Source organism: Sparus aurata, chromosome 22 (assembly GCF_900880675.1).
Source record: "Sparus aurata chromosome 22, fSpaAur1.1, whole genome shotgun sequence".
Classification (NCBI taxonomy): Eukaryota; Metazoa; Chordata; class Actinopteri; order Spariformes; family Sparidae; genus Sparus; species Sparus aurata.
This window is the reverse complement of record NC_044208.1, coordinates 2328296-2400384: the sequence shown is the minus strand read 5'-3', so window position 1 is coordinate 2400384 and position 72089 is coordinate 2328296. Positions and strand designations below refer to the sequence as shown.

The 72089-nt window shown below is 41.2% G+C and overlaps 2 protein-coding genes across 2 annotated transcripts in view; both read right to left on the bottom strand.

Annotated features, from left to right (window-relative positions):
• Window positions 1–25716: 25716 nt before the first annotated feature.
• Window positions 25717–61738, bottom strand: LOC115574652 (gamma-aminobutyric acid receptor subunit rho-2-like). The gene is made up of 9 exons (XM_030406316.1): window positions 61310–61738; window positions 58528–58634; window positions 40095–40162; window positions 36244–36467; window positions 36034–36116; window positions 33641–33781; window positions 32849–33001; window positions 29701–29909; window positions 25717–29618 (listed from the first exon to the last, which is right to left on the bottom strand). Exons 1-9 carry the CDS (start codon window positions 61429–61431, stop codon window positions 29304–29306), a joined length of 1422 nt encoding a protein of 473 aa, XP_030262176.1. The 5' UTR covers window positions 61432–61738; the 3' UTR covers window positions 25717–29303.
• A 4029-nt stretch (window positions 61739–65767) lies between these two features.
• Window positions 65768–72089, bottom strand: part of ube2j1 (ubiquitin-conjugating enzyme E2, J1) — a 96405-nt gene continuing 90083 nt past the window's right edge. Inside the window, exon 8 of the mRNA XM_030405620.1 lies at window positions 65768–70185. Coding sequence (XP_030261480.1) covers window positions 69892–70185 — 294 coding nt within the window. The 3' untranslated portion in view covers window positions 65768–69891. The remainder of the gene's footprint in view (window positions 70186–72089) is intronic.

Sequence of the window (72089 nt, the reverse complement as noted above, 5' to 3'; positions counted from 1 at the left end):
TTTCAATTTCAATGTGCTTTATTGGCATGAATGTCAGATAAACAATATTGCCAAAGCTTCAAGGATGATACAATTCATTAAATAGAATAGATGGATAAATAAAAAGAAAAAAAAATGGCAGAATGGCAAAATGGCATAGAAGTAATTAACATTTGTTCAGAATCAATAAAGAAAGAAATAATTAACAAGAATATATTAATACAATATGGTGCGAGTCAAATGTAAAAAATAAATAAATAAAATAAATAAAAAATAAATAAATAAATAAAAACAACAACAAAGAAACAGATCAAGAACAAAAACCCCCAAAAAACAAAAAGCTCACATGGAGTAGAGGAGGTGATTGGTGAGTGAGGAGACAAACTGCTTTCATGCGTTGTTGTGCTGCTCGTCTCTGATGCTGTGACAGGCTCTCACATATCGAGCTGCTTCTATGGCGCTGACACTGTTTTCTCCAACTACGTGTTGCATTTTAATCTGGTCAGAGTGTGAATCCAAATCTTGGAGTTTGCATTCAATTTGTGTAAAGAACTTTGTTATAATGTCTTGATACGCGCTACACTGTAGCAGGAAATGTGTCTCAGTCTCCACCTGTCTGTGTGGACAGAGCCGACACAGCCGGTCCTCTCTGGGCAGCCAGGTCTGCCGGTGTCGGCCCGTCTCTATGGCCTGGCTGAGGTCACTGAGTCTTTACATGGTTAAAGTCTTTCTCAGTTTCCCATCAGTCACGGTGGTCAGGTACTCTGCCAGCGTGTACTGTCTGTTTAGATCTGAATAACATTGAAGTTTGCTTTGAGTCTTTGTTGTGGATGTCCAATAGTTAATGTAATTTTCTTTTACTTTAGCTATAATCTGGTTGGTCCAGATCTCTCTCCGTCTCTCTCTCTCTATCTCTCTCTGTCTCTCTCAATTCAATTCAATTCAATATGCTTTATTGGCATGAATGTAGCATAGACAATGTTGCCAAAGCGTCAAGTAATAATAATAACAATGAGAAAAAATACATAAATAATACATTTAAAAATAAATAAATAAAATAAATTAAAAAATAAATAAAAAGCAAAAAGGTACAATTCGTAAAATCAAGAAAATAGTAGAAAACAATAAACACTTGATCTGTGTGTGTGTGTGTGTGTGTGTGTGTGTGTTGATGTTGGTGGTGGTGTGTGTGTGTGTGTGTGTGTGTGTTGGTGGTGGTGTGTGTGTATGTGTTGGTGGTGTGTGTGTGTATGTTCATGTTGATAGGAGAAATAAATAAATAAATAAGAATGAAACAATTAAAAACAATTAAAAGAAGAAACTCTCTCTCTCTCTTTGTCTGTGTTTCTCTCTCTCTCTGTGTCTCTCGCTCTCTGTGTCTGTGTCTCTCTCTGTGTCTGTGTCTCTCTCTCTCTCAAAAAAAAAAACTTGAAAATGTGTTATAAGTAGCCTATGACATAGGCCTAGAGGAAGGTGGGCATATGTTTGTGCATTTTAATCACATCTAGAGAGCATAAGAATTCAGAAAATGTATGGCTTGAGTGATTTAATCAGCTTTTCATACATAAAAGAGACCAAAATGCATAGGCTTTTCATATGATGCACCAGGCAATCATCCATCCATCCATCCATTATCGTCCGCTTATCCGGGGCCGGGTCGCGGGGGCAGCTGCCTGAGCAGGGACACCCAGACTTCCCTCTCCCCAGACACTGCCTCCAGCTCTTCCGGGAGGATCCCAAGGCGTTCCCAGGCCAGCTGAGTGACATAGTCACACCAGCGTGTCCTGGGTCTTCCCCGGGGTCTCCTCCCGGCGGGACATGCCAGGAACACCTCCTGAGGGAGGCGTCCCAGGGGCATCCAAAACAGATGCCCGAGCCACCTCAGCTGGTTCCTCTCGATCAATCAAGTAGAAAGACTACATTTTCTGAAATCTTGATAATTATTCTGAAATATCCTCTAGATGTGATTAAACATGCATTGGCACATGCCCCACCTTTGTCTGTCATACTTGACTGTACATGTTCCTATAATGCATTTCTAATGGGTGTTGGAGGGAGGGGGTGCACAGTAAGGCCCCGTAGCTCATAGCCTATTAGCATATATATACATACACAATATCTCACAGAAGTAAGTACAATGCCGACCTTTTTGTACATATTTTAATCTGTCTTTTCATGGGACAACCCCGGAGAAATGACACTACAATGTAAAGTAGTGACTGTGCAGCTTGTATAACAGTGTAAATTTCCTCCCCCCTTAAAATAATTAAACACACAGCCATTAATCCCTAAACCACTGGCAACATTAGTAAGTACACCCCATGTTAATATGTCCAAATTGTGCCCAAAGTCTCAATATTTTGCGTGGCCACCATTATTTTCCAGCACTGCCTTAACCCTCTTGGGCATGGAGTTCACCAGAGCTTCACAGGTTGCCACTGGAATCCTCTTCCACTCCTCCATGTCGACATGACGGAGCTGGTGGGTGTTAGAGACCTTGCGCTCCTCCACCTTCCGTTTGAGGATGCCCCACAGATGCTCAATAGGGTTAGGTCTGGCCAGTCCATCACCTTTACCCTCAGCTTCTTTAGCAAGGCAGTGGTCGTCTAGGAGGTGTGTTTGGGGTCGTTGTAATGATTAGTACTGCCCTTCGGCCGGGGGACGACGACCTGCTCTGCTTTAGTATGTCACAGTGCATGTTGGCATTCATGTTTCCCTCAATGAATTAATGTCAACAGGTACTGTGACATACTGCAGAAGAACACGATATAATGTCATCATGGAGGAGTGGAAAAGGATTCCAGTGGAAACCTGTGAGGCTCTGGTGAAGTCCATGCCCACAAGGGTTAAGGCAGTGCTGAAGAAAACTGCTGGCCACGCAAAATATTGAGACTTTGGGCACAATTTGGACAATTCTTTCACCCTATGTACTTATTTATGTTGCCAGTGGTTTAGGGATTAATGGCTTTGTGTTGAATTATTTTGAGGGGACAGCAAATTTACACTGTTATACAAGCTGCACAGTCACTACTTTACATTGTAGCAAAGTGTCATTTCTTCAGGATTGTCCTATAAAAAGACAGATTAAAACATTAACAAAAATGTTGGCGTTGTACTTACTTCTGTGAGATACTAATATATATATATACATATATATATATACATATATATATATATATATATATATATATATATACATATATATATATACATACACACACACACACACACACACACACACACACACACACACACTAATAGCCTGTAGCTTACACAAAAGTCTTGTATATTGGCATACTGTCAGGAAAAATCCCAGAAGTTTTTCCAGGGGTGCGTTTCTAGAACGTATGATATCCCATAGCGTACTTACGGCTGAGGAGGGTCCGTGACGCCATCCTGTGAAAGGCCCTCTTCCCATTAACACCCTTCCAATTGAGTGTGCAGCAAAGGATGCAGGAAAACAGGTATGACAGGATGTTCCATGTCACCTTCTTCAGATCAACTCCCCCGACAGCAGAGAGGGAGGTCACCTAGGGGCATGAAGATAGTGGAAAGTAGTGCAATTTAGTATTTGTATTCTTTGTGTTGCCAGTGGCTATAGTTAGTAGTTGGATCTCCGTTGCACACAATGTTTTAAACAGTTGAGACACTTTTTTGACTGTTTTTTTCCCCCCACAATTAAGAAATGGGGTCAATTGGAAGATGCTTTTATCCATAACATTCAACTTACATCATTACAAAGAGCTTAGTGTAGCAATAAATATTACTTTAGATTAATTAGATTTAGTGGAAGATTAAATAAGTGTTTTGAGTACAATGAAAACATGGGGAATATGCTTACAAGAGCATGTTTCTGCCCATCATTGGCAGGGTCCGCAAGCCAGGCCTCAAAACGGTCCAGCTCTGCGCTTGTTTCCAGGGGGAATTGAAATTCGTCTGGCCACTCAAAGACTGCTGGCTGGAGTCCATTGTTGACCTTGGCCATCAGCAGGTTTACTGTGGTGGCGAGTTGGGCAACCTGTTGTTTGAGCTTTTCCAAAAGCAATAGGCCATGTAGCTGAGCCGCTGAAAGATTGTAAAAGTTGAAAAAAAAGTGTTTATCTGGAGAAAAGAGTAATGTTATTTAAACATTAAGGAAATGATACACACAATGATGGCCAATAAAAACAACCCACAGCTACACATTATCACTCAGATATATATGTTGTAAACATTGTTAACACTGTGTATGAATACTGTGAACTCTTTTTTTATTTCTTACGTGTGCAAGGAATTGGCCCTGTTTCATTGCCAACTCTAAAGGTTGGCCTGAAGAGGAGGCGGCCTCCAGGCTCTCCACTTCCGCTGGCTAATTGAGAAAAGGTATGTAAACGTTCAAAAAATTAGAAAACAAGAAAAAATAAGTATATATACCACAGGATACTGTACACATAATTCCTGTCCCACATTGAATTGAGAACTGTGTGGGAGTTATGAACTAGTTGAGATGTACTTGTAAATTTATGAAAAACTCACCATGTGTATAAGGGAAGTCCATGCTTATGTCACTAAACACTGGACTCAAGTGTTGAGGTGGTGGCGGTGACTGAGCTGAGCTGACTACTAGATGACCATTGAGGGAAAATGGTAACAAGAGAGGCAGATTGTTAGACAAGGAGAGAAAGGAACAGGACAGAACATCACCTTTGTACAGTCCTTTCATTAGAAGGCATGCCCTCCCTTCTTGCTGCTTTTTTTTCTTTTTAGGGCCCGAGCAGGGAACCTGCAAGGACCCTATTGTAATTGAAATTATTATTATTATTTTTCTTCTGCCAAAATGATTGCATTTTTCACTGCCTGAACATACCCCAAAACTCACCAAACTTGGAATATAAGTCACACATGGCGAAAAATCTTATAATCTATTGTCGTCCTTAATTTCCACCACTAGGTGGCGCTGTTATTAAAGAAAGTGCGTTTTGGCTAATAACTCCCATATACTTTGTCGCACATTCAAAAACCTTATATCAACGCGTTCAGTGAATTATGCTGAATCTGCCTACCGTTTTTTTCGCTACGTCGCAAAATGTCGAAAACCTACTTTTTTGAACTCCTCCCAGGCAATTTCACCGATATGCACGAAACTTGGCACACAGCATCTGTGGACCCTCCTGACAAAAAGTTACCAAGGGATTCTAATTAAAACAAATAATTTTAAAGTTATTAAATAACAACTTCCTGCAGATTTGGTTCAAAACAGGAAGTGTTGGATATTTCCAAAGTGGTCAGGTCTAATGACATGAAACTCAGTATACTACTTCCCCATGAGCCCCTGAGGCCCTGTGCAAAATTTTAGGCAATGACCACAAGGTGGCGCTCTTTAAAGCGAACTATTTTATATCGACACATCTGTTAATCGGATTGACACGAAACTTTGTTTAGTTAATGTCAGTGCCCTCCTGAGGAGCGCTTATGAAGGGTTTACCAATTCGACATTAGATGGCGCTGTGGTGCCACTTTAATTTTATATTTGGCCCTGTGCCCACACCCTAACACTTGAAATGAAATTCATAGAGGTGCTATAGAATGGCCCCTGTGACTCACTCACCAAAAATGACCAGCAGGTGGCGCTATTTTCAATGCAAAAGCCTTTTTCGCTCATAACTCCAACTTAATATGTTGCACGTTATTAAACCTCATACCTATTTGTTCCCTGAAATCAGCTGAATGGTTTGATGTAGGCCACGCCCACTTTTGCAGTAACTTTCGATTCGCAAAATTGCAAACAATGAAAAACCTACTTTTTCGAACTCCTCCTAGATGATTTTACCAATTTGCACCAAACTTTGCATGTAGCATCTGTAGACCCTCCTGACAAAAAGCTGTCAAAAGAATTTTAATAGTCCATAAACTGCCCGAAATATAAAATGACAAATTCCTAGATATTGTGTTGAAAACAGACAATCTTGCATATCTTTACAAAATACTGTTTGATTATCACATACATGTTCAACTTTGTGTACTATGGCCTGATGAGGCTTTGTGTAAAATTTGGTGCAAATTGGCCCATAGATGGCGCTCTGGTCGCAGTCTAATCATTGTGAATGGAAAGTAAATGGGGAAATCTTCAAATCCTCTTCAAAACTCATCAACTTTCAACCACTCCTTGTCCTTCATGCTTTGAGCTAGAGACACCATTCCAGCTTTTAAAGAGTCGGAAGACTTTGAACTGTTGGGCATGTCTTCAGTTTTTAAAAATCTTTGAAAGCATCACAGTTTTAGTTTTAAGAATTTTTAGGCCGTCTTCTGTTTTTATAATGGGTGTGTATTGTGTGAGCTAGAATGCATGACATCGTCGCTACAGTGGAGAGCAGCTGGAAGAACTGGAGAAAAAGTTATCTTCAGCTTGATTTGGATCCCACATCTTTAACTTCACATAAACAATATATACATAGAAATGTAGGAAATCTTGTTGGCTTTCAGCTGATGGTCTTATTTCAGATGTAGGACGTACACTTTTGGTTGTTAAAGCCCCAGAGGGACAAGCACAACAGCCCCCCATAAGCTGCAATTTCCTCCTCTTCAGCTTTCATCATGCAGCAGGTGACATCTCACATCCCATCAGTTAATTAGTTCTTCTCTGACCTGGCTGGATTCTCTGGATTTTTTTCAAGATCTCCCAAGAGAACCAGTATGCTTGACAGAGTGGTGGCACACAGATTCCCAAGAGCAAACAGAGTAAGATGGAACTTCCATATCTGTGCCGTGAGCACTGTGTTTTAGCACAAAGGTGACATCATCCAGTGTTTTGAAATCATCAGGGGAGTTTGAGCCTACCATTGTGCGAGAAGCTGGAAGGTTTGTTCAGCTTCTTCCTGAAACTATTTCATTGCATCATGCCTCGTGTGCACATTCTCTTCAGCCAGCTCAAGAGGCAGACTATCGACTCAGTCTATGTCCGGGGGAATCATGCAGCAGTTCACACAATTTTTCTGACTTCAGCGTACATTATTTCACACCGGCAATAGCAGGCCACCGAATTATAAAGCAACGACTTCCTCAGCGGAAGGTGTTGCTTGAGCATGCCCCGACGCGCGTGGACTGTGAGGGCCCGTTCATTGCTGCTTGCAGCTTTAATTATTAGGGCCCGAGCAGGTAGACCTGCGAGGTCCCTATTGTAATTGGAAGGAAAGACATTTTCTTCTCCAAGTTTGACTGCAGTTTTGGATGCCTGAACATACCCAAAAACTCACCAAATTTGGAATATACGTCACATCCGGCAAAAATTACGATCCTGCATTGTCACTGGGCATGGTCATGACCTGCAGGCTCTGTAGCGCCCCCTAATGTTCTTCCCTGCCTTCCACATGCGCGTAGACAAACAAAATTCGGTACACAGATTCCTCATGACCAGATGCACAAAAAAGTCTTGGGGGCCCATACTCTCAGTCCAACAGGAAGTCAGCCATTTTGACGTGTGGCGGCTTTTTTGTCCAATTCATGCCTACTTTGAAAACTATCTTGTCCTACAGCTTTAACACCACAGTCTTCAAATTGACTCAGTTATCTTCTTCATGCCTTGAAGAACAAAAGTTATGGAAATCATTCAGCTGTGTCAAACCTGGTGGGCGTGACCATTTTTTTCCCCTTTGCGTTCAAGCATCAAATCCTTATAACTTCCACATGCAATGCCCCATCTCCACAAAATTCCTCATAAATGTAGACAGTCTCGCCCTGAATACATCTAGACATTCATTCAAAGTCGGCCATTTTGAATTTGGAGGACTCTATGAAATATTGCCATACATCATACTTTCACGTCTTCCTCCTACAGATTGGACACCACAGACTTCACAGTCAGTCAGTATACTCCTTGGACCATGCCAAAGACACGCTAGGAAAATCTTTATCCTACGTCATACCTGCTGGCAGTTGCGGTGCCCGCCATTAAAATCCTTCGTCATGAAGCATCATGTCCTAATAACTTCTTCATACTATTTCCAAATCTCTCAGGAATCTAGAGGGCCGCCTCCCGCCTCCTGCAAGTGCCTAGAAGAACGAAACAGAGCTTAAACACCACAGTCTTCACATTAACTCCATTATCATCTTAATGCGTTGAAGAACAAAAGTTATTGAAACCTTTCAGCTGCGATATACTCTAGTGGGCGGGGAGGTGGAAACCATTTTTTTCACTCGCCGTCAAGCATCAAGGCTTTATAACTTCAACATACAATTTCCTATCCACACCAAACTGCTTATAATTGTAGAGGCTGTCTCCCCGAATACATCTCAGCATCAATACTAAGTCAGCCAATTTGCTTTTTGCCGCCATTTTGAAATATTGCCAATCTTGGTACTTACATTATCTCCTCCTACAGATGTAACACCACTGACTTCACAGTCGCTCAGTATCATTCTCTGACCTTGAAGATGAAAAGTTATGGAAATCTTTATCCTACGTCATACCTGCTGGCCGCAGCGGTCAATTCAAATCCTTCGCCGTAAAGCATCATGTCCTCATAACTTCTTCATACAATTTCCTATCTTGGCCAAATCTCTCAGGAATGTAGAGGGAGTCGCCCTGAACAGATCTGTGCTGTCATGGGGCGTGGCCGTGACCTGCAGGCTCTGTAGCGCCCCCTATTGTGATGCCCCGCCTTCTACATGCACATAGAAGGACGAAAATTGGTACGCACATTCATCAAGACCACACACACAAAAGACCCATTTGGACCCATACTCTCAGTCCAACAGGAAGTCAGCCATTTTGATGTGTGGCGGCGTTTTTGACAAATTCATGCCTACTTTGAAAACTTCTTGTCCTAGAGCTTAAACACCACAGTCTTCACATTCACTTAGTATCATCTTCATGCCTTGAAGAACAAAAGTTATGGAAATCATTCAGCTGTGTCATACTTGGTGGGCGTGACGGCGGACGCCATTTTTCCCCTTTGCTGTCAAGCATCAAATCCTTATAACTTCCACATACAATGCCCCATCTCCACAAAATTCTTCATAAATGTAGACAGCCTCGCCCTGAATACATCTACACATTCCTTCAAAGTCGGCTATTTTGAATTTGGCGGCCTTTATGAAATACTGCCCTACATCATATTTTCACATCTTCCTCCTACAGATTGGACACCACAGACTTCACAGTCAGTCAGTATACTCCTCGGACCATGCCAAAGACATGCTAGGAAAATTTTTATCCTACGTCATACCTGCTGGCAGTGGCGGTGCCCGGCAATAAAATCCTTCATCATGAAGCATCAAGTCCTAATAACTTCTTCATACTATTTCCTATCTCAGCCAAATCTCTCAGGAATCTAGAGGGAGTCGCCATGAATAGATCTGTGTGTCAATCCTGTGTCATATCCATAGCGCCACCCACTGGACACATGAAGTAAGTTTTATCTCAGTCAATTTGGGCTTCCTACATGCACGTACATTAATGAAATTTGGCACGCATGTGTGGTATGACAAGACGCACAAATAACTCATTTAGACCCATACTCTCAGTCCAACAGGGAGTGGTCAATTTTGATTAGAAGCACATGAATGTGCAAGCGATACAAGTCGTCCACTAGATGGCATTGTTGTCTTTCAAGTCACATGTATTCTGTTTGTTTAGGAACCTCTGAATAAATCCATTCCATTACAGGAAGTCAGCCTCATATTTATAAAATTTATTGAAACTTAGAAATGTGGCAGTACGCACTTTATAGGATAAAAACTAGCAAACAAAGCAGAAATTAGATCAAAAGCTTGACATTGACCGACAGCCATAAATACATTTTTGAATGAAGGCAAGTGAAGCATTATTATATGTGCAGTGATGACAAACATAGTCAGATGTACATGGCATCTGCTGGTAGTTTTGTCCAAATTGCACATTACAACATGGCATAATTGAAGGGTAATGTTTAGAGCCACATAATGGAAAAGTCAGTGGTAGTAAGCCACAGCACACAATTTTCAAATAAGCCAATTTGCTAAGAATGCCCTTTGCGTGTTGTGTCTGCCCTGTCAATATGGCACAAAACAAGAGGTCTGTAGTTGTGATTCTGCCCAACTTTTCCGCGATGAACGCAGTGGCTTCCCCTGCGATTTGAAACAACTGAGTGGGTTCTTTGGTTAAACACAGCTACTGCAGGACGCTCGTCAAACCTGATCACTTGACCACTGTACCTTTCCAAAAGGAAGAATCACATCTTGCTGCACTCCACTACCTATCTAAATCTGTGGGATTCCACTTCCATCCTCCCCTATGATGCGCTGCCTTCCTGCCTTCACAGTGACGACAGAAGACAGTGTCTTAGCTGCGCCGGTAGTCAAGTGGTTAGAGTGCATGCCACTACGCAGTGGACCCGGTTTCGAATTTAGGGCGGAGGAAGTTTACTGCAAGCCACCTTCTCTGTCCCAATTCCAATCTATTCCCTGCAAAAACACAGGTGTCTATGCCTGAATTCCATACAAAGGCAAAGAGAAGGCCGTAACACTTCACACAACATAACAGTGCAGAATCCATTGTCAAAACATACCTGATTACTAAATGTTTTAGAAATCGTTCACCTGTAGTCCATTTCGGATTTCTGTGGTTTGCAGGAAGTTGTTCTGATTTCACCTGAAAGCGCTTAATAATGGCAGGGGCAACACACCACGTTACAAACACACGTTGGGAGAGGATGCTGATATTAACCCCCCGCGTGCACTGTCCCAAACACAGGCAGTTGCTGCCTCCGTAATCACTGACCAAGCAATGGAACTTCAGCCACAGCACGTTTGGACGTCAGCAGGTCCCGACACGCGTGGACTGCGAGGGCCCGTTCATCACTGCTTCCAGTTTTAATTAACATAATAACCATCAGTAAACAGGACGCTGTCTGACTCTGTCACTCGCGGGGACGGAGGCTGTTTTCTGGGGGAAAGTTCCCTGAAGTCTCGGTCCGGAGGGCTGACGGTCGCTGTGATTTATTTTCATCACAAACACTTGGTGAGTTAAAGTTTTTTGCTGTTTTTTTTTTAAGCAGATATGTGCGGAAGAGTCGGTAGGACAGACGCTGCTCCACCTACAGCTGTGGTATTTGTTTTCCTCATATAAGTTGCCAAAGACAGTTACAGTTACTACGTTACTTCTGTTCTGTAACGTTGCTTTGTGGGGCATTTCTCTGTATTTAGTTGAGTGAAGGACCTGTGCAGTTATAAGACTGCACGACCGACACGCCCTCGCTCCGCGCCTCCGGATTATCCGTTGGGACGGCTCACCAATAATGCGGCCCTGATATACCTCCAGAGGCGGATCAGCCCCAGAGTGTAATTTCCCCCCTCTCCACATCCGAAACTTTCACACAGAGGAGTATGGAGGACCAAACCTGACATAAGTATAAATAAATAAATAAATGCATAAATGCATAAATAAATAAATAAATGCTGAAATAAATGTATGAATAAATAAATGCATAAATAAATACATGCATAAATAAATGAATAAATAAATAAATGCTGAAATAAATTTATAAATAAATAAATAAAAGTATAAATAAAAGAATAAACGCTTTTTATTTATTTATACATTTCTGTTCACCTACATTTATTTATTTCTGTATTTCTGTATTTCTGTTCACCTACATATATTTATTTCTGTATTTCTGTGTCCATATGTAAATGAGGAGGTAGGAGGTCCTAACCTCAGTCAAGAGCATGATTGGTTACAGGAGTGTGCTCGATGAGGGTCTACTACTTCTGCCTTACTAGCAGCGCTGATTCCTGTACACTGTACAGGAATGTTGCTGGCTACCAGCAAGCCCGCTCAGCTAACTGTTAGCTGCAGTTGTTGACATTTGTTCATGTAGCTCTGGTTTAGTTATGAATTTGACTGGCGTTCATTTTAACTTGCGAGGGTCCCAGGTGTGCTGGTGGTGTGGTTTGAGAATCCCATCTGGAGAGAGAGGGGTCCTCAGCCATGTCCGCTAACCAGGAAAAACATTCTGCTCATCGCTCAAAGTCATGTATATGTGTATTCTAGACGAGCGCTACAGAGCACAAATCGTCCAAAAGTGCATGTTGTCGGTCTCATATCTTTGTCGTGAATGTCTGTACTCTCAAATAACTCATGGGTGGAACAGGCTGAGGCATTTGTTCACGCCGAGCGGCTCGAGAGCGGAGTGGAGACCCCTTTTGGCTCTTATGTTAGCTGTTAGCTGCTCGCTGTAGTGCAGCGTCCAGGTTACCTTGTGACACCGGTTACCATCGGGCATTTTTCATTCCGCACTGTTCAAATGGTCGCTTAAGCCATCGTTCCGAGCCGCATACATCGTTTTTAAGCTGAAGCTAAGTCGGTGTGAAAACTGTACACTGTCATACAGCCTGCTGGTCAAACAATCTGCAGAGTACGTTGACATCCAGCCCGAGCTCAGCGTGAGGTCTATCAGCTGTGGGAAATCGTGAGACGTCCAGATCAACCTGTGATACAAACACCAGTAGCGACAGTGGTTCATAGGAAAGCCCAGACATGTATCTCACTCTCGGTGGTAACATGTGTCAACAGTTAACCTGGGCGCTACGCTCTTGGCGCTACAGCGAGCAGTTAAAAGCTAACTAGCAGCTAACTGCTAACTGCTAACAGCGGTGTCCACGCCGCTCTCGAGCCGCTCGGCGTGAACAAATGCTTGATACTGTTCCACACATGAGGTGTTTAAGAGTACAGAGATTCACGACAAAGATATGAGACCGACAACATGCACTTTTGGACGATTTGTGCTCTGTAGCGCTCGTCTAGCAGTGGTTTGCAAGTCGCAGCCCCGGCTTCTCCGTGTGGATAGAAGTGTTCAAGCCACGTCAAAACGAATACACGTATACATGACTTGGAGCGATGAGCAGAATGTTTTTCCTGGTTAGCGGACATGGCTCTCCAGACAGGATTCTCAAACCACACCACCAGCACATCTGGGACCCTCGCAAGTTAAAATGAACGCTAGTTAACCTGTCACACTGGTCGAGGCCATTAAGCTAACTGGAGCTGTTTACAACGTTACAGAGAGGGAGGCTTGAGATCAGGAATCATTTGCTTTTGTCTGGCTCTCCGATTTGACCAATCATGCTCTTGACTGAGGTTAGGACGTCCTACCTCCTCATTTACATATGGACACAGAAATACAGAAATAAATATATGTAGGTGAACAGAAATACAGAAATACAGAAATAAATAAATGTATGTGAACAGAAATACAGAAATAAATAAATGTAGGTGAACAGAAATGTATAAATAAATAAAAAGCATTTATTCTTTTATTTATACTTTTATTTATTTATTTATACATTTATTTCAGCATTTATTTATTTATTCATTTATTTATGCATGTATTTATTTATGCATTTATTTATTTATACATTTATTTCAGCATTTATTTATTTATTTATGTATTTATTTATGCATTTATGCATTTATGCATTTATTTATTTATTTATACTTATGTCAGGTTTGGTCCTCCATAGAGGAGGGTGCGGAGAATTGGCGCAGGATCCCCGCATGCGAACGGCAGTGTGTGAAAGAGGCTACTGATGCCACAATCTGCAGCTAGCACTAAGTTCTCTGACCGCCTCACAGCAGAGGGCTGTGAGGATCCAGCGTGGTTTTTCTTTTGCTAGTGCAAGGAGGCGGTTAGAGATCTACATAAGCTGTAGGTTGTAGCATCAGTGACTGATGGCAAGCTGGCAGCATACAATTGATTAAAACGAGTGTTTAAATGGTCGGTCATGAAGTGTAAAATTAAAGTGTGTTTAAATGGTCGGTCATGAAGTGTAAAATTAAGCTCACAATGATGCAATGAAATCGTAAGCTACATGTCGTTTTCATGAATGTGCGCCTGCAATTCTCAGTGCTATAACAGGAAAAAGCTAAGACCACCTTTTAAAAATCAGCACATTAGTGCAAATCTATGCCATTATATTAAAAGTTCATTCGGTTAGCCTATAACTAGATCTATTCTGTGCAACACTTTTCACAAGCGCTATGGCAGATGCGACTTTAACGTCAAACAGCTAGCTAACACCGACTCCATTGTGGTGAACAAATAGTTAACAGCCCTTTAACTTGCTATCTACAAAGCCAACAGCATTTCATTTGCACAATGCATTTAAGGTATAGACAGTAAATTAGAATAAACACATTAAACTTAGAAATACATATACATACATACATACATACATAGAAACTTACTTGTGGTAGCCATGTCCGAAAGTTCAGAAGAACAGATGAATCTGGTGTGAGCATATATAGGTCCGATGATTTTTTTGGGCGCTTCCGGCTTCCGTATAACGGATGTGGGCCGTATCTGTATGACGACAGTCCTGCGAGACCAACAGTCACTTGGCACTTTTGCCGCTGTCGTAAGACGCACCTGAAACAGACCTGAAACACCTGTGCCAATGTCAGCATCTCTCTCTCTCTCTTCTCTCCCAGTTCATGCATATTGGGGTCCCACAGAGGTGGGCGTACTATTAGGCAAACCAGGCATTTCCCCCAAAATGCCCTCTTTATATTTTGTCCCCATATTTATTGTTTTTCTAAACATATCTTCACAATTAGCATCGGGATGTCTAATTTGATCAATTACTCATGTTTTGACAGTCTTTTCTGCACTACAAAAAAGTTTGGCTTTAACATTATTTTTATTTAACTTCTAGTAAGAACAAATACTAGATAACTGCAAGGATGAATGTTTTTCTGTATGAATCAGTGTAGCCTATGTGAAAACAGTGTCGGCTCAGATCTGGATTGCAGATTTGGACCAAATCAGTGTCAGACACAGCTAATGTCTTTCGGTTACCTGCTGGAAAAGTGACCTGGGCCAGATCTTTAAAGCGATAGAAATACGAAACTGATGGCAGTTGGAATGTTTTAAGCTGAAACCTCTATCTGGCACGGATCTGGTCCACAATCAGAAAACATATCTGAGCTAGAAACGGAGACATGGGGCTTAAAACGGATCCGGGCCAAATGTAAAGGTTATCTGGGACATCACCAATTCCACCAATCAGGGATAAGATACGAGTCATGTGACAGTTTCAGTCTCCTCAGACGTCCTTTACGATCACACATGGTGATTTTCAACACTTTGGCGCCATTTTCCCCAGACTTAGGAGAAAAAATCAAGTACTGAGGTAAGAAAGTAACTTTTTTGGGGGGGTTATTTTTTTTTTCTAGTGCTTTTCCCGTTGTAGATCACGTTGTATGGGTTATATCAGGTCAAACTACAGTTTCTCTAGTAAAGAATGGTGTAGCTGTCCCTTGCTAATGTCAAAGCACCATGCTAATACAGCTAGCTAAACAATGGATGACAGGGGTGGGGTAGGTTGTAACAAGTGTTTTGAACGTGTTTTGAACGTGTTACAAACATCCCTTTACATACAAATAAGATTTTTTTGTGATTTTAATAATTCTGCAGAATGCCTAGAACATGGGTGAGGAAAAGTAACCGTGGAGTGGATGCCAACGTACTAGAAAAGGAGCAAAGGAGATTAATAAGAGAACTTCTGGCAAGAAAACATGGTAACAGATATTGGAAAAAGTACAAACAACTGAAAGACCAGGGATCACAGGACCTTCCTCGGTTAGGATATGTCAGTCCGCAGAGAGTGTTCAACAGGGAGCAGGAGGAGGTGTTGGCAGATTACATTCGCCAGGCAGCTGATATATACTTTGGGCTAACTCCACGCGAGGTAAGCATGATAGCTGAAAACACCTCCCCCAGGCGTAATTGAGAAGAACCACTTTGATGGTGCCGACATTTGGAATATCGACGAAACAGGCATCACCACAGTGCAGGCACCATCGAGAGTGGTAGCACGCTGGGGAGTCAAGCAGGTTGGAGCCATGACATCGGGTGAGAGAGGCACATTAGTTTCACTTGCATACGCTGTGCAAGCTCTGGGGAATTCCATTCCTCCATTCTTTGTGTTCCCCCGAATGAATTTCAAGGCACACTTTATACAGAGTGGGCCATTGGGAAGTGCAGGGAGTGCCAATAAGTCAGGCTGGATGCAAGAGGAGGATTTCTTATCATTTCTTGGTCACTTTGTGAAACACACGAAGGTCAGTCCAGAGAAAAAGGTGTTGCTCCTGCTAGATAATCACTCCTCGCACATCTCTGTGAGAGCCGTCGATTTTTGCAAAGGTCAGGGCATTGTGCTTCTTACCTTCCCACCACATTGCAGCCATAAGCTCCAGCCACTTGATCGTAGTGTGCTTGGTCCACTTAAGAAGATGGTCAACGCGGCTAGTGATGACTGGATGAGGATGAATCCAGGTAAACCAATGACAATTTACGACATTCCAAGGATTGTGAGGACCGCTCTACCCACAGCCGCAACACAAAGAAACATTCAGGCAGGCTTCCAGTGCACAGGCATATGGCCTTACCATCCCAACATTTTTCAGGACAGTGACTTGGCGCCCTCCCAAGTCACCGATCATCCTGACCCATCTGAGGTTCACCTGCCGCCAGGCTCCTCACCTGCTCACCTGCCGCCGGGCTCCTTAGGCACTCCACTGACAGGTTGGATTTATTGAATGAATGTTTTGAATGCTGCTATGTATTGTATTATCTTCTATATTGCCGTTGTATTGTATTTAAATTTATTTTTGATTGACAACTGTCAAACTGAATTGTCAATTTTGGATAAATATAAAATATTCTGATTCTGATTTCAGACACTCACCTTCCACCCGGCTCCTTACCTGCTCACCTTCCACCCAGCTCTGCTCCTCCTTCAGAGATGCCGAGCACCTCTCAGTCAATCCCAGTTCAGTTCAGTCCATCACTCATTCGGGCACATCCAAAGGCAGGCCCAAGAAAGGAAAGCGGCAAGGGTAGGAGGAAGAGGCGCTCAGAAATCCTTACTGATACACCAGTTAAGCTGCGATTGGAAGAGGAGGACAGGCGAAAAGGGAAAATTGTCAGAAAGAAAATCTTGGGGGTTGCAAAAGGAAAGCAGAGGAAGGTAAAAAAAACAGCCAAGAAATTGGTGGAAGCTGAGAGCTCCTCGTCAGAGGAGGAAGAAGATTTTTGTGTGGTTTGCATGGAAACCTTCTGTAATTCCAAACCTAAAGAGGTGTGGGTAAAGTGTGTCTTGTGCAGCTTTTGGGCCCACCAAGCATGCACTCCAGGTCTGCCCAATTTCATTTGTCACCACTGTGAGTCAGATTAAGGATGCATTTAATTTGTTCAGTGCTACCAAACGCCACGTTCTCTAAAAAAAAAAAAAAAAAAAAGAAAAGTTCTGTGCTACACTGCACTCCATGTCTGCCCAATTTTATTTGTCACCACTGTGAGTCAGATTAAGGATGCATTTAATTGTTTAGTGTTACCAAACACCATGTTCTCTAAAAGAAATATGTCCTGTGGTACACTGCAATCCAGGTTTGCCCAATGTTATTTGTCACCATTGTGAGTCAGATTAAGATAGAAGAAAAGAAAATATAATGCCTTTATTTGTAGTACAATGACATTAAAAGCAATGAGATTAAAAGCATCTCCTTTCAGTGCATACACAAATATTAAATATAAATACCTACTATAAAAACTACACAGAGTTCTCAGGTAAAGTTCTCACAGTTCTGCAGCATGATAAATAAATGCATATCCATGATTGGATGATCAGGAATTGATATAAGGATGGATTTACTTTGTTCGGTGTTACCAAACGCCATGTTCTCTAAAAAAAAAAATCTTCTGTGGTACACTGCAATCCCGGTTTGCCCAATTTTATTCGTCACCATTGTGAATTGTTTTTTTTTAAAACATTATGTTTATGTTTGAAGCATTATGTTTATGTTATGTTTATGCAATAAATTATCATATCAAATGAAGTTCCATTGTTTTTTCTGCATTTTGTCTACCTGTTACAACCTACCCCAGTAGTGGGGTAGGTTGTAACAAAGGTACACTCTGTATTTGTCATAATCTCACAAATTCTGTGATATAGTTGAGGAGATTTAAATGGGTGCCACTTGTAGTAGACAGATGTCGGTACTTTGCCTAAAAGTTTCAGAAATGTAGCTTTCAAAGAAATTGTAGTTTTAGGTGCTGAAAAAAATGTGTTACAACCATACCCGGTCTCCCCTAGTGAGTTGAAGTGAAGTTGACTAACAAGGTGAAACACAGAATTGGGTGATAATGTTTTGCTACATGCTTCACAACCAGTCAAACCAAAAAAGGGAACAGTAAACTTAAAGAAACACAGTGAACTGAAAGAGATGGAGTTTTAGTAAAAATACGTGTGTCCCCCCACCTCTGAAATCGAAAATTCGTCCTTGAGTGGAGGAGACAAACTCTTGAGTTAAAGTTTTTTAAAACAATATGTGAAGAAAGGTTACTGTTTTTCGGGCAGAAATGTGACAAAGAGCCTGAAGGACAAACAAGAGGACAGACAGGAGTACAGACACTTCTACAGGTATAACTGCTGTATTTTTTTCCGCATACACGTTGAAGACAGTTACAGTTACTACATTACTTTTGTTTGGACCTGTAATGTTGCTTTGTGGGAGGTTTCTCTTTATTTTGTTGAGTGAGGGACCTGTGTTGTTATCAGACTGTCAGTCACTCAGACTGACACGCCCTCGATACGCACCGCCGGCTTCTCTGTTCACACTGGTTTGGTTTGCCATTACTGTGCCTCGGATCAGATCTGGTTTCAACCACGCCGCGTTGCTATGACGACCGGTACTACATGCGAGGACAGTAGAGGCGAGTTGCGCTGAGCCGCTGGTACTGGTCATTCACGGCATGGCATCAAAACAAACATATTCATCTGGTTCAGAAAAAAGTAACAAGAAGAAGCTAGATGAAGAAAAACGCTCACAGGATAAAGTTAAGATTGTTTTTCATGATGTGGGTGGAGGGGGAGCTCTAATGCTGAATTTTTATCTAGCTTTAGTGTTTTCTTTAGGAAAGGGCTAAAATAGAATGTATATGTCATATGTGAATGCCATAAGACTGATTGACTGAAGTGACACACGTTTTAGTGAATTATAGCAGGTCCAGCACGTTGGCATTACATCTGGGAGGGAGGGAGTGTTGTTAGGCAGATGTCTGTCATGTCTGCTGTATCCTCGTCCAGTGGAGCTGCTGTTCCCTCATAGACCTCCTCTGATGTTCAATATTTGCCACGTTACATTACTTTAGGATTATTTTTATGATTGTTTTATCAATATAAGTGTCCTCAGTTTATAGGTCTCTAATGTGAAGTGATCTAAACAACACTAATACATATCAGGCCTATTGTGGATTATTATGGACTATAGTGGCAGTGGATTACTGCTCTGAGTGGATTATTGTTAACTCTACTGAGTTAGTTGTGCCTTTCTTTACCACATTAGAATATTTAATATATTTACAGACTCCAACACATGATCACAGAGAACACACACCTGCAGCATGTAGCGTCACAACTTTATAAGAAGCTCTATGAGCACAGACATGATGGGTGAATCACAACAAGACCAACCACATTGTTTAAAGATAAAAAGATGACATCACACACCTACATGTACATTTAATATGACCAAACAGCATAAAGAGTCATCACAACAAAAAAATAAAAGACGGAACGCTGTCATTGAGAAAATTGCTTTCCTTATCTCGACTTTACTCAGGTTTTGGGGGTTTTGGGGACTTAGTACTTCAGATTGAGAACATTGGGTGAACTTCTGAAATTCAGTGAAAACATGTATAATATATTCACCACCCAATGTTTTTCAGTTCATTTAAGTAGTTGTCATATATCATAGTTTAATGCACAAACTTTACAATTTATTTTGTACTTTATTTGATATATTTTTGTTGTTACATACATTATTATTTTTTGTATAATTTCTCTACACTGTGACATTTTTATTCTAGAAGGAGCGGCTGTCACATCACCCATTTTACCACTCAGGGATCAATAAAGTATTTCTAAATCTGATTCTCAGTTGGGATTAATTAATTTAATTTGATTAAATGTTGTTTTGTTTTTTTTTTGTTTTGTGTTTTTTTACACGTGATGCTACTTTGAATACTTTTGATACTTTGTCCACTTCATGTGGGAGTTTTCAACTCCAAATGTTAGAAAGCTGAATCCTGGAATGATTTGGATTTTATAGCCTAATTGCATTCAACTGGGAAAATATGGACTTATCAGTGATGGATGTTTCCCTCTGACACGTCTGCCATAAATGTTGGTAAGCAGTAGATAAATTCATTCCACTTCACAAACTGTGAACATCCTCATCAATCATAGAAAATCATGCAATGAGCATCCTTGCTATCATATAAGATTTTCTATAAAGACTACTTTAAAAACTTAAAATCTATTAAATCTTAAAAACGATGTTTGTCTTTGAGCTTTATGTTTCCAGTGACTGATACATCGACCTCTGTGCAGAATCATTGGGATCCAAAACTGGCAACATCTCACAGTGGTCACAAAACTATTTTCTCTAACTGCTGCTTCCATTATTTTTGGGAGAAAACAATTTGAAAATAAAAGTAATTTCAGATGGATTTGACATTGTGAAAAATTTGGTAGTGCCTAAAGAAGAATTTCCACTGACTGATTCACTGATGTTTGTTTTTATTGCATCACTCTGCTGCATTTTCTCTTCACCAGGGAATTCAGCACATGCAGCAGTTAATGATTGGATGGTTGATGCAGAATGACAGCTTTTTTCCCGTTATGCTTTGTGCATCACATGCAGGCTGTCTGCATAATGTAACAGAGTTGTTTTTTCTGCTGTAAACCATGGCATTTCACTTTGAGACACACTGTCTTTTCTCACTGACACTACAGTTCTCTTCGTACAGTTTTAAATCATTCAGTGGAATGTTGAGGAAATGCTGTTTAGGGAAAAATAAAGGAATGGCAAAAGTGGAATGCCTGGAAAGTTTTATCTGGTTGTATTGATTATACGTTATAATAACATGTTATTTTAAACAGACCGTTTACATCTACAGCTCAATCTGCTGATGAAGTTCATGAGATAGAGTCAAGAAGTCCAGAAAGGGGAAGCAACCATTTGTGTTCTGTTCTGTTTCTGTTTTGCCAAATGCCTAAAATGTTTACTGCAACTTAAATAAAAATTAAATGAAAAGATTGAGATGTACAGTGAATTTGTGACTGAATCTGCAAGCTCACAGAATCTAAATGGCTGTTCTTAAATATTAAGATTATCATTTCTTATCTGTATTGTTAGTATTTACTGATTGGTTGGTTTATTCTATTATTTGCATGTGATTTGAAATGCTTGTGTAACACAAATCTGTATTGTCCTGCTAATAAAACTACTTTGACTTTCAATTTGAATCTGAATATGGGTTTCAAGCTGTTAATCTGCTGTAAAATGTGTCAGGACTTCAGTTATATCATCATGTCCTGAAAGACATAATCATAATCATTCTGCTGATTATCTGCAAGAGGGTTCTTGGAATTTACAATATTACAGACATCACATACAGATTTAAGGGTGGCCAGTTATTGTACAGTACATCATGATTTAGACACAACCCAGCTTTCAATGTGAGTGTAAGTGTTCAGTGTAAGTACCTCAACGAAACCAGCAGATGCCAGCAGAATGCCACACAGCACATAACATGCTTCAAGGCATCAGAGTGTAAGGTTGGGTCTTTTGCAATGTCACTCATCTGACCTATCAATTAATGTCCTACTCACTGTAGCCATCAGTTTCATCACCATCAGTGGATAGTGTTCTCAACTGTCATCACATGACCTACTGTGCAGTAAGAATGGAATGAGAACAGGTGGTTGTATTTGTAGTGACAGGGTTTTCTCATGTCAGATGTGAATGTCCACCTTGTGGATCCTCCGGTTGTCCACTGACAACTGGTTGATGACCTCAGCACTTTCACTTGATGTGTAACTGTCAAGATCTTTTGCCAGCAACAATGATTTCACCTGTGCTGTGCTGCTCAGTGGCATAATGGCTAGCACATACAGTACCTGGCCACACAACTTGCGACAACTGCAGGTTTGGCTGTTGACTGGTCTGCAGTGCAATGCAAGGCAAGTCATTCCTGCATTTCCAGCAATGGGCATTTCAGCTGTCAGCATTCACACTGCCGTTTCTGCAAGAAATGCATTTTCTAGTTACAAATTGCTTTTTGTCAATATGATCCTGTGTATATGGAGCACCTGGGAGCAGTCAGTAGAAGTGAGAAGCCCTTTTTGGCTGTTGCCTTGGACATTTTCTATTGTTTATGGGTGAAGAGTTTAGCTTTGTTATTTATTAACATTCACCTGGTAAGTGTAGGGCTAATTAGTGAACGTATTGCTCTGGGAATTGCTTGTCTCTGAAGTAGAACTAGTATCCTGACTTATTGTGCAGAATAGTGCACTGGATTCCACTGGATGCATGTCCGCTGCGTTCCAACCTCCAAGGAGTTCCCACAAAAATGACATAATTATGCGCAACTGCAGTTATAGGTATGAGTTATGAACACAACAACACAAAGTATTCCCAACCAAAGGATTAGATGAAGAGCTTGTATTTGTCTCCTTTTTGAGATTTTGTACTGGCATCAACATAGAATGTTTTATTTTGAAAATTAACCGGATGGTATGTTGTTGTTTTGGTGCATGTCTTCCTGTCTGCTCTGTACTAAATTCGACTGATTTGCTGCGCCATTCTCCAGCATCCTGTGTAACTGTATCAGCTGGAATTGAGGGTTAGACATAATATGAGGTTGTAGAAAAACACCAAAAAGTGATATCACAGGGCAGAGCAAGGCAGAGGTGCTACCAGCATGGCACACTACTACAAACTGCCACCAAGCTTTGTTGATGCTGGTCTTTCAAAGCTCAACCAATAAGTTAACAGCTGCATGTGACTTAGCCACAGGTGATACATGCAGGCAGGGGAGGTTGTTACCTGAGCTCTACAACACAACATTCAAACAGTAAAATATGGCTAGACTTGCCAAGTTGTGCATGGTTAAATGTCAGCTGTTGGGTCAGCCAAGTTTGTGAATAAGCACATATTTGATGAACTTAGTTAAATGTGATGCTAAAGTTAGCTTAGCTGCACGCCGGGCAGACACCGTGACAGAGGAAATGATGGTATTTTATCATAAACATATCATTTCTCCATTTTATGGATGTGTGAGTAAATGAACAGCTAATGTTTGTTCAAACTTTGTATAGATTTGTAAAAAATAAACAATAAAACATGAACCAAACATTCAAGAACTGATTGTGAAATGATTTTAAAAAACTCCAGACCATGTCATTTTTGTGTTGCCCATGCCTTCACCAGTGGTCCATACTGCTAATTCATCAAGAGACATGTAACCGTGAACAGCTGGTCAATACTTCACATATGGACAGAGGTATAACCTTCTCAAACTGTTTGTTTTCCTTCATCCACCTGACACACCTCTAAAGTCTTGGACTCTACCCATAACACTTCCCAGTGTTCTCCATTAGCTTCTTTAAAGGACTGTGAAAAAGATGTGACCCAAACAACTAGAGGTGTGTGTCTTGTAAAGTAAACTAACCAGAAGCAGGCTTTGCAGCATGTTTTAGTTCATGCATGTCCATGCATGAACTAAAACATCATTTTCAGGTTGGTTTTCACAAAATTGAACACACCCTGTGTGCTGTAATGGGCTAGGGGAAACACACCCCTGCCCAAAGGTTGATGCCCAGAAATGTTGGGAGTACATTGCAGGGAGAAACAACCAGCATGGCCCTGTCCAAGGTTAAAAAATGCACCAATCAACACCTCTTGAGCTCACTAACTAAACATGTTATAGCTCACTTATTTCATCGTAAGTATGAAAACCAATGGACAACTTCTGATTTGGAAAACTCCGCTAGCTTGAACAGTTTATCCATCTACTCAGCATATCTGTGCAGAATCTGTGGGTAAAGCGCAGGTTGCCAGACGGTCGTGAGCACAGGTTTTGGTTCCAGAACAGGTACAAAGACACCAAACGGTCTCTGCTTTCAGTCTCTACTTTAAACTACGCTAACCATTCCAGCTCCCACACTATGAAATGTGTTGCTTGTAGTGATGAATGCATAGAGAATTATCAAGAATCTGGTACTTCCCCTCAAGTTCTACAGCTTTCTAGCTTCTGTCAGCTCATTGTTTTGATTTTGCTTTTATATTAAATATATATTATTTTATAATATAATATTTTTTTTTGCTTTTTATTTTACTGTTTGGTTCAGTGTTAGCACTCTCATCGAAGTTGTTTAAAGGAGCAGCTTTAAAACCCCACAGCCCTTTACCTGCACCATACAGCAGACAGACAAAGTTAGAAATTAACTGGTGACCAAAGTGGATCATTAGAAGATAACGAGCCAGAGGTTCTTTTAAGTAGTTGGTGGAGACCAAACCAGGGCTAAAAGGCTAGTAAATATTGGACTTAGGTTAGCATACCTGTTGGTAGGAAACTTCAGACGGTTTCTGAACTTTTGCTGTTAATTAGTGTCTTTAAAATAGCCAAAAACATTTTTGAGGATTTTTATAATTACCCATGTCTTACATGGGTCATAATTGCTGGAAAATTAGGCCTTTTGTAACAGCACTAAATGATGTACAGGTAAAATAAGACAGCCTTGCAGAATTTCCTGTGTGTGTGTGTGTGTGTGTGTGTGTGTGTGTGCATACACATGTGCATGTGTGTGTTGGCATGCTGACACATCTCTGATGTGGTATAGTTATCCTACGCATTCTTTCTAAAAACAGCAATCTGTGCTCATTAGTGGTCCTAATTATTTACTGCCATTGGTTATTACTCTGAGACAATTTCTACTCATAGATGTTTAAAAAGACAGTTAACCCATATCACACACATACACAAACATATTTTCTTGTGTGTTCTTAGTGGTATTGAGCCATGCAGATATTTTTGGTTCACATCACATCCCAAAGCAACCATGATGTGAGCCGGGAAGCCAACCCTCACTGAAGCAACATGATATTCTGCTTGAGTCCCCCTTTTAGAGAGGGTTTAGGTCAGAGCATTAAATACGAGCTGTTACCTCTGTAATCTAGATTTTTTGAATGTTTTATGAGCAAACTTTATAGGAAAAAAACAGACCAAAACCCCTTGATCTGGGTCATGCTCAGTTCAAATTAGATCCTTTTCGTTCCCCCTCAAATCCGACCAACTACCCAGAGCCATGGGCTTTGCACACACAGGGATTTGTAAAACTATTTTTTATCATGTTTCCTTTTTTTGCTTTTCAAAGAAATTTGTGTAAATATTTATTAATTCATCCTAGACATAACATATTCCAAGCCACTGCACAGATGTCCTTTGAGGACAATAAGTCCTCATGGATCTGCCAGTGGGTATAAACCACAGCCAGACATATTAGAGCATGAGTCATTGTATTACCTTAAAGCAGCAGATGCATTAATAAACAACACAGATGAGTGTGTGGATCAGCTGCCTTACTGCAGTACTGTGTTTTTAAGTAGTGGTAGCATAGACAAATCTGACGTGATCTGTTTATTTGGGGATTAGATGTGCCCGGAGTACTCTCTGAAATCTGGATTAAAGACGGATATGCGTCACCCAGGAAGATTCTGTCTGATACATTATTCTTGGAAGTTATGGCTGTTTTCATTAAAGCTGCATCTTAGCCTTTGCTTTGGAAAACAGAGTAGAGGAGCTTGACAGCACTGTGGTCTCAAACCCTCAAATTCTGTAGAGTTGTAAGTTGTAAGTTGTAAATAAGGACTCATTGAAATGTCTGGAAGAGAGACTTTATTTATGAAATTTGCTCTGAAAGCATTACATTCTGAACGTTTTCTGAAGATGAAGGTAGAAATGATGTTGGTTTGGAAGTTAACTGATCTGTTAGCATATGTCTTTCCTGTTTTGTTTTTTGCACTGAGAAACCATCTGACTGTTGTGAGAGTTTCAGTCCTAAATGGTATGCACCATTTAAAAAACAATCAACAAAAATCACATCTAGTTTTGGCAAATATAGTCTGCCATGAAGCTAAACCCATTATCAGTGACTGACAAGACTGAAGCAGACTGAGGCCTTGGGTTTAAAAGAAATGGACATTCTCCAAAATCCTATATTTTACCTTCTTGTGGTGATTGCAATGATGAGATCAATACCACTGACATATTACATCTTTGCAAGAGATAGTTAGCCTAGTTTGGCATAAAGACTGGAAACTGGGGGATACAGCTAGCTTAGCCTGGTTCCAGACCCTAAACCACTGCAGATTTCTTCCCCAGGTCATTTACAGCAGGTCTGGTGACAAGTGTAGATGTGATCGTTACAGCTGCACAGGTTGTTGTAAGTCCCAATGACATCAGCAGGTTGGATATGTCACTTGACGTTATTTAGACCCTCAACACGTGTCAAGCATTAATTGTTTAGTTTTTTTTTACATTTTAAATCAAGTCTCCAGCTACTTCACAAGGCTGTTTCATTGTGAAGCTCCATAAATGTTTTGTGGACTATGAAACTTCACTTGACTTCCGATCAGCATCGAGGTGAGTAGATGATGACTGAATTTTAATTTTTTGGGTGAAAGGCAAGTGATGAGTAAAACAACCAGGATAAAACATAGTAACTAATGAGCTTCAGGTGCAATGTGCAGCTGTTTTCTCCTGCTTCCAGTCGTAACACTCAGCTAAGCTTAGCTAATCACTTTCTAATGTGCTCTGACATGAAACTGATATTTCTCACCAAACTCTCAGCAAGAGGGTGAATACGTTATTTTGCCAAAATCACTATTATTTTAAAAAGTGGATAGTTTTGAAGGTAGAGTCTGCTTTTGAAGTAGACTACTGACTTGTAAACCAGAATTGTGTAATGAAACTGCAGCACTTGTGATGGATAATCAAAGCCTGGTCAGTCTAGGTACAGTTTCTAGTTTACTATTTGCTCACATGATTGAATGCTAAAGTGGATGTTATACTGCTAAAACCCCAATATAAATATGCAGTCACTCATTGTACTCGTACAAACAAATGAAAAAGACAAAAATACAGCCATTAAATCATGTTGGTGTATAAAAGTGTTCACTTAAGGCGGTTCAAGTTGGTCACATCACTGGTAAAGTTTTCTGTGTTTTAAGTCCTTTCTAGGAAATACACAACTAAAGATACAGTATCGCACATCTGCAGCATGCATCAAGCAGTTCTGTACAAGCCCTGTTCGTGCATCTTTGCCAACTTAAGGTATAATGGCACATGGATCTATTGCTGCACTTAAAAATAAATAATAAATACTGTTAATATTAAATAAAAGACATCCAGTTAATGAACAAGCCTGTAAATACATAAATAGACAAAGACTTTGATCAACATCTGTGGTGTGCAGTGTTAAACCCCTTAATGTAAGAAGATCCTGTTTAGTCCTGGCCTCATGGGTTGCTTCAGTTTGATTAATGCCAATAGTAGTCCAATAGTAGTAGTCCGAGTAATGCAGGGCACCAGTATTAACTGTCACGTTAATTGAAATGTTGTCACTGGAGTCAGAGCGCTGTTAAAGGAAGAAAGCCTGGTATTTAGCTCACTTACTGCCTAATTAGCCATCTGCTCTGTATCATTCAGTTGTGACTCAGTTAGCTCCAAAGGTTACAGAGGCAGCAGCAGCCAAATTATGCACTCTTCTTATGTTTGACAGTCTGATCATAAATATAGAGAGCTTCAGAGAGGAGAGGGTTATTTAGGGGAGTCGAGGCGAGGGCTGGTTGCACAATAACTGACTGTGGCTCAGATCTAACAGTCCAACTTCAGACAGACATAAAAGTTCTTAGACACATGAGAACGCTGTGGTTGGAAACAGATGCAGAAAGGGCTGCAAGAGTTGAAAGAAATAATATTTTGTTAAGTCTGTGAAATATCCTACAGATATAGCCATATAAATACAGATGGAATATAGGTGGAATATTGCTGGTAGTTCAAGTTCAACATTTCAACAGATCATTTTCACTGTCAAAGGCTGTATTACAGTAAAGTGAAGTCATTTTCCAAACAGACTCGTTCTAACACTTTCCTAGTGACACCTAGTCATTAAAGCCACATTACTGATGATTATCCAATATCTCATTGTGTAAATATGGTGTGAATGTACTAATAGTCATCCCTACAATACTGTCGCAATAGCAATATCAAGTGTTTGGTAAAACATATTTTGAGTTATGATTTTGTCACAACCTATTGATGGGATTTTCAAAATTATCAAGATATACATAGTGTGTATCCTGATATAGCCAGAAATATCGCAATGTATTTTAATGCCGCATCACCCAGCTCTAAGCTTCCCAAACCTGTTAATATAGGGCCCTAAATGAAAAGCAAGAGATTTGGCGAACCAAATGGTGCTACGGTAGCTAGTGGGCCTCGGGTGTTAGTTGTGCTAAGCTTTACGATGTGGAGGCTCTAACAGTCATTATTTTCCACAATAACCATGTTCAGATCCAAATGACGGAGACTCAAAGTAAGAAATGAGCCGTTGAATAAACATTTACAAGCTATATATGTGGATATCTTTTTTCAGTAGCTAGTGCAGAAAAGAAGAGGGTTGAGAGGAGAGTAAAGCAATTGACTAGAAACTGAATGCTAATGTTGATTTGTGTCTGCTGGATGTGAAACAACTAAATGCTAACTTGTTATCCAAAACCGACTTAACAAGGTAACAAAACGTCCAATGTTTGTGATTTCAAGTTTGTAGTGAAGTTGCTCGAGTCATGCCGATTAACACCCACAGCTCATTGCCAGCTTTTCCACACAGTTGAAGAAAGAGCTACTTAGTTACCTGTAGGTTACAAAGTTACAGGAACACTAGGAATAATAAAGACCCCCCTCACCGGAAAATAAAACAGTGATGAGTGTAGCAGAGAAAATGTTTAAAGCACTAATGCTAAGGTTAACACAAAAAGGATACCATGCATAAGAATAAGATGCAAACAGACAATAGGTTGGCACAACAAAAGGGTTGGGGTGGGAATAGTTGCAGAGTTGCAGTCATAAATAATACCATTTCCTTAAAATTAGCTTAAAATTACTGTTTTATTTTTGCAGAACTGGCATTAGAATAGTCTAAGAGCAAAACTTGTGCAACCAGCCCAGTGTTGCAGTTTGATTTGGGTCAATATGAGCTCGTGGTATGATTATGTCAGGGAGGAGAATCTGTATAGGTGTTCCAGTCCAGCGTTGGTGTGTGAATCAAAGTTTGACATATTCACACCCAGATGCCTGTGATTGTCATCCTGCCAAACTCATCGTTCCACCTGAACATGCTACATGAAAACAACTTCATTGGTCAGAGGTTCACTGCTACAGTTTAAGCTAAAATGCACACGCTCAGCAGTACACACACCAGTAGATCAGGTTAAACAGAATGTAGGCGCCAGGGAAAATCATGCGAGAGTACGTGTCAATAGCGTGAGTGTTCTGGATTATCCGGAAGCCACGGATGCCCTTTTTCTTGGTCCCAGTGGGCTCGCTGTCCAGGGAGAGATGCACCACCATTCGCTCCTGTTTCTCTGATGCATCCTCAGCCGCCATTGAGGCCCTGGTGTACCCTGCCAGGCTGTTTGCGTCTGCCTCGCTGTAGGTACCGTCTAGCATCATGGTCCTGGTGTGGGACATGCCACAGGTGCAGGGGAGTGCCTGAGACTGAAAGAAACGAATCAAGATTGTATACAAAGTTGAAAACACCATTTGGAGACTTGTGCCATTCCTGAAAAAGTTTCTATACCTGTTCCCTGGCTTTTTCTCTCAGCTTGCGGTCTTTCCCGTCCCTCACTGTTGTCAGGTAGTTAACTGCTGCATATTCAAGCACAGACAGGAAGACAAAGACGAAACTGACCCAGAGGTAAATGTCCACAGCTTTGATGTAGGAGACCCTGGGCATGGAGGCATTGACTCCAGTGATGATGGTGGACATGGTGAGCACCGTGGTTATACCTGTAGCAAAGAGAACATACAACTTTGTTTTAGCATAGCAAGCACAGCTTTAGCAAGAAAGACTGCTGGAACATATTTAGAGGGTTGATATCTATCTTATCTCCATCTGTCTAGCATAGGGATTGCTCTGGGACTTGTAGGACAAGTGGAGTCACTTTGCTTGTTGTAAAGTGAAAAGTTCTGGTTTAGTGATTGTTTCCCAGAAGGGCAATGTCTCTTAAGTTTATCTGTGAACATTTCGATACAGGAGAGCATGCTGATAGTAGAAAGAAACGATTGTCCAATTGTGTTAAACCAATAGTTATGCTCCACAGGCTCATTATATCTTTAGCTGCATTTTTCTCTTCTCGGGCTACTGTTGGTCTATACATTACTACCAGAATAAATGAAGCTGATGATATTATAAGTACAGCAAAGCTCCATATTAGCTTAAAAGTCCTTTTATGACAGAAAGTCCTCATGAAGCCGCCATTGGGTATAAACCATATAGCCAGCATGAGTCAGTTTATTACCGTCGGGTAACTCCTTATTTGGTCAAGTTGTTCCTGTGAATTCTGCGGGGTAAAGGTTTCATTTGAGTGGCCATTCCTGCCTCTCTATAAACAGAGTTCAGTAGTAATTTGTAAAGTATTCTTGACTATACTTGGCTGTAGCTAGTTATCGTTAAGTAGCTAATTAGCTTATGGCTCAGTTAATTCTGGAACCAGTGGTCCACAGGATTGTCTAAACATTGTTACCACGTGTCGCGCATCAACATAAACTGTGATTTATTCTTTACAAAACCGGAAATGATTGTGGAAACCAAACCAAGACTGTTCTGGTGAGCTTTATTTTGTTTATGTCAAACAATTAAACAAAGAAACTGAGAGGGTTATCAGTTGTATTTTTCTGCTAAGTAAGTAGTGAGAAAATAAGAAAATATTTTGTGTGCTTATTTTATTCCTTTATTACACTAAAAGCTCATAGAGTTTGTGAAATGTAGCAAATCTATCAGTCCATGGCCTCTTGAGGTACAAAGTGGAGTTATGAGACAGGATGGGCTGCCCTTAGCAAAAAGTAGTATACTTGAAGTTCATTGTATTAAGTATGCTTGAGTATAAGTATAAGTATAGCAAGTATACTATGGATCATGTACTTATAGCATACTAGAAAGTATACTATATTAATACTTCTTCGGACTAAATTGTAACATTTTAAGTTTATAAAAGTATACTTTAAGTATACTTTATAAGGTCATTTTAAGTTTACAGAAGTACACTTTCAAGTATACAACAAGTACACTTATCTATATACTACTAGTGTACTAAGTATATACTTCTAGTCCACATTTTAGTTTATTAACATGGAAGTTTATAATAGGGGTAATACCTCAATGCAAATGTGTGTAGTGAAAAACATCTTTATTCTGTTAACTTAAATGTTAGCACACGTCAATGTCTTGACCTTAATCTGCACTTACATCAAGATACACTAAGTATAAGTACCTGTAATTTGGCAAATTCTAGCCAGAAAGTCACCATTTATTACCACACACACACACTCCAACAGCTTAACAGACCGGAAGTCTCTCCCAGAAAACACCCCCTCACTCACGGTGCCAACATTTTTATCATCTTTGTTAACTCGACACAATTTAACCACAGAACAAGGATGTGAATTAACCCGCAACCGTCTTTACACATCATCTTATTCACAACCACATTCACGAACCATAATTACACCAACAACAACAGAATACCCAAGAGTCTTTGCGCCACAGTCCACAAGGGGTGTTACAGTATACTAAAGTATAAGTATTTAGTATAAGTGTAAGTCTAAGTATTAATGTACTTAGTCTTAGACTATTCTTTATACTTTTCAGTATAAGCCAAGTATACTTCACTATACTTTTCTTCAGTATATAAAATATAGTATATAAAAAGTACACTTCAAGTATACTGCCTCAGTTTTAGTATAAAATAAGTATACTTGTTGTACACTTGAATAAACTACTTTTTGCTAAGGGTGGGGCTACCTTGTTAGCATGCTAACTTCAGTAGACATTTCTGCCACACAGTACACAGAGGTCTTTGACACAATGTCAACACTGTTGTTTCTTCATACGGTGTTGATAGAGTTAGCTAAATTATTTCATGTTTTACACTGAAATGACATATTGAGCCTTCTAAGAAATAGTTTGTACGTTTAGGAAATACTGGTTTTCCTTCATTTATTGGCTTTCTTTCGAAGGGGTGTTATGAAGACCAAATCATATCTCATTTTTGTGTTTAACCACAGATATGGAGTTAGGACGTGGTCTCATCTCATCACGATGAATCTCAAACTTTGAACTTTAAAACCTTTTTAGGAAGACTGTTGTACAGACTGTGATCCAGAAAAAATAAACTCTTATGAACTCTGCATATGTTAACAAAAAAAAATCTTTTCCAGACAAACAACAGGGCTTTCTGTCTGGCTGATTTTTGGGTCTGAACATGCTTTTGCACTCACCTACTCACTGAACACAGTCCAGGGAGACACATGAGAGCACATTCATCGAGATAAACTGGTGACTCTATTAAAGAGAGAAGAGCTAATGTCTGGCCAAAAAATCATGATATTTGTCACTGGGCTGTTAAAAAAGTTTGCTAAATCTGCCTTGAAAGTCAACAAAAATTGCAAGAAAGGTGTCTGTGGATGTGAGCTGTTTCCTCCTGCTCTATGGTGAGCTAGGCTAACCATTTCCTGACTGCACCTCATTATTTCAGGCAGAAATGAGATGCAGTTGAGCCTCACAGCTATTGCTCAGAAAGAAAGCCAGCCAGCACATTTTTTTTTGTTTTTAGATGTATTGCTTTCCTTTAACGTTTTGATCTTCTTTGGGGTTCTTGTTAGCCTTTCAGGCTTCTGTGGATAAATTTGAAATAGAAGGATGGTCATTGTGGTGCATATCTTCTTACCTAATGAGACCCTGGCAGGAACGGCCCTGCGGTCGATCCAGAAGGACACCCAGGACAGCATGACCATGAGAGTGGCAGGGAAGTAGGTCTGCAGCAGGAAGAAGAAGATGTGACGCCGCAGAGTGAAGTTGATGTACAGACGGTTGTACCAGCCTAGAGACAGGGAAGACATAAAATACAGCATGGTGCTTGCCATTATCTTGTGTGTCACAGGTAAAACAAAGGTGTGCTGTGCCACAATTCCATGATAAACACAGTACCATCGTGAAATTAACAACTAATCTTCAAAGGGATGATAGAAATCTTGAGGGGCATATAAACTAAACCAAACAAACAACAAAACACCAGCTGAATAGAGAAGAGAATTGCTTTGGAGGCAAATTCTATGACAGCAGAGCACAATGAGGTAGAGAATGGCACAATGACAATATGAGGGAAATATATGAAATATATTATAATAGCCCAGTGATGGGTGTTGTAGCTCCTGCATTACAAAAGGGAAGAGCTTTTTCTCATGAGTAAATTCAGTTTGGGAAAAGACAAACAATTATTTTATTGTCAATCATATTATTTTATTGTACATACTGAAATAGATTTTGACACAGTGCCCCTCGACGTTATTGGGCCTCAAGATTAGGTCCAAAGGCTCGAGTCACATTAAGGTTCATTCCATTTCTGTTTGATCAATTAATCAAAATACTCCATACTTATTGCAACACAGTGAAGCTGGGGGATTATCCAACCTTATAGAAAATATCTCTGTAAAACTCAGTGTTTGTTCTGCCAGTCTACCTGTGCTGCTGTAAAAAGCCAGTCTGGAGGTAGTGTGAAATTTCTGGATGAGGAACTGAGACAGAGAAATCCTGTCATCGGTGCTCAGGGACTCATCACCGCTTTTCCAATACAGCATCAGGTCTTCATCTGTGTAAGCATCTGAAGGAAAGGAAGCATGCATGTAAGTTGTACTAGCTTAAGTATCAGCAGCAGTAGGCTGATCTCTGCTAGACTGATAGCCATATAAATAAAGTCACTGGCAAGAAAATCCCCATACAACTGGTGTGTACTGTACACAGTGTTATAAAAAGTCCCTAAAAGTCATACTTTTGTAAAGGTAAAGATATTGCTTAAAAATGTTATTTTGGTAAAAGTGAGTAAAAGGCTTAAAGTATTACATACTAAATGTACTTAAGTATCAAAAGCTGTTTTTTGGCAGTAAGTGTACAGAAGAATCAGTAAAAGTAAAATTATACATTATACATATTACGTGTGTATGTATGTGTAAACATGCATATAATATGGTTAAAAAAATAATCAATATTCAGCATTTTTTTCAACATAATTGCTCATTAATTAATTGATATGCATCTTTAGCTCTGATATAGCATGTAATCTGCAAATTAACTAAAGTTATACCATGGTCTGGAGGAATACTGGATTCTGATTGGCTGCAGGGTGTCCATTAACCCCTGATATATGGACACCTACTAAGTAGTTCCAGTCAAATTGACTGTTCACCGCTGTAAATTAATGCGCTAGCTGGCATATCAAATCTTAATATTTTATTTCCAGCACTGAGTGCAGTCTGACTGTCAGTCCTTCAGTGTCTTATCCTCTGAACACCACAGGGTGGCGACTGTAACACACAAGCTGCAGAAAGTTCACTTCCCCTCTAAACTTACTGATACGCGAATACGCTGTTCAGCTCTCTACTTCAGGCTGCGGCCACAGTAGCGTTACACACGGCCGGTCGTGAACACCTTGCTTATTGATTTGGGGACAATGACATGACTGGTTAGTTAGCTAATCGTGTTAGCTAGCATACTGTCAAATTATATTTACTGTTTGTCAACCGTGCGCAATGCTATTGACTTTGAATCTTGCTAGCATAGCGTTAGCTTTCTGGCTCATGGCTGAGCGGACTAGAATATCTCCCGTTGCCAAGTCGTATCTATGGTCCGTCCTATTTACTGGAGGAGTGAACAACGCTTCCGTTGCATAAGAATCTTACGGGAGATTAATGACTGTTCCAGGTATTAGTCTAACCCTCAGGCGTTACCAGGGAAGCTAAGTTATGGCTTGTGAAAAACTTTATATTTTGATTGTAAAACGCATGAAAATGTAAATTAATAGTCCGAATTTTTAATTCGAAAAAAAATTTAAGCATTGTAATTTTACTTCGCTAAATTTATTGGATAAGTACGGGATAATGCCCTTCGAGGTGTCCATAAACAGAAGTTAATGGCCTCCGCGTCGTCCATTAACTTCTGTTTATGGACACCTCGTCGGGCATTATCCCTTACTTATCCAATAAATTTAGCGAAGTAAAATTACAATGCTTAAATGCTTAAATTTAGTGAACCTCGAAATTGTACTCGAGTATGTTTACATGCCTATTCACACCATCACACAAAGTGCCATTCAATCATGCCAACCATTTAGAGTCATAACATGTTTCTAAGTGGTGTTATGTTACTGATGAAACTCAACACTTCCTGCAGACCTTTCAAATTTAAAGCCTAATTTGAAATATCTGTACAGCAATTGTCAGACATTGATGTTAGAAAAACTGCAAGACTGATCAAAATGTAAAAAAAAACAAATGTGAGTGAAAAAAGTTTTTCGAAGTAGTAGTAAAAGAAAATAGAACGATATGAAAATTCTGATGTAAAAAAGTCTATCTGACATCGCCTTATTGGTGTTTTTTGGCCAATCATATTTTCCATTTTGCTTTCTTTTTCAGTTTTCAGCTGTCACAGTTGAACAACCTTAAAAAATGGTTGGGTTGAAATAGACACTTTTGAAATATGAACCAAGTGTGGGCAACTTGCGTGCGTGTTTGTCAGGCTTTATTCCCCGAGCTGCAAAACTTTGAGATTACAAAAATGCCATTGGTCATTTGCACCGATGGTCCTGGAGCAACATTAATTATGTTCCAGGAACAACACTAACAACACTATCATTATGTGCATGTCATTAAAAACAACTGTTATTCTTCTAATTCTTGATAAGTAACAGTATATCATAATTAAACAGCAATAAATAATTCACTGTTTTTGGTCAGTGTGATGCTGATTAAAGCAAAATGCTGCAAATTGCTTTGAGCCTTTAACAATTAGTAGCACATGACAGTATTTCCAGTGTCTTCTAAGCAATAGAGTGGAGAGTGAGGGCATATGAATACTTACAGCTCTCCAGTTCTAGTGTGCATGTCTGTGAATCCAAAGGGAAACGACTGAAATCCATGTTGCATGCTGCTGTTACTGTAACCCTGGGGAATTTAAAGCAGAGAGTTAGCAGCTCTATGCATGCTGCACCAAGGCACCAAATAGAATTTGGTGGGTGAGCAAAATCCTTGCAGATATAGTGCAGATATAGGGGGAGTTTCCTGTCCTCACCTCAGGCTATACAGGACATGACCATCAGGGAAGACCCGCAGCATGATGTTGTCAGTGGTGGTGTCATGGATGAAAGACCTCTTAGAGTGGACAAAGAACACATCGGGCACCCAGATCTTCTTCACCAGGCGTCCGTCAAAGGTCATGCTCTTGTTGGTGCCGCTCGGGAAGGCCAGCCTCTCATCCTTCCAGTAGTGCCTCAGATACAGGGTCATGGTGAAGTCCTGAGGGAGTAGGGGGAGGGGTGTCAGAAACAGCCTCTGGATTAAGTCTCACTACGAGGACTCTACATGCTTGCTGCCTCTACTTTATTGAATTCCCCCAGGATTACACTGCTGAGGCTGATGTCTGCTGGATTATATGAAATGTTTATGACTAAACATACATGGTCAAGGGAAGTGTTGGACATATGTTAACAAGTGCAGTCCAAAGCTTCCATTGGTCCTAGATTACCCTTGTCCTCGCACCTCCTTGCTCGTGTTGCTATGCAGGCAGGATGGACCTGCGTCTGCACTACTCCCTCTTGCCACTGAAGATCATCCTCTATCCCATTCTCCTTATGGCATTACATAAGACCAGATCAGTTTGGAATAATGGTTCCAGCAACACATGGTACTCTTGGCACCCACTATAAAAATACCTTATATGTTGTGTAAGATGAGTACAGGGGCATTTCTAAATCTCTCCAATGAATATTAACTGCAATATGTTGAACATTTACTGATGAGAGATGCTTTACTCTCTAATCAGTAGAACTGTAATCTAAAGTCTTTGTCTTTGAATGTATTTAACTGCCAGTATATATCGTAAGCAGTATAAAACTTTCCATGATTGATTATAATGGCCATGAAAGCTGGATCTCTTCAAGCGAGATTATGTAACTTTTGAAAGAATTAATGAAATGTTGGATTTATCACCAGCAAAATGCCTCCTGGCTCAGGTCCCTGCTCATTACACTCTGGGGTTTTTGCTGCTGCAGCCTTACTTGGTTCTGATGTCTCTTGTTAGCTAATCTTAGCACAGTTAGCACACACACTGACTTCTGAGTCAGTTGATTATCTTGATGATACTTCTATAGTTGTGCTGTAATTTAACATTACAATACTTCATAATTGCAACAAAAATGGAATTGAATTCAAACGCAATTAAATATGAATCTCAAATTAACTATATTTCACACAGATATTGTCTGACTCAATATAAATCGTCAGGAAAATGACTTTATGATTGTTGATGAAGGTTATCAGTCATCCAGGTCATGGTTGCCTACAATAAAGTGCTTAGGACTTTATGACTCTTCTTTTCTTGGGCTTATGTTAGGCTACACTTAAGCATCCATTGTCATGCCATAGATGCCACAAAATAATTTGATTTATTCACGAAAAATGCAAAACACTTTAGTCTGCTATCAGTATGATGGCTAATGTTAACAAACCTGAGCCAGTGCCATGGCTTCATAACTCTTCTCTAGTCCAACTTGTCTTACATTTATATTACAGTGAAGCAGTCCTTATTATCCCATAATTTCCACAATATAAAAAGTTTAATTCATTATCAAAATGGCAAAATACTTTAGTCAGCTCTCAGTATGATGGCTGTTATCTTATGTTTAGCTGTCATTATTATCCCATATTTGCCACAAAATATTGAATTGACAAAAAACGTAAAACCCTTAAGTCTGCTATCAGTGTGTTGGCTAATGTTAGCAGACCATATATTGCTGTTTTTAGGACTCCTCTCTACTTGTGCTACTGTTATTTTACATCTTCGCATTCATCACTGTCCCATTGCCACAACATAAAGAGTCGATTTATCAGCAAATCTGCTATCAACATGTTGGCTACTGTTAGCAGACCTTAGACACATATTACTGTGTAAATGACATTGCCAAGTCAGTGCACTGACTTCATGACACTTCTCTTCTTGTGCCACATTTTAGCATTCATTATTATTCCATAATTGTCACCAAATAAAGGCATGAATTTATTAGCAAAAACTGCAGAACACTATAGTCTGCTGTCAGTAATATGGCTTATGTTAGCAAACCTTAGACACTGCGATGTAATTGACATTACTGATTCAGTGCTGTGACTTTGTGACTCTTCTCTCCTTGTGCTACTGTTATACTTCATTTTAGCATCCATTATTATTCCATAACAAAATAAATAGTTGAATTTATTATGAAAAATTACCATCAGTATGAGGGCTTTTGGTAGCAAACATTAGACAGCTATTGCTGTGTAAATGAAATTTCTGAGTCAGTGCTATGACTTTATGATATATTATGTTTTATTTTAGTTACACAGCCTTACTTTAAATGACAAGGCTTGTACAGCCTTTTTTGTAGTTTCAACAACTCCTTGTGCAAACCAAGCGCATTTGTATCCTGCTAACAAGCACTGTGTGTGCTTTCAAAGCCTGATATACTTTATTTCCTCTCAGCCAAAGAGATTGTTTTCCACCTTTAACCTTTTACTTTGACTCAATCCCACACTGTCAGTGTAGCTGAAAATAGTCTCCACAAATTCTGTGTCAAGTGCTCCCCTTTTATTACATCCATTCTGACATATGTACAAACACCACATTTCTATAATGATTTACCACTAGTGTACTGTAAACCAAAACAAGCTGAGCCATTGTGAGTTGTTTTCAAAGATGTATGTGTTCAGTAGGAGTCAATGGGCTTAAAGAGTTCACAGACAGGGAAGTGAGAAAGTACTCAGATATGGACAAGCACATTGTTGATGTTATTGCTGTTGTTGTTTAGATATTTTGAGAGTGAGAAAATGAAAAGACCAATGTTTCTTTTAAAATCTTGTGTTTACTAAACCTGCCAACTTCTGTATGAAACAGCAATAGATCATTTGCTGTGAAACGATTCTAAAACCTGCAGCTCTGTGATATGACATAATGTCATTAAGAACAGCCGTCATCTGGAATCATTCATTTTTCCCCCTCTCTGTTCCAAAACAATTAAATACACAACTCTGGGATCCAAATGAAAGGTAATCCTTGGTCGTCCTTGAAAAAAGGAGCTTACACAACATCAGGATGCCAGTTTTGGAACCAATTTATGGTTCCAGAACAGAAGGTTGATTTAATTACATTACTTAACATGCATTCAGTCTGACTTTGAGCAAAATAAACTATTCTAAACTAATTCCCACCACTCAGCTTTCATAATCTGATTCTGATTATCCAACTGAAAACAACAGCTAAATGACTCAAACTTAAAAGATAATTAATTTATCATCTCAATGTACAGAATCCTTCTGCCAGTCGCACAAACACAGACATCTGACAAAGGACAGCTAATCACTTTAGACTGTATTTTGGGCTCTGATCTGGTGTGTCCAATCAAAAAAGTTGAATTGAGAAGACAGTGTTCCCACAGTCTTAGTCACAGTGGTGCTCATGTGTCCATTTTCATTCTGTTAATGTTCCTGCCTAATTAGTTTCTTTGTCAGAAGAGAGCTTCCTCCCCATGTGTTGAGGTAGTGTGAGTTGATTTGTTAAAGTCAGCAACTTCCACACATGAAAACTGAATCTGCCCCACATTCACTGCCATCATTTGCCACAAGTAGAGTTATCCACTGGGATAGTAGCATTAATAATGACAGTATATTTTCTTCTTCTTCAATAATCTCATTACTTTCAGTTTGTGTTGGTCTTTGCTTTCAAACCTGACTGAACATTAAGTAAGAGAGACAGAATGATCCCAGTAATCCTCCATTTTCACACCCAAACGGAATCTATTTTAATGATTTTTTTCAGTATTTGCAGCAGATTTGAGTTCTTTTTGAAGTCGGACTACCACTACTACATTACTTGTAATAATTCGAGCCACTTACCATGTCTACTTCTGATATGCTGTCCAAGCTTTCCACTTGAACATCCACACCAACTGGGACAGCTGGGCCTGCAGATAAATATCAAACATATTAGAGTTACATTTGTATATTTTACAGAGAAACGACTGTACTGTACACATTATTGCAGGTCCATATTTCACATCTGGAACCAAGACTTAAAGAAGAAGATGGTCCGGAGTACACTACTATGTGTCCTATTATGCAAAGATGCATGACAAGCTAATGTGGAAACTGGACATATATTTTATATAAACAATTTCAAAAATTAGAACCAGATGGGTCCAAAATCCAAAGAAATAGCATATCACTGGAGCAACTGACAACGGATGCTCTTTGCTTGCTCCCCTTGGCTTACGACCATCAGGTAATTAGCAAGTATGGAGGTGATTTAAAGCAGCTCTGACCAGGACTATGACTCCAGGGATGAGAAGATACAGCAGGCGGAGAAAGGAGAGGTATGAAGCAGCAGCGGAGCAAGAGGTCAAAACTACATGTAGAGCCAGAATATTGTACACAACTTACCCAGTGGATATATTTCGACCAGACCAGCGGCGATTTTTGAATGACAAACCAGACTGTTTTGATGAGTTATTTAGTATATGTTGAGTTTGAAATGTGTTTTATTAATGGGTTATCAAGGCAGTTAAACTCATCTTAGATTTGAAATGGAGAAACCTGGATTCAGATGGCGTATGGTTGTATTTTTCTGTTTAGTGAGCTGAGTCACCAGACCAACAAAAGCCTGCAGGAAGCGGGCGTGGTAGCTGACGCAGGTCGAAGGACACAGAGCCAGGTCCGGTCGACGGCGCAGAATAGCCCAGCAGTCTGCCGATCATCCCTGACTCAGTGCGCAAAGAGAGGCTTTGGGAGGCAGATGACTCGAGACGACAAAGACACGACATGGCTGAGGCAAAGCAGCCAAGTGAGATGCCGGACCCGGGGACCCAGGACTCGGTCGAGAAGGGGGTCGAGGGAGCCGGAGCAACAGGAGCAGCCCACAGGCTCCCCTGCAGCGTAATCCTGAGGGGAGGTGAGCACCTGGGAGATTTTTCAGCGGAGAAAAATCTTTTTGTTGTGTTCGAGGAGTGGGACGAGTCACCCAGAGGAAGGGTGGCCCCAGAAGTGTCCGTGGAGGGAGTGGTGCAAGCCGTGCATGCAACGTTAGGCCATGTGTGCACCCTACCAACACGGAAGGAGTTGGAAAAGCAGCAGCTCTGGATTTCGGGGAGCCAAGTTCGCCATGTTCTAAAAGTATGTGGGAAGTACAACGCAGGGTGCCGAGGACAACGGGTGGATGGCTTAACCATGAAGAGCACCATCCCCTGGGGATCAGTCTGCATGGATGTGGCTGGTCACCGGGGATTGACAGGGAAGAAAGGTGAGAAATACCTCCTGGTGCTAGTAGAGGAGATACTGGATGGTAATACAGTATCTTTGTAGAAATAAGGGATCCAGGGAGTGGAGCAGCTTGAGCTGATTCCTAGCTAGAAGAAGACCAGGAACCAGAAATGGCCAGCAGCACACAGCACCTGCCACCCTACATCAGACTGGCCACTGTATAAGGGGTGGTCACCATGAGAAGGAACTACCTCGGGGCTCTGGACAGTCAGAGCCCTGAAGAAATTGGATTATTCCAAAGAGATTCCTGTCAGAAGAGAAGGAGTTATTGGAGTGTAGAGAAGTAAAGAACTGTTGTGTAGTACGCATGAAGCCTACTACATTAACGGTCCGATGGAAGGGACCAGGTCATGAAAAACCTGCAAGGCCCAACAGGGCCAGAGGAGAGTTCAAAGGTATGGACTACAAGTCTGCAAAAGTCATGAATGCCTAAATCTGTGGATTATGTCGAGTGACAAGTGACGTCATCATGAATGTGTTTGGATATGTGTGGCCATCCACATCTTTGGCAGAGGCACTCCTGAAGAAATTTCTAGATAGAGACTTGGAAAGTACAGATCTCTACGGGCACGCTTACGCTTTGCACAATATCGATCTATAATCAGACTTTGTGTTGTAACACCTTGCTGGATGGAGCAAGCTGTATCCACCGCGGAGCCAACCCAGAGCAAGCTGCCAGCGCTGAGGGCCTCCTCTTGCCTGCCCCGAAGAAGTCTACTCAGCTACCCAAATGGACTGGGTGAGCTGGTGTTGGGGAGAAGCAACGCTGTCGTGGAGGGACCCTCATCTCCGGGCTCTGGGAGGGCGGCGAAGGAGAGTCAACAGCCATTGCATCTCAACTTGACCAGACGGCGATGGAAACTGACAGCACCAGGCTGGGACCATCTTCAGCGGAGAACCCGCCCTGCAGGGACGACTCGGTCACCAACGCCATCAGCAGACTCACCTGTCAACTCAGGAGTTGAGGGAGCTGCTACAGAGCATCAAGTCGGCGGGGCGGATGCAGCTATATTGTCCCAACTTGACCAAGCTGTGAAGGGGAAAGACGGCGCCGGGCCTAAGCCGGCTTCAGCGGGTGAGCCCATCATCATCGTCGATCCCTTTCTTGCCCTGGGTCATTCACCAATACCGGCAACAGGCTCACCATTCACCTTAGACGGTGAGGCAGATGGTGGCGTTGTGCTCATGTAGGAAGCACTGGAGACGACAGCAGTGCCTGATCTCAAGAAGGGGGTGTCAAAATAGTTGAGATCCATTTACTCCTTTCTAATATAATTACCAGTATGTACACACACACGGAGACAGTGTCAAGAAAGTTGGGAGTCATACACTCCTGTCAGACACAAATACAAGAAAGGGACATTATACTTAGTCCTGAAATGATTCTGCAATATATCAAAACTTTGCTTGCTGCATTGTGTTTGCCATAAATTCATTGGAAAGTGTTAAACCATTACATTAAAGGTGTGTTGAAATAGGAAGTGAAGAGGAAAGGGCAACACGGGGTGTCTGTGAAAAAGAGGAAGTGTTACACTCAAGGCTCTGTCTGTCATTCTGTCTCTGATGATCATTTTTGACTTAGTGTTAACTTTGCAAAGTTAAAGGAGGTGTAAGGTGTAACCATGATGTATTGAAGTTTAGAGATCTAATGAAAATCAGTAAAGAAACAGTGTTGAGCTGAGGTCATGAGAAAGTGTTAAAGAACTGGTCAGGTCAACGTGAGGCCAAAAGGATGTGTCGAAATCTGATCGCACTTTGGGCACGGGCACAGACCGTGACCGAGGCATGTTGGATCATTATGAAATCGTCAGCCGTCATCAAGGGACTATTAGTCATTGAACGGAGAGATGGTGGGAAAATGTCCTAAAAAGGACATAAATCCGTGCCAGTGTCCGAAGCAAGAGTGTATATAACCTGAGGAGCACGGACTAAAGTTCGTTCTTCCAATCGCTCAAGCCTTGAAGAAACACCTGAGATGGAGAATGTGAGCAGCCTAAACATCGCAGAAAGGACTTCAAGAAATCTTCAGCAGAAACAGACGAAGGAATTAAGAGCACAAAGGATTAACCATTTTTGCCAACATGCTGTGGATTACAATTTGGATATTGGAGTACTTTTGTTCACGCTGCTGGCGTGAAGTTTGGACTTTGAGGAAGTTACGAGACCTTCGGCTGGGTTGGTGATTTGCCTCAAGGACTTGGACTTTCAGCAGGAAGGGAAAGGCAAGCCATGGAAAGACCTGACCCTCTCCATCTCACCTAAATTTAAGTATTTCTAACCAGGCCTCAGCTCTTTTAGGTTAATTTGTTATTTGAAGTATTGTAATTTATCAATAAGGATTTTTGATAATGATTGACAGTAACTGAAACAAGTATTGCGCTATATGCTTTGCCCTTGCTAAAATCTATGCAATAAAACCTACATAATATAGTTAAAGTTAAAGTTGTGGACATTGATTTTATGTCTCTTTGAGTGGAAGTAAAAGTCAGGTGTTAAGTGTGCATAATATCTTAAAGGTTCTTAAAGGTTACTCTAGCCTACCAAATTGAAACAGGCCCTTAGGGTTTACCAAAAGCCCTTAAAATCAAACCTAGCACCAAACCAAGAGCCCAGATCATTTAGAGGAGAGCTGCCATTAACGGGCGTGGCTGGTGGCTGTATCTGACTCAAGGGCTATTCATGTCAGGTGCCGTACCAGAGGAAGCAGGGTAGACGTTCGGATTCAGGCAGTTAGAAGCTAGGCGAGTCTCCTCGTTACCAGCTTAAAAATCCCTATTTAAAATTCCCACTTTTTAGTAACCTTTTATAGGTTATAGGGATCTAACCCTTTATAACGGAGAGCTGGTCGAGTACCTCCTCGACAGGGGTAGAACTCGGGATCTAACAAGTGGGAAAATAAATGTAAGAATAAAAGCTCAGAGAGCTTGTGAACTGTAGTGAGCTGACAATCTCCCATCCGAAATGATGGCGGCTACCAGAGAAAATCTATTCAATGAAAACATGACAGCTCTCTGTCACTTCTGATGCAGTCTCAGTTACGATGTTAATGGCTGTCATCAGCTCCTACCGTTACACACAATTCTAAAATAACAAGATGGGGCATCCTGCTGATGTATGAGGAATAATTCCTATTCATTTCGCGTGAAGCCTATATCAAACAGAACACAATATTCTCACGTTTGTGAAAATTATTTTAGCCGAATGATTTAGGATTAAATTTAAGGGCAGTTTTCCAGCTATACAGAGGAATATCCTCATAGCAAAATAAATGCACATGCCTGTCTGTCATTTGTATATTAAAGTCACATTGACTGCTGTAGTATTGTTAATCTGAGCAGCCGTATGGGTGCCAGCCTTACATAACCAGTGGCATGGCAAATCTGCTACCTGGAAGGGAGGATATTAACTCATGCCCAGTTCCAGCTGTCAGCAGTGTCCTCCTTACTCTTACTCACACCATATGCCATGTATCACGTGCCAGACTCAGCAATGCCTGAGCCCTTGATGACATGTTACCTCAGTGGATGCAACACTGGACACCAGCTAGGAAAAAGCTTGGACCGACAGTGCTTTTGTTAGTGGATTGGTCTGTAATTTTACTCTGTCTAAACTCTCTCTGTAGCTGGGTCAGAGGAGGCCACAGCCAGAATCCAGCAACCATCCAGAGGAGCTAAATAGCTTCGTATCTTCCCTTAATTGCAGGATACGGCAGCCTGTTTATTGTGCTTCAATGTTTAAGATGTTGCCTCCAGATTGAGGTTTAGAAAGTGAGGTTTGTGTGTGATCCGACTGGACAATCAGGCACAGATGAAATGTCCTGCATGTGGTTTTGCCAGAAGATTTCTTTTTGCTATTTTGAGCTGACAGCATCAGCGAATTATTCTATGTCACTGATTATCAGACGAGACCCATGAATGCGTCATGGCGATGCTCCACTAAATAATTCCTATTGGCCCTCGTAGCCGTCAGAAGCACTTCCGTGTGGGCTGTTTTTAAGTGGGGCATGAAACAAGAGAGCGCCAGCCAGTGTTCTCGCCCTGACCTTACAGTCCCACAAACATGAACACCACAACAATGAATATCAAAATCACGTGGAGCAGACATTATAAGTCAAAGTTAAAATGCAAAATGCAAAGCCTGTTGGGCACACACAGCCTGTAGAACAGGCATATTGAGAGCTCCACTAAAGCCAAAAGGTTTCATGTTGTACCTCGTCTAACTCTTTAAAATGGAATTATCCTCAAAGTGAAAACAAAAGTACATAATCCATACGCATTCACAACCTGGCAGAAAAGCAAATATTTAATTAGCTATATGCGGGGATTTATCCAGCTATTGAATTTTTTATCAGGTAGACTATTTGAGTCACTGCTTATATGGACTTTCAGTTCTCCCTGTAGATGAAATTTCATAATATCTCTAATTAAGAAAGTTAAACTTGTAGACTACACAAAGATCAGTAATCTAATAACCACAGGAAGTCAGTGTGGGGGTTTTATTTGGCGTGTACTAGCAGATTTTCAGCCATAATAAACTCTAATCTATGAAATGAGGCAGTAGGGGAATATTTCACTTGTGAAGGCAGTTTCCTGAGTCTGCAGTTACTTTTTAAGATGTAAACACTCCCTTCTGTGTTTACTGCTCTAAGATAATCTAAAGGAACGTTGTGTTTCTGAGCATGCATAATAGAGAATAGAGAATAGACATCTGTTATGTTATGTTGTTGAAAAATATTGTTATCATCTGCCTTGTGAGAAAAAAAGGATTTAAGAGTTATATCTGAATCCTTTTTTTACACAATAAACAGTTGGTTTTCAACTGCATTGGACATCTACATAAGTCCTTCAAAATAATATATATAGAAAAAGTCATTGGCATGATTTTTTACTTGTTTTACTTGAGTAAAAACAATCATAAAAAAGTGCTTTGTGAATTCAAAATTCATACATGACAGGGCTTGGTTTGAGATTTTTATCAAGCTTATCATTTTTGTGATTCAGAGGCACACATATTGTCAAACAAATTTGCACTTATTCAAATCCATTTGATCACAGTGAACCTGGGGCCATTCAGGACCGCTTCAAATCTGAGACAAGGAGCGCCTGCTTTGTTTTGCCCTATTATTCTGCTTGCATCTAAGATGTGAAAAGAAAGCATATTACCGCTAGTATTTAGCCGTACAGATACTGTAGTTCTGATTTTACAGAATGTGTCCATATTAGGTTTGTGTTATATGTGTTCAGCAGCATGGAGGGGCAACAACTTATATTTCATCATGCAACGCTGTCTCGCAAAATGACAATACATTTTAATCAGGAAGTCCGTCTTTATGCTGTTCATCAGTCACATTTCTCCCTCACCCTCTCTGTCCCCCACCTCCTGCTCCCATGGCAATCAGCTGTCTGTGGGTGTTTACTCCTTAGATTAACCAACCAGATTATGTCACAATCTCCTTAAACCAATCATATCATTGCTGCCAAACATTAGATCTGTTCTCCTCTCTGCTGCTGTCAGCTGTCATTTCAGAGTGAATCACCTCACCCCTCCTTTACTCTATTCCCCTCGAGAGCCCCAGGTCTGAACTCAACAGAGGCCTGCTCCTCTTCACATTCATCCAGATCTCTTTCATTCTCTGTCATTCTTTTAAAATAATTACTACCACCAGTGTCTAGACCCCAACAGGGGGGATCCTATACCACACACAGCTCCATTACCCCTTAAAGATCTGTCCATTGCTGCAGCACCTCCATTCAGCCTATGTCTGAACACTCCATTTCAGCTCCTGTCTCTTTAAATTCCCCACTGTGTTTCTGCATTAGCTCTGCCGTGTTTGAGGGCATTAACTAACTGTATAGAAGTGACAAAGCCAGTAGGAACATGGATTAGATTAGAACTTTATCGATGTGTGAGGACCAGGGCCCATTCATTTTGGGCCCCATGAAAAGAAATATTACTGGGCCCCAGTATAGTCAGCCGTAAGGGCGACGAAAATTTGTTATGCTGTTTACATAAACTGTGCATTTTAATTATATTTTTGACTATAATTTCCTATATGTGTGAAAAGAACAACATGACAGTTACTTAGTAGGGAAAGCACTGAACACTCAGAATACAATGGAATTTAGATTCATTGTCTGCAAGTCTGCAACTTTAATGGTTAAAATATAAAATTCTCTTAAATTAAATTACCTGAAAATTTCAAATGCATGACATACATGAATTATATAGAATTTCCTGTAATACCGTTTGAAATAGCATCACCATCACCAGATTCAGGTTTCCTCCCACCATTCTGTTTTACTGTCAGTTATTTGATCAAAAATAACAAAAGAAAATGTGATTTTCACAACCAGTACCCCACTGCTCACTGTCTCCCTCTTGTAGCCCTGCATTTAGGTCTAATTTATCTCCAAAATTACTATTATAGCAATACCACACAATTTCTCTTTCAAACATGCACATCACCCCCCCCCACACACACTTAGACCAGCCACTGCACTCAATGTAAAAACTGTATGCTGTCTTACATTATGTTTTTGTTGTTGTTTTTCTTAAGTTTGTTATATACGTTTATATTTTGTTAAATCTATTAAAAATAATAATAACAACAATTTATCTCCAAAACTGTACGTGGTGGAATTAGAGTTGGGGTGGAAAAAAATACATAAATGAGGCTCTATGGTCGTTGCGATTTAATATTGTTAACGTTTCTCTGATTGGATTGAGAGCAGTCACTTAGTCTGCAAGCACCAGATTATTCTCCTCTTTTCCTACTGCAAAGCAAGGGCTGAGAGTCCCAAACTACTGACCAAACATAGTATTTCAGTGAGTTTATAGTTCATTTTCAGTGATAGCTACATTTCAATAAAACAAAATAAAGTTATAGGCTATATGCTTTTTAAACCGTTTAAATTATTCTGAAATAAATACAGACTATGTGTTTTTATTTCAGAATGATCTTAATTCATTAATTTCGATTTTTTTCCATAATAGTGGATTAATTCAACACAGAGCTGCTCACCTCCTTCCTCAGTTGTGGGTAGGCCTACTGGGGCTGGTTCAGGGGTAGGTGGGGGTACTGGGGCTGGTTCAGGGGTAGGGGGCTCACAGGGCTCACAGACAGCTGCGGCTGATGCTGCTGCACTTGACGTGTCTGTTCAAACATGCATAATTTTTGACAGGAGGGGTGGTCAACTGATTAAATATGGGCAGCTTGCTAAACGTGAACAGTGAAATCTAAAAATCCAGAGTTTTTGAGAAATGTTTCCAAAATAAACTTAGCGTTATTATCAGTGCATTAAGTGATGCATATTTAAGATTATAAACTAACACATTAGTGTCATATTATTTTTGTCAGTATTATAATTTTATTAGGGGCCTTTCTGGGCCCCTTTCAATGATAGGCCCCTAGAATCCTTCCCCTTATCCCCCCCTTTTCGGCGCCCCAGGTGAGGACAGATAGCCTGTGCGGAGAGTTGTAACACAGCAGGGCGAGGAGGTCCGAATTGAGGGGCAGACGTTTCGGCGTAGGACGTGGTTCGGCCTTACGTAGGCCTTTCATTAACATGCTTATGTGTGAGTGGGACGAGACTGGACATGGAGCCCCTGAGGATAGTGTAGTGAAGAAGTTAATGCCACTGATATAGACCTCGATGGTGGATGATTTTATCTTGAGGATGGAATGGGCGAATGTGATGAAGTTAGAGAGAGTCAGGATGTTGAATGATGGGAACAAGAGGCTGTATGCGGCATGGAAAGTTTTGAAGCAATTCCCTCTGGTCAGGTACGATGAGAGTGTTCGCGGAGTGACGCTATTGAGGATGTCATCTTGGGAAGCGGTGACTAGATGTTCCAATTGCGGGGTCAGTTGAAGGTGGTGGCTGAAAACGGTGGGACTGGGGTCGGAAGAGGGTCAGAGGCTGGTGCCAATTGTCTGAATCCATGAAACAAGAAACGAGATAGTGAGTCGGCAACTGAGTTTTTATAGCCTGGGATGTGAGAGGATCGGATGATGAATTGGTGTTGGGCTGAAACCAGGGTGAGCCGCCGCATAAACTGCATAATATCTAGGCAATGTGACCGCCCTTTATTGATTATGTCCACAATGGCGCTGTTGTCGGAGTAGATGGCGATGGTCTTCTTTGACCATTCGTGCCCCCAAAGGATGGCTGCTATCAGGACTGAATACATTTCGTATATGGTGGAGGAAGGCGTGAGAGATGAGAATTTGGCTGGCCATGTGGCTGAGAACCACCTGCCACCGTAGTAGCCACCAAAGCCGACGGAAGGGGCTGCGTCTGTGAACAGCTGGATATCTTCTGCTTTAGTGGTGCCACAGTTTTAGCTCCATCTTGCATGCTTCGTCCAGCGGAACATGGGCATGGAGAGATGGAACAGAAGCAGCTATAGAGAGGAGGTGTGACAAGAAGGAACGACCTTGGGGGATGATACAGATGGCGTAGTTGAGGTGGCCTAGCAGCGAGAGTAGTTGCCGTTTGGTGCATGTGTGAACCAGAAGGAAGTTTGAAATGAGTAAGGCGGGATTTTCTCAGAAGGCAGGGATGCTTGGAGTGAAACGGAGTCGAGGGTGATGCCCAGGAATTCCAACAAAGTGCTGGAGCCTTCTGTTTTCTCTGAGGCAAGGGGAACTCCGAGTTTGTGGAATGTGGAGGTCAAAGTGTTAAGACCATATGATGGGGGTGAAGATGGCGGCGTGATGGTGAGAAAGTTGTCAAGGAGGTGGAGGACATGAGGGAGTTTGTGGTTGTTTGTCAGGATCCAGCAGAGTGCTTCAGAAAGAGAGTCGAATATTTTCGGGCTGCTTTTGCACCCAAAGGTCATCCTAGATCATTGTAGTTATTACAGACCATCCTCCCGCCCTGGTAGAGGATTGGTCTTCCTCTCTTATCTACGCTTTTGGGAAGAGGGCCGAGGGGGGTTGGCTTGGTGTTTACTGGTTTCGGGGTGATAGACGGTGGAGGGACTCCCAAGGGCAGGTTGCAAAAAACGGCGGGTTCCTTTTATTTTGAGCTGAGGTGTGAGGCAAAGGAGCGGAGAGGGTGCATGCTGTGGCCGGGTGGGATGGTGCGCCACACAGATCATAGTTCAATGAAGCGCAAGCTGTGAAAATGCGACAATACAGCTCAGGGTCTAATGTTCCCCAGTATGTCCCCCGATTAAATTGCTGCATGCGTCCAGCAGCTTGAGGTGAGGTCTAGGATCATTGACAAGTAGTCGTCCAGTTCTGACCTGCGGTCGGGGAAGGCGGAACAGATGTTGTCGCGGTAAAGCGAGAATGTGAATGCGAATTCGACTGCTGTGAGTTCCTCGGAGCGGGTGGTGAGTGGCTGTTTAAGTTCAATGGGACCGAGTGAGGTTTGCTCTTCCCTAGGGAACTGAGGATAGCGTGTGGAAGGCTGAATGAGTTGAGCGAGGTCAATGTAGTTACCGGCGAGGATCTGGGGGAGGAGGGAAAATGAGAAACAGGAGGAAATGGAGGATTTTGGCCAGCGGCACCAGCATAAATTGCCGTTGAGGGTGTGGTCTGAGTGACAGTGGTGGCCTGTATCGAAGTGGGAGGAGCTGAGGTGATCAGGGAAGATGGGATAGGAAAGGTAGAAGCAAGAGAAAAGGAAAGGATGCTGGGATGGAGGGAGATGCATGTGCTCAGGTTGTTTGTGAAGTCTGAGGAACAAAGGACGAGGGTTGAGATAACTCTGGGACAGGAAGAGCTTGTGCAGAGTTTGATACGACCTGGCCCTCTGAGAGGGCTGATGTGGAAGGCTGAACGTCTTGGGCCGTGCGATGCGCTGTGATGTCATCGGTGTTGCTGCAGACGCGGCGCTGCAAACCTGGAAGTGCTCAGGAAGCTTGGCGAGGGAGAGTGGAGTATTGCTCCACCCCTTTCCAGTCTGTGAGGAGTTGGAAAAGTTTTGCCTTTTTGTCGGAGCGATGGAAGAGGGTGCTACGTTGGCTGAGTGTGTGCCTGAGACGAGCGACTGTCCAGTCGGAGATGTTTGCAGCTGAGCTGCTGTCGGAGAGTTGGCGGGGTGAATTCGGACAGGAGTTGCTTCGCCTGTTGCTCGAGCACCTGTATTTCGAGAGGGTTGGTGATGGCTGTGTAGAACGGCCGACATCCCTCGGACACCGAAGACGGGATCTTCCCCTTAGGCTGCTGGAAGGCGAAGGTCCAACAATGTCGGAGATGTTGGAGGATGAATGCCGAGAGCGCCGGGGAATGTGGATTACGGAGCGCAGACGAGGTAGCTGAGAAGGTTGGATGTTGCCGTTAATTGATGGAGAGGTTTCTGGGACTTCGAGAGAATGATGATCTCCTTCAAACGTGTCGCTGTCTGAAGGGCAGAGAAGGAGCTTGTAGTTCATTGCTGAGGTAAGCGTTGTTTCATGCCAGTCTGTCACGATCATGTGAAGACTGAGTCAAACGAGAAAGAAACGGATATGGTGTGCTTAAATGTTTCTGGTGTGGAAATGGGATGCGTTCGAGGCGTGGTCTTAGTTCCCGAATCTACTTTATCAAACTTCATTTTTACAATATGGGACCTTAAAAATATGATTATGTCATAATGTCTTCTAATCACTAAAGATATTTCTCCTCTTTAGTGTGCATGTCAATAAACAATTGTTCACTTTTAATAAGTCTGTCATGATTAAAATGACCTTGATTAGGTGAAAACTCTTGCTTGTCACATAGATCCATTCATTTTCACATTTCTGTTAATGTACAGATTTGAGTTGCAATATCAGAGTTTTAGTTTGAAACAATCAAAAATTAACAAAAATTATCAGTGAATGTGAAGAAATAACAGTTCGGACATTATGTCAGAGACACATATGAATTATGTTGCAGAGATATTGGCTGAAGCTCTTGTACTACTTGCACACCAAATTTTTATAGTAGGCTATAGTAATGATGGATACAATACAAGGGTACATGGATACAACAACACCGCTAGCTGCAGTTAGCAGTTACTGGTGAAATGCTGCCCCTATTTGTTGGGAGTAGGGTGAACAAACAGTACTGAATCACAAGCTGTTGTAATCCTATCCTTTCCCGATTAGACTTAACCAGAGTTTTGATTGTGTGTGTGTGTGTGTGTGTGTGTGCGTGTGTGTCCACTGCAGCTGGCTGCAGATTGGCTACAGATGTTTGCATCCTACATGAATAATGGGTGTTGTTTTTTCAGCTGTGTACAGTGCTGTTACAAAATAATAAACAGGTACTGTGAGGTTGATGTACAGTAACTCACAAAAGTCAGTACACTCCTTACATTTGACACTTTGCTACAATGTGAAGTAGTCAGTGTACAGCTTGTATAACAGTATAAATTTACTGTCAACTCAAAATAACGCAACACACAGCCATTAATGTCTGAACCGCTGGCAACAAAAGTGAGTGAGTACTCCCTAAGTGAAAATGTCCAAATTGGGCCCAATAAGCCATTTGTTATTGTTACAAGGTCTGAGGTGTGAATGGGGAGCAGGTGTGTAAATTTGGTGGTATCACGTTAATCAAGTTAATTCTCCTGTTTTTATATTTTTCTTTACATCTTTAAGCTTCATGTTGCACTCATGTAACACATTAATATTTCTAAAACAGTGATCAGACTGAAGTTACTTATTCAAGTCACTGTGCGTTACTATTATTTTTGTCATTTTCCGTAGTAAAAATATATATTTTCGCTTTCTTCTTGCGTCTCTGGGAGTAGTGTCACGTATGCCACAAATCATGTTTTCAGCACGAGGTCAACTCACGAGTACCCCACGCAGCGACACAAACACAAACAAGCCAGAGGTTCGGGTCGGGCTCGGGCAGAGAATCTAAACTCTACACTAGTGTATGCCTTGACAGATTATCAAGAGTGCCTTACCTGAGTAACCCTGCCTCTGTGAACGGAGCAGCTAGAGGTGCACGAGAGCTGCTGCAGCCTCTGAGGCAGCCAGACTCTGGCCGTCAACATCATCTAAATTTGACGGACAATAACAACAGACATTATTCGTATAGTAAAAGTTTACTAAACTAAACGGTGCTCACATTAACTACGTAGACAGAGCCAGGTCTGCCTGGAGAGTTTAAAGTTACCCTCGGCATTATTAACAGATGGCGTCCCGTTAGCTCTGCTGCTGCTTGTCTCACTTGCGTCACTAAGTAGTAGTGTATCATCACTCTACAGTGTGGCCAAATGTTTCTGCATATTGGAGGTAGTTTCCCCTTTGATGAAATGGAAACTTAACAAGTGTTGCAAGTGACCATATTGTCGTCTTTTCACGTGAAATATAACCAAACTTTGGAGCGCTTCTGCCTCCACGCCATGTTTGCTGCGCTCTGAACCAAAACAACGCAGTGCGTGTGTGACGTCATGAGGCAATGCAACGAGCAGGACCGATAAGCGGAATTGTTAAGCAGACATGCTAATGATTCAGAGGAATCGACTCACTGGGCACCGGTTCTGAAGAAGAACCAGTTCTCAATTCCCATCCCTAGTGGCGGGTCAGTCTGTCAGTGCTCAGACCATACACCGCACACTGTATCAAATTGGTCTGCATGGCTGTCATTCCAGAAGGAAGCCTCTTCTAAAGATGATGCACAAGAAAGCCCCCAAACAGTTTTCTGAATCCAAGCAGACTAAGGACATAGATTACTGGAACCATATCCTGTGGTCTGATGAGATCAAGATAAACTTATTTGGTTCAGATGGTGTCAAGTGTGTGTGGTGGCAACCAGGTGAGGAGTACAAAGACAAGTGTGTCTTGCCTACAGTCAAGCATGGTGGTGGGAGTGTCATGGTCTGGGGCTGCATGAGTGCTGCCGGCACTGGGGAGCTACAGTTCATTGATCGAACCATGAATGGCAGTATTCCAAGATGATAACGACCCCAAACACACCTCCAAGACGACCACTGCCTTGCTAAAGAAGCTGAGGGTAAAGGTGATGGACTGGCCAAGCATGTCTTCAGACCTAAACCCTACTGAGCATCTGTGGGGCATCCTCAAACGGAAGGTGGAGGAGCGCAAGGTCTCTAACATCCACCAGCTCCGTGATTTCCTCATGGAGGAGTGGAAGATGATTCCAGTGGCAACCTGTGAAGCTCTGGTGAACTCTATGCCCGAGAGGGTTAAAGTGAAACTCCCGCCAAAAAGCAACCGAGGCCTTATTTGTGATTGAATATGAGTCAAACCTTCGTGTAAAAGCATAATTACGCCGAAAGAGGCACTTATAAGATTTACCGTAGTTTCTTTTTCGGGCAGGCTAATTTTCAATGGAGTGCAGGGGCACTTTTGTCTTGACTAAACAAGACATATCATTCTAGTGTTTCAACTTGCTGATGCAGCTTGCAACAAAAACAGAAAGGAAAGCAACACGGGTATAATTTACTGATATCTGGGTTCTCTGAATTATAAGGTTATGCTTGTATGGTACATTTATCTCTCAATTCTACAACACAGGGATGCACAACCAATGCAAGCTAGACAAAAGACAGTTATTTATATATCTAAATGATAAATAAATAAATGAATGAATAAATGAATAAAAATCAGCTGTTCACCAGAAGTGCTCAAACAGATCAACTAGGAGAAACTGAAGTGGAACAACATCAGCTTCAAAGACAATACACAACCTTTATGATAATAGTTTGCAAAACCTGCTCATTACATACTTGTTCCTGTTGTGTCATATTGCTTATCATTTATTTTTTGTTAAGCTACAACCTGCTCTATTTAGCAGCATTATGACATGACAGTAGGTGGAAAGTAGTGGCCTGTATAAATGTATGGCACAGGCTGTTAGTAGGATCAGAGTTAGCTGCGAGCCTCCACTGCAGCAATTCAAAATACACAACATCAATGTCGCCTGCTGGCACTTGCTGTCTGAGACGAACGAGAGTTAGTGGAATAAGACTACAAGCCTCAAACAACAGACACGACTCCTGCTGAGGTGAGGTGAGGTGAGGTGAGTTGAGGTGAGGTTTGAAACCATTAAAAATGTGTATGCATAACAAGAACAAACTAAGTACAGAAAAGCCATAAACTATACAGCTAATACTATACTATATAGCTAACATAAGCCCTCATAAGCTACTGATCATATCAGACCAAGGAAAGTGTTAGAAACCAAATCTGAATTGGATTGTATCTTAATTGCTTATTAATTCAGCTTCACTTGTGAGAGGAAAATATTTCTTAGAGAGGTGGTGGACGCTGCTCAAATGGTTGATGGACAGTGTTTACATGATGTCTTTAATATGATGATGCTGACCATATTATCATCACTATCTTGTTTCCGCTGTTTAATTCTTAAAACTCCAGAATTATTTCCTGGGTGTAAACACATTTGTGTATGTTTGTGTAGTATGAAGGCTTAACAAACTTTATTCTGTTGAGCGGCCTGTGTTGTATAATGACAAACAAATGTTGAACCTTGCTGGTGCGCAGGTGGTCGAGTGGTTAGAGCGCATGCCACATGCGTAGCCGATCCCGGTTTGATTCCAGCCGGAGGTCCTTTGCTGCATGTCACATCCCTCTCTCTCTCCCATATTTTTCCTATCTGTCTACTGCTTAATAAAGGTGTCTATGCCAGAAAAAAAAAAATGTTGAACCTTGCACAATCTGGCTTCAGTGGCTGCTGGATACAAAAACCTGTGCATCATCCTCTTCACACAGCACAACTTGCCAACCTTGAGAACTCAAAAATAAGAAGGATTTGGAGACCAAAGCAGGGCCCTGAGGGTCCAGGTTAAAGCGTCAAAGGAAGAGCTCCATTCATTTCTATGAAGTTGCTCAGTTGCGTGTGAAGCCAAAATGTGGAATTTGTTTCAGTAGAGAATGTCTCAGATCTTCCTCAGTGTGCGGCCCACAGAGCCTGCACATGAGACTTCCTTCGGCCAGGCTGGTTAACTTCTGGTTAAGCTCGTCTGGACTTTCAAAATGTAATCGAACCAAATGGCTCAAATTCTGACAGTGAAACCCATCACATCACTGGGGCTAAAAAAAAAATTTATCCACCATTTTACAATTTCTCTTCCTATCTCTCACTCACTGAGGAGGACGAGGTGCAACGATACAGCAGACATGATGCCCAGCCAGAAAAGGGTCGAAAGAATTAAAAGAGGAAAGCGATGTGAAAATTTGTCTTGAATTGGAAGAACTACACTAGAATTGTGATCACTGGGAGAAAGAAAATGGGAGTCTCCTGGTTGGCAAGTTCATTTTGTAGATTACACACAAAAAGCTTTTCAGAAGGTATCTCAGTATACAGCTGCCCTTTCTTTTGTTCATTTAGTCCCTCAGGTTTTCACACATTGAATTATTCTTGTATCATTTCTACAGATGTGGATAGAATAGAGAGAGAAAGATCACCCTATCCATTCCACCTAATGATGCTGGACTGCTAGTCTCTTCATGGATTAGCAGCTGTGAATCCACTGTTGCTTCAGCCTGGCTAAATTAGACCGGCTGGAAAGAAAATCCAAGTGAAATGCATTAGGTGCAGGGTTCCAGGGTTCTTCAGAATCTCATGGGTGAAATGAGGAGAAAACCACGCTGTGGCTTTAATGCAAATGTGACTAATGCATGACAGGTCTATCCAGCCCATAAGATGTTAAACCCGAGGCAGACAGGGAGGAGGAGCTCCATAAATAGATGTGCCCAGGAAATCACAACTTGATGTGATGACAAATATAACATCCACATCAAACAAACAAACAAACAAACATCTTCCTCCACTTAGTTCCCTGTGTATTTTCTGATCTGTTAGGCCACAGTGTGCAGGTGCTCTAATTAGGCTAACAGAAGCCTTATCAACATCCACAGCTCCACCTGCAGGCTATTGATAATACAAACCTCACCTGCTGTTGCTCTCTGAGGCACAAACAGAGGAATCTTTACAAAATAATTAACATTTTTCTATTGGACACTTTTGTTCTTTGGGATCACAACAAAGCAGTTTATTGTGTACATGAGGGCAATAACCTGCTCCACAGTCAGGATTTGTCTGATTGTGACTGAAGAATTTTCTCCATCCACGAACTGACGTCCCCATTGGCACGTAGCAGCGTTGTTCTCCATATCGTTCCCCCGGCAAACGGGAAGCTGCCGTGTAAGAGGCTTTCATTAGTAACACTGCCGTCGCTCCTTTTGAAGCCAGGAGGAACCACAGCAGCTGCTGCTGCACACACACTTTTTCCTCAGCCAAACGAGCGCACGGCAGTCTCACAGGCAGCAGCGGAGCGCTTACACAACGTCAGCTTTTGATGATGTTTGAATAAGAAGATGGAATTCTTCTTCTGCTGCTGCTGCAGAAGCAGCCTGCAAACAAAAGCTGAAAAATGCAAGACAAAAAGTGATCCTCAGTGGGATCCACGCTCCCATCTGTGGCTGCAACTGTAGTCCCAAAGGAGCATGAAATTCACTGTGGGATGTTTCATTTGGCTCACCACCTCCTCCTGTGCTTTAACAGGGCCCGTTTATGCTAAATACCAGAGAACGGAAGTGTTTAGTTCAACAAATAAGCTTCTTATTTTTAATTGCCTCCACAAATCACAGCAGCAGTGCCATTGTCCTGACATTCAAGGTGCAAAGCAAGGACACACACAACACCATTAAGTTGACTTTTGCTTTGGCCTAGCACGTGACTGATCAGTGTCAGCACTGGAAGATACAAACAATCAGAGGTGACAAAGAATGTCCTGAGAGGTTTCTTCTACACCTCTGCTGACCTCTGTGTCACAATGTGTTTACAGTGTAATGGAGCCTGCTTCTTTATTCTTGCACTTGGGGCTGCAAGCTCCACATGTCGACCTTTTCTGTCCTCTTTAGGTTTGGCAGGCCCGTAGAAGAGAAGACAGGTGGGAAGAATAAACCTGCCTCTGCATTCCCAGTCAGTGTGGTGTCTATATTCACTTCACACTTGGGTTCAACACAGGGTGAACCTCATTTAATCCTATTAGTGGGACATCACTCACAAACCAGACTTCTTCAGAAACACAACAGAGCTTACCTGCAAAGGCGGGCCTCATGGTGAAGTCATGCTCATCTATGCGCAGGAGGTGGGTGGTTTTCACCTTCCGAGTTTTGGTTCCATCTGAAACCTTCTTCGACAAAGGACTGGAGACAGGTAAGTAGACAGAGAGGAAAGGTTTAGGACCAATAGAGCTCGGTCTAAAATTAAAGGATGAGGCTTGTGTTATTCTACATTTTTAGCCCCGTCAACGATGTGCTCATCTGTTTCTGAATACTTTCTGACTTCTTCACTCAATTGCCAGAAAGGAACATTAACAGTGGATGATTTAAAACCATCAATAAATGGTAAATGTATAGTTAGTTCAAATGTAGTCAATAGTTATTTCACTGTTAACTTCCACCGTTAAGGACAGCACCATCATTTCAGCCAGTGCTCCGCCAACCACTTAACTGTAGCAAATTAAGCAGCCAGGTAATGTTGTTATAGTGTGACAATTGTTCCATAACCTTAACACATGTTTATCTCCAGAAACAAAGCAGTTTCTTTACATTCCAGCACATCCTGGCTAAACTACATTGATTGTATGCTGCGTGCTATGGCCATCAAATAATGCAGCACTCCATGATGCTGAAGATCTTTTAAGCCTGCGCAATAAGGCAAACGTGACACTGTGTTTTTTTGAGATTGGATTTACAACCTTGTGTTGTAGACTGAATTAAAGTGAATTAAACGAGCACCATGTAGTTTGACTTTATTAATATTTACAATATTGATAAGGGAATAATACAAACTCAGAAATATGTTTTTTTTCCAATCAGTGAATATAGAAGCTGTTCTCAGAGGAAAATAAGGTCCACATAACACTGTTTGAAGCAAGAAAGGTGGCACGGTCCGCCGCATATAAGTAAAGCTAAACAGTATAAATTGTGTTGTCTTTTAATGTCACTTTCTTTATTCAGTCATGAAAATAACACCAGTTTGTTTATTTAGTTTGTTTAGGCAGAAAAACAAGTTCGTCAGTGAAGATCTTTCCCTTCTGATGAAATGTACAAACCACAGAGTGCATCTGTAAATTGACCTCAAACCTTGAAATCATGAGATATGGATTTAACCTATATCAACTACTTCTAATTTTAATTGGTTGGACTTGTCTTCCCCTGTCTGTGGCTGACAAATTCCTACTGAGGATGGAAATCTTTATAAGCACCTCACAAATATATAGTGTCTTTAAAAGCGTTTTCGGAAAACAGCTGGTCATTGTAGTTTTTATCAAATGTTACTCAAACAGAAGAACGTAGTGCATTTGTTGAGGAGTATTTTCAGCGGTGGATTAATATGCACTTGGTGCAGGAGTGAGTATTTCTGGCAGCAGGATGGTGTGTGTGGGGGATTTATTCAAAGTCAACTACAACATGTGTGTTCATGGTGATGAAGGAACATGTCCACCAGTGCAACAGTGTGGCTTGCTGATGTTTTTTTTAGAGTTTTTGGGTAACAATGGAGCTCTATGTTACAGAGAGAGAAGATCGTTTAAGCTACATACACAATCATGTCAGCAAAGGTTTCATTTACACTGGGGACCTGTTCCCACCACTTTGTAAAAATGCTTAAACTGGGCAACAAAATCAAACACCAAGATATATCAGTCCAAATACTTGGATATCATATCTACAAACTATGACAATATTGTAGGGATGACTGTTGAACACAATGAGATTTTTGATTAATAATTGTCAGTAATGTGGATATAATGACTCAGTGGGTAAAGGAAAGTATTAAAACAAGTAGAACAGTCTGGTGTGTTCAGAAAATAACATCAGACCACACTACACTTATGATATATGATATAACCATATCTAAAATCTAAGACCAAACATAGTCTCATATCATGATAACAATATAATATCGATATCTGGCCCAGCCCTGGTGAATTTAGAGACAAAAAAATACTTGAGAAAATAAAGGCATACTTTGCTGAGTCCTTGTTTTTAAAACAAGACCTAAATCACTGCTGGCAAAGAACTGAAATCCAAATGTGCTGGTAGTATAAAGCATGCATGTTATATGTGAAGATAAGTGAAGCTGCTGCTCAGGAATATTTGATCCTGGTTGAAAATGACATGCGTGTGACAGCCAGGGGGAACACAAGCTCAACCGCTGGTTTAAAGAGAATATCCTTCCACAACTCCCTCCACTCTTCAGTCTCTCTGTTCTGTGCCTCTACTAATACCCTCAAACCCACATCGAACACAGGCTGCTGCATCTCGGGGGGGGGGCTGATGTAAACACACGCACAAGTTTTTACGAAGGACAGAGGATCTCTGTCGGTTTCGTTCGGATCAATAGACCCTCCAAATAAACAGCTTGAATGTTTCAGACTGTAAATTTGTTTGGGAAGAGCTTTTGGCCACGTGCACGCTGCATGCAAATGTTGACATTCTGGGTGTTCTTGGGCATGAAGTCAGGGAAAAATCTGCAAAGCTCTCTTCCAACAATGTTAGCGCCCCTGTACTCTTTTGGTGTCAGACTGATGGAAGTGGTCTGCCGCACAGGTTCGTTCGTGTCTTTCTTTTCCGCTTTTTCCGTGAGGGTCGCGGGATGTTGCCGCTTTTTATCCTCCCTGAGGGGTTGCGGGGCTTACTGGGGCCAAATCCAGTTTTACTCATGGGCGAGGGTTGTGCCGCACGGGGTTGTGCGTAAATGTGTGATGTTAGAAAATCAAGTAATTTTTCTTTATATCTCGCTGGATATGATGGTTTCTGGAGTCCCCACCACATTCGAACCCAAATAAAAAGAAAGAATGTTTTTTCATACTTACGTGCCCGGCTTGTGCGTCTCCGCCGGCGCGGACCACCGCTTTTTCCTACTCTTGTGTTTCCTGCTCTCCCCGATCAGGATCAAGCAGAACAGTAAAAGCAGAAACCTAACGTAACCCGGCATGGTGAGTTTAAAAGTCCCGCAGCGAGTCGATCAGTGACGCCTTCGCTCCGCGTGCAGGACGCTCTGTGCACGGTACCATCTTCCTGTCAGAGGCAGAAGAAGAGAAAGCAGCGGCTGTGGCGGTGTGCGCCGGAGAGAGACGGAATGGTGAAATCTGATAAGCGCTCTGATTGGTCTTCAGACTCCAGAGAGGCTTTTTGTGGCTCAGGCGCGCGCAGCATCAGCACCACATGCAGCGCGCTGGAAAAGAAAAAGAAAAAAAAGAAAAAAGAAGACAGAGAAACACGTCCCTCCTGACGAGTCGTTCAGACGCAGAGACACCGCTAAGAGAAGGCACTTTGTCCTCTGAGTCAACGCAGACAGACAGGAGAAAAGTGGGAACATGGTGTCATATATTCCTGCTGCAGCTTGGCTTTGTTTCCACGGATAGGCGAGCAACCAGACACAGTGTTGACATGGTCTCAGCTGATCAGAAATTACGGCCCAGTATCCAGGATCAAATGTTCACAGTTAATGTGTCTTAAAACCACTGGTATGATGAAATGTAACCGTTCCGATATTTCCACGCCCTGTCATGTTCAGATTTCATGTTTATGTCAGAAGTTGGAGGGGATGCTGGTGGAGCCAGTGAGCACAATTCGATTCAGTGTTTCAGTATATAGGGGAGACTGGGGTAAGTTGAGCCAAAGGGTAAGTTAAGCCACCCCTTGTTGCTGGGAAACGGTAAAAAAAAACATTGATCATATGACCAAATATTTAGGAGGAAGGCATCATTTCATGGAGTCTGTGAAGGTAAGAACCACATGGGTAAAGTGGTTCGACATTTATTTCAAAAAAACATTTTTCACTCTTGAAAGTGAATTTAGTCTATCGTAAGTCAGCCACCCAGCAGAGGTGGGAGATGGATGGATCGAGGGAGAGATGGGGATAGATGGAACGAGAGGAAGATGATGGGGGGAGTTTAACGAAGATAGAGAAGAGAGGATAGATAGAGGAAGGAAGGAAGGATGATGAGAAGATGAGTGTGTCAGTTCAGATTGTTCAGATGTGTTACTAGTCCATAACTGACCTTACTGTCAGCAAGGACACCCAGAAACTATGATTCTGGACCAAGAATTCAGTTCTAGTGTTTTCTTTCCAAAAACACAGCTGTTCATGTTCTCTTCCCAAGCGCACTTTAAGGTATTCTCATGTTAAAATGTTTTTTTTTTTTTTTTTAATTTTTTTTTTTTTTACAAAACAGCTGTTTAGCAGTAATATGCAATAATAATAAAAAGTTTATTGTACCTGTTGAATTGTGTATAATGAATAAAAATACACATGAATGTGAAGAAGTGACTGTTATTTAGGGAGGGAGAAGGTGAGGGAGGGTGGGGGTACACCGGGTAAGTTGTGCCACAAGACCACTTTTTTTGGACATATTATCCAAACAGTTATGTTTACACTCATTCTGTTTGTTTGAAGGGATGCACAGCAACCTGAAATATATGCAGATATATTAGTTTGTAACAAAACAATGATTGCCTTGATGTAGTGATCCTAAATATGAAAAATGGCTCATCTTACCCCAGTCTCCCTTAAAGGCGTGAAACCTCACACCACAATTCATTTACATGTCACCGCGTGATCATTGTAAGAGACCTTGTCTGTCTGTCCGTCCGTGTCTGTGTGGCGACAAAAGTGGCAGTTGGTCCATCTCCAGCCTTGTTTGTGGTGACCTACACAGGTCACAGGTCAAAACATGGTCTTTTCCCAACGTTAACCAAGTGAACCTGTACTTGAACCCAACCCACCCACAAGCAGAGTATTGTGGCAGAAGTAAAGAGTTGGTTTTTATCGTTCGGGAAAGTTGAATTTATTTAATCTGAGTTCCAGATGTCCTTGCTTGTATAAGAATTATTCACGCATGGTTTATTACGTGGCTGTATTTTTTTCAGTGTAGGAAGGTGTTAGGTAGGGCTGACCTCCAATAGTCGACTATTCGACGATTCGATTCGGAGAGGTCTGATTCGACTATGAACCTTGTAGTCGAGGAAATAGGGTGCCAGCACATATTTCAAGGCATCAGACATCTGATATAGTTGCTGTATTTGTCGGAAAAGATAAACGAAACTCACCACCCGAGAAGCCTTCCTTGTTGTGGGGAAGCCCTGTGAGTCGATTACCGAGTGCAGTAGAGTCCTGCAGTAATGATCATCACTGAGCTGTGGAACTCTACTGCACTCGGTAATCGACTCACTTGGCTTCCCCACAACGAGCCTGCAGCTGGAGAGGTGAGTTCTGTTTATCTATTCCGAAAAATCCGGCGAGGATATCAAATGTTTGATGCCTCGAAATATGTGCTGGGACCCTATTTCTAATGTTGCTGAAGTTGGTGCTGTTCTGAGCATTATTTGTGGCTTTTTGATGGCGGTTTTATATTTGGACCCATTTACTGCAATGTATTGTTGTTGTGCGGTCGTTTCTGAGGATGCTAAAACTACGTTAGCTAGCGGTCTGCAAACTTTATCTCTCGAGAGGGAGTCTAACACAGTTTCACGGTGTGTTAGACCATGGATTAAATTTAAACCGGAATATCCCTTTAATAAATCACTCACTGCAGTTGCACAATCCAAATGAGCGGAGGTTAGCAGCACACTACAGGACCATTAGCATTTATGGATTTATTGGCTTACAATGGCTACTAAAAAATCATCCAAAGTGTTGAAAAGGTTAAAGATGACCCGAAGAAAGTTAAGTGCAAGTTGTGTCAGCAGCTTCTTTCATATCACACGATGACAACCAACATGGCGTATCATTTGAAACGGGTAAGGCTTGTTAACGTTACAAAAAAAAAAAAAAAAAGGTTACTACTAGGTTCGACTATCAGTCGAATGCGGCAAAATCTGATGAATCAGATTCGACTATGAAAATCCTTAGTCGAAAACAGCCCTAGTGTTAGGGCATCCTTAAACTGAAGTAAGAGTCTGGTGTCTACCTCTGATTCCCACTCCGGGCTTTCTTCCGGGCTTTCTTCTCTTCACTCTAGCCGCCTGCAGTCTGGATGGAAAAGTTCTTAGAGATGTGAGACTGTATTAGAAACCAGTGGAATTACAATATCTCATCCGATTGCCAGCATTACTAATATCCTCCGAAGGCTCAGTTTAGATTAATATTTTTATGCGGGATTCCTACAAAAAAAAAAAGTCAAATCTACTTTTCTCTGTGTTGTGTCCGAGAACAAAAAATGCCAGCAGCTGCTCACTGCACACTTCACTTAAGTGCACACAGTGTAGAAGGGAAGGTTTGTCCTTGACGTTTTTTAAAAGATGTGGCCTTCCAGTTGATTTCTGACTGGTTCCTTCCTGACCTCTGCCCTCCATCATACAGTCAGAAATTACAGTGCCTGCGGTGTTAGCTCTGTCTCCTCCCATGAGCTCTCAATTTTAGGCTTTGTGGATGCTGAGGAACATTTTGTTCCCACTCGACAAACAGATTAAAAAGTCCTGTGCAGTCAAAACCGTGTTTGCTACACAACTATACTGAGTGCTCAGTGATAGACAATGTTCCGCTCTTTTTAGAAAGGTGTGAATAAGGTTTGGATGTTTACAGGCCGGCTCACCAAATCATGAAATGACAGATACAGTTCTTTAACTTAATTTTATGCCATTCAAGGCTAACCATTTTAATTTACTGTTAGAGACCTAGAATATCATGTAAAAAAATTCAGAAACTGTATTCTCCCTGGCGCCAGAGAATCTTGAGGGAATGTTTCAGCTTCTCTTTTCTAGAGCTGAGTCAAAACAAGTTTGAATCAAGTCTCATGTAACTTGAAGTCCAGGGCAAGTGATAGGTTGTTTTTTTTACATTGCTGAGACCAATACATTTTAATGCACAGGCCTAACAATTCATTACAAGCACTATATATTCCAACACAAGAGCTCCCTGTTGCTGTTTTACTGTCTTAGACGTGAAAACATGTGTCTGTCTTCACTGCTCCAACACTCCATACTCGACCTGATTTAAGACTTAAAGCAAAATTTACCCCAAAATTAAAAAGCTTTTAACTACTTACCCCCATTTTGAAGGAAAAACAGGCAAGGTTTCATAATGCAGCCTTTTAAAAATAGTAATTATTATGAAATAATAATAATAATAATAATAATAATAATAATAATAATAAGTAACATCATGAAATTGAACATTGAGCCTAAAGAAAAGTAGTTTATACATATCAGTGGTTTGCACAAATGTACACTGTAAGCATTGAGTCTGGCAATTTAGGATTATTTAAAGGTAACAGCACCCTGTGTGTGAAGGTTTAATAGGACATAAAACCTGACACACTGAAAACACATTCTTTTGTTTGAGCGATTTATTTTCTGTTTTTATCCCAGTATACCAGCCTTTGGCACAAGACTAACTGCAGAGACAGACATGGAAAGACTCTGAGAATATGAATATTCATAAAAAATCTCTGCTGCCTTCAAGTAATACCTGGACATAATATGCAGGTAGAAGATGTTGCTCAAATCAAAGTAAAACTAGAGACAGATTTGTTCCCCAGGTAGAACAGGTACACTGCTACGGCTACCTCGGAGCTATTTGTATTCTGCCAAGTTGCTGTACATGTCAAAAAGCTGTCAGCTAAGATGTGCAAAGAGTGAATTTAAATTGCTTCCCAGTTCCTCTAAGTCTCATCAGAATGATAAACCCCTACTCAAAGTATATCAAAGAGGGCAAACGTTAGACAGTGCTCGGGTCTAGTTATACAAGCAGGGGGAAAAATCACTGTTTGCATACAGCTTCAATGAATGCAAGCCAAACAAGAGATTAATGCACAGGGACGTGGTGTGAATGCATGAAACAGCAGGGGAGACGACGAGAGAGGCAGTGAGGGGAGAATGATACAAATGAATGGGATTACAGTGTCCATGGAAAAATGACTTCCTGATTCAAATACACACAAATAAAATATGTTGTAGGTGTGGAGGTGCAGAATCAGAATCCAGAGTCCTCCTTGTGTTGAAAAGAGGCAGATGGTTGGCTAAACCTGCATGTTGACTGTGTTTACTGAAGTCATGTTTAGTGGTGGAAATAATCCCCCAAATTATCTGACCAGCAAATGTTGCTGTGTCAGTAACAGTTCAAAACACTGTGCCCTTGTGCTGTACCTCAGTGAACATTTTGTATTCCCTTGATGCTTCATCAGTCAACTCATTCCCCTTACAGGACTGCTAGGAATTATTACGCTATAGGCTCAATTTTAGTGGAAGCACATCGGTGCCAGCTGTCTCACCTTCAGATTCTCTTGCTGGTTTTGTTATTGTTGTGCAATAATTGAGGCAACACAAAGCAGGTAGTTGGTATTTGGGTGGAAATCTAGCCCAGCCTCCAGAATAAAATGTTTGGAGTTGAAGTTTCTGCAAACCATTGATACATTCACATTTGAACATGTTTCAAGTGTCATTTATCATTCATATTACATGTTTATAACTTGACTTTCATATTGGGATGGAGGGGATTGAAGTGGAGTTCGAGGCAAAAAGCTGCCAAACCAGGAAAAGCCGCTCAAGCCTGTGTCTCAAAATTTTTTGAAAGCATGACTACACCGGATATTGGAGACCTCGGGACAATTTCTCATCCGCGTTTTCGGTGACAAAAAACAGACAATATTTTAGGAGAAATCCGGACCGCTCCAGACAGGTATTTGTGCCTGACCCCAACCAGACCATGAGCACAGTGTTACACATAAAACATAAAATTGAACATCAAAAAACTCAAAGTTGCAACATATAGAGATGTCAAGTTCCAACATGTCATTGGTTTGCAGAAATCTTTACTACATTGCAAAAACGTTTTCTGGTGATTGGGTTGTGGAAATTGGGTCTTTGAAGATGCACTGAGAATAGACATTAAATAACCAGCACGTTTTCAATAGGGGCAGACTGTTAAAACTGTAAATAAACCATTTCAATCAAACAGCCTCAAATCAGTACAAGCATTTAAAAATCTAAGTTTCATGTGGTTGGAGCAGGTGTTACAGCATATTTTGTGACCAGCGTAAAAGAACACTCCTCCTGACTTATCATTGCATTCCTGTAACATTTTTAAAACAAGGATAAAAACAGAGATAGTTTTTTTTATTCCACACATTCTTCCTCTTCAAAACATGGCACTTTAATTATTCACAATGCACCTTGACCGCTGACAGGTGTTATTTGGAGATTCGGGTTTGTTTTGTCAGTAGTAGCTGATTTAGCCTGGAGCCTCTTGCCTGCAGGGGATGGGGCGCAGCTACAGAGGTGTGGTCAGACCATTTCTTTCTGATGTCACACAACAGACTTGTCTGATTTTCAGACTTGTTGTCATCCATTCCAACTGTTACTGACTCGAGTGACATCACTTGAGGACATTCATCGGACCTCACATGTGTTTTATATAAGCAGCAGGACTCCCAGAGCGCTGTAAACAGACTTTGATGTGTAAAAGCATTTCCCCTTTAATGTGTGACTGAGTGGGATGCTGCAGTGAGGATGCTGTTTATTCAGTCTCCAAAAGAGGTCAGAGGAAGGCTAAGTACCTAGAAATATTTGGATGCAGCATTTTTGTTTGATTTCCAGGTACAGTAGGGTCAGTGTCAGAAAATTTCACCCATCTTCTTTGCTTCTGATGACTACTGGCAGGTATTTGGGTGTTGTCAGTTTATACAAGAAGTAACTGTGTGACATTTTTGACTACTCACTTGTATACATTTTGATAACTTCCCTGCAACTGCACATCTGTAAACAAACATGATGATGGTCACACAGCATGGTGTAACACACAAATGTTGGTAAATTAGTATGAATGATTCATACAACCTGCTTTGTATTATAAAGCTTCTGGTTCAGTTTATTCAATCCCTGCAGCCGTCTGAGGTAAGCAGGACACATACTGTATATTGATAAATCTGCAGCCTGTGATTTGAAAGGCATAGCCAAACCCCTCTATACACACATATGATTGGTGAAATATTAGCCAGAAGACTGCCCGTTCAGGGACAGCACTTTGCCAGAGCTCATCAATACTTTGCATCAGTGCCATAATCCAACTTTTTCAAAATGTCATGTTCTACTATGGTAATGCACAACGTTGCTATATCACATCAATTACAATATGATGTGACCATTTACAATTCAGTTCAAATTCAGTTCAATAGAATCAACTGTGGAGGACTGAAACTGTCAAAATCAGAAAGAAAGAAATAAATGGCTCGATGGCGAAATAAATAGATGCAAATTAAAGAAGAAATATAAATCTATTTTTTTTTTAAACGTGTGGAACACAAACTACTTTGTCACAAAAAACATTCCTGAAGTTTGGCTCAGTGATGAATTTATTGTAGGTTTCCTGAAAATGTGACCAAACCTGCTGGATCAAAAATATACATACAGCAAATTGAACGATCACATTGGTGATGATATAAAGTTGTACGAATGAATTTTCTTAGTAGCATGGTCTCTTAACTTCTTTTGCATGATTATGATTGACAATAGCTGATGACTTTTTTTGAGACATGACAGGAAATGGGATGAGAGAGGGGGGTGACATGCAGCAAATGGCCACAGGTCGGAGCAGCACCTTGAAGCTGGACTGAAGTTTTCTGCCGATCACATGGACAAAGAACAAACCTTCTGAAGGAAAACTGTGGTCACATGAAACAAAAACTGATATATGTGATGTACATGTTCTTTACAATGTGTATGTAAACTTTTGACCGTGACTATGTTCAATATTGTTTTGGTGCATTTTCAGGGATATTTATTGAGCCATTTATTTAATTCATTTCTGACTTGGCCAGTATCAGTCCTCCATACATACCAATGACATCTATATGAACCAAAATAGCTTCAGCAACTGAAGACACCCACACAGTGTCTGCTGCACACGCACCATTAAAACAGAACCCTGTATTGTGTGACTGGTCTGGCCAAACAGGAAGTTTAAAACACAAAGTTTGAGGTCATTAAAGCAGGGACACACTGTGTAGATACTTCCAAAATTAAATAATTACCTTGAGACAAAAATCCCCCTTCAACACTGATATATCCTATTATAGTTCTAATTAAATAATGAGAACAAGCGGCAGCCCTAGTATAGACAATAATTATATGAAAAGGGGACAAGTGGTGCGTGTGGCTGCGGAACTGATTACAAACACAATAAAGCTTCCCATTTTTAAAAATGCATGACACTCCGGAGAGTAAAATTCACATTGATTAAAAGACACCCTGGAGGTGTAGTGGTGTGTGGAGCGCCTCCTCCGGAATGAAAGTTCCCCCTCAGTGAAGACTGAACCCTCTGCTGCCAAGCGGGGCAGAAAGAAAGTCAGCGCCATACTCTGTCTCGGCTCTGGTTCCACTAAAGCGGGTCAAAGTTCTGTATGGGTGGAAGCAGTAAGGGCTGAGTCGAGGGTAAGAGGGATGACAGCCTCATTGGTCACAGCTCGTAATCAAACTTGTACTCTTGAGCCAGGTAGATCCTGCGGAAGATGAGTGCAGCCAGAGCCAGAGTGAGCAACACAATGAGGACTGCAGAGCCTGCGTGGCTTTCATCCTGAGGTTGGCGAGCAGCTGGGGCGAAGGCTGGTCTGCTGGCTGGATCTCTACCCTCCCTCTGGCCCTGCTGGCTGTGCTGTTGGGCACGACGCTGCCGGGGGCTAAGAGGGCGACCAGTGCTGGGGGCTGCAGGGGCCTGGGGTTCCTCTACCCCTGTGACTGTAGAAGCCTCTGCCTGTGGAGGAGAATATAGAAGGATCAATGAGACAAAATTAGGTATTAAGAGGAGAAACAATAAATACTTATGCTTCATGTCCACTGTATCAGGCTGCATTGCATTTGGGTTGTGCTTCAGCTCCATCAGCAGTAAATCTGAAGTGACAATTGCTTGTTTCTCTCTGAAATGATTCATGTCAACAGCTGTGTATCAATTAGGGTTGGGTAAAAAAAAATCACAAATCTCAAAAATCGATTTCAAATGTTAATTTTCAGAAAAGTTGAGATCCATTTACTCACACAAAGAGCCAGATACAGGACACGCACACACACAGACACCGTGTTAAAGAGATAAGTTGAGATAAATACGCTCCTGCCAGACACCAGACATCATTAATAGTCCTGAAATGATTCTGAAATATATCAAAGCTTTGCCTGCTGCATTGTGTTTGCCATAAGTAGGAAGGAAGTGAAGAGGAGATGGCGACACTGCTGTGTGTGTGCGAAAAAGAGGAAGTGCTGCACTCAAAGCTTTGTCCGTCACTATGTCCCTGATGATCAGACTGAAAATTAAGTATTAGCATTGCAAAGTAAAAGGATGTGTGATGTGTGGTTATGTTTGAAATCAATGTATTAGAGGTTAGCAATGTAATGAAGGGAATGTTGAATCATTAAAGTTATGTTAAGGGGGGTGGGGGTGAGGAGAAAGAGGAAGTATGCACTCAGGCCTTGAACAGAATCACGGTAAGAATTAAATGTTGAACTGGGCAATGAGTATGGTGAAAAAAATGTACAATGTGATTGAAATCAATGTATTGAAGTTTAGAAAGCTAATGATAATCAGAAAAGAAACAGTGTTGAGCTGAGGTCATGAGAAAGTGTTGAAGAACTGATCATGGAGGCATGAGGACAAGAGGGAGGGTCACACCTCGGCCCAGGATATTTCTTAATGAAGCATTATGAAATCTTAATCAAGGGGTTATCAGCCAGGGAATGGAGAGATGCTGAAAAAATGTCCTAGTTAGGACACAAAACCAAGCCAGTATCTGAAGCAAAGAGTTATATAACCTGCCGTTCTTCCAGCCTTGAGACAACACCTGAGACGGATAACGTGAACAGCCTGGACATCGCAAAAAGGATGACAAGAAATATTCAGCAGCAACAAACCAAGGGAATAAGAGCACAATGGATTAACCATTTTATACCAACAAGCTGTGCATTATAATTTGGACATTGGAATACTTTTTTTCAGTCTGCTGGGAGTAAGTTTCAATTTATAGGAAGTTACGAGACCTCGGCAAGGGTGTAGATTTACCTCAAGATTGTGAGCTTCCAGCAGGAAGGGAGAGGCAAGCCATGGATCGACCAAACCCTCTTAATCTCATCTCGATTCAAGTAATTTAACCGACCTCAGCTCTTTTAACTTGATTCATTATTTACAAGGTTTAGATTTTAGAAATACTTTTGGATAATGATTGATTGCAAGTGAAATTAGTATTGAGCTGTATGCTTTGCCCTTGCTAAAGTCTATGCAATAAAACCAACATAATATAGTTAAAGTTAAAGTAGTGAGATTGATTTTATATCCCTTTGATGGAAGTAAGAGTCAGGTGTTAAGTGTGCATAATATCATAAGGGTTCTTAAAGGTTACTCTAGCCAACCAAATTGAAACAGTCTCTTAGGGTTTACCAAAAGCCCTTAAAATCCAACCTAGCACCATACCAAGTGCACAGATCATTTAGAGGAGAGCTGCCATTAACGGGCGTGGCTGGTGGCTGTATCTGACTCAAGGGCTATTCATGTCAGGTGCCAAACCAGAGGAAGCAGCTTAAAATCCCTATTTAAATTCCCACTTTTTAGCAACCTTTTGTCGGTTTAGGGATCTAACCCTTTATAATGGAGAGCTGGTCGAGTACCTCCTG

What these genes read in the sequence shown, in the direction of transcription:
- LOC115574652 (XM_030406316.1), bottom strand. Translation starts at nt 61,431, where the DNA reads ATGCCGGGTTACGTTAGGTTTCTGCTTTTACTGTTCTGCTTGATCCTG. An exon ending in CATGTCCTGTATAGCCTGAG is followed by an intron (nt 36,117 to 36,243) that starts GTGAGGACAGGA and finishes TAAATTCCCCAG; the next exon opens with GGTTACAGTAACAGCAGCAT. An exon ending in GAGAAAAAGCCAGGGAACAG is followed by an intron (nt 29,619 to 29,700) that starts GTATAGAAACTT and finishes CGTTTCTTTCAG; the next exon opens with TCTCAGGCACTCCCCTGCAC.